Source organism: Megascapheus bottae, chromosome 16 (genome assembly GCF_031878675.1).
Source record: "Megascapheus bottae isolate mThoBot1 chromosome 16, mThoBot2.hap1, whole genome shotgun sequence".
In the NCBI taxonomy this organism is placed as follows: Eukaryota; Metazoa; Chordata; class Mammalia; order Rodentia; family Geomyidae; genus Megascapheus; species Megascapheus bottae.
In genome coordinates, this window is record NC_143524.1 from 8,588,102 (window position 1) to 8,642,752 (window position 54,651).

The 54,651-nt window shown below is 38.7% G+C and overlaps 1 protein-coding gene across 1 annotated transcript; it reads left to right on the top strand.

The window, feature by feature from the left end:
- The first annotated feature begins 1,356 nt into the window (after positions 1-1,356).
- Positions 1,357-30,596, top strand: Lpxn (leupaxin). The gene is made up of 9 exons (XM_090348715.1): positions 1,357-1,588; positions 5,075-5,232; positions 8,392-8,438; positions 13,418-13,517; positions 17,372-17,539; positions 18,340-18,513; positions 18,596-18,677; positions 29,683-29,831; positions 30,048-30,596. Exons 1-9 carry the CDS (start codon positions 1,576-1,578, stop codon positions 30,315-30,317), a joined length of 1,161 nt encoding a protein of 386 aa, XP_090204841.1. The 5' UTR covers positions 1,357-1,575; the 3' UTR covers positions 30,318-30,596.
- Positions 30,597-54,651: the final 24,055 nt, after the last annotated feature.

Sequence of the window (54,651 nt, forward strand, 5' to 3'; positions counted from 1 at the left end):
GCCGGCTAGCATCCGTGCCAACATTTCCTTCTTTTTAATCATTTTACAAGTCCGGGGAATGAATTGTCCAAGTCGCTTTGCTACTAAGGTGTCGGAGCGTGCGGGAGCCTGCCGGGCCTCGTCCCGGGGCCGAGGGCGGTCGCCCGGGCCCGGCAGGCGTCCCGGCCCCGGGCCCCGAGCCGTCGGCGGCGGCGGCGGTTTACTGACGTGACAGCAGCTTGGTCGGGAATGGCCTTCCCGCTCTGTGGTAGCACGTGCAACCGTTACCTTCCCGCCAGGGGTGCCACCGACGACCACTCGTATTTCGCTTTTCCCCTTTGCAAGTGCAGTTCTTAACCCTGGCAGTCAAAAAGAGAATGGTCACAAAGTCGAGAGTGAGCCAGTTACAAAGTTTACACGGGAAACCCTTGACAAGTACTGAGGTATCGACAAGCATTTGTGATCTTTTTTTTCTTTCTTCCCGGTGGTTGACTTCTTTGCCACATTTCATTAGGTAAACTCTACGTATCTTTCTGCACCTTCATCTGGGAAAATGAATGCAGTACATAAGTTTTTCAAGCTACGTGTATAGTCAGCGGACTTTGGAACAGCACTGACATCCAATGGCTGCTTAAAGTAGTATACACATTGACACAGTCCTACAATGGAATAAAGAATGTTTCCCTTTTTAAAGACATCACTGTAGAAGAAAGACCAGAGGCTCTGAAGTAAAATGTGTATTACAGTCAGTAACACAACGAAGTAAGTTTTAGCAAAGTAAAAATTTTCCTCAGGGTAAAAATGAGGTAAAGTCTATTTCACGGGGTCTTTTCATTACTAATTTGAGAAAATGTGTCTTTTATAAATGGTTACTTTCAAAACAAAATAATGGATAGAATAACCTTTAAAAATTCTCATTGTCACTCTTTAGAGAAACTGTGATGTCACCAAGCAGGGATACACTTTATTCAAATGTCTGCGGTTTAGTATCTAATGTCAAACCTTCCAACTTCATTCTGCATAGATGTTTACATTTTGGACAACTATATAACTTGTTCAGAATGAATTGAAATTTGAATCCACTTTGGTCCTGATTTTTACAGTCTATACAGGAAAGCAGGTAAGCACAATTTTTCGAATAGCTAAAGACTGAAATAAAAAAAAATGAATCTCAGTGATACTACTGTTCTAGATTCCTCCATTTTCATGGAATACAGCTAGTCACTACAGGATATACACACTTGGAAAAACCCACAAATAAATTCTGGTATGTAGTGTTTCGATTTCACAAATTTAAATTTATGTATTTATAACCCTGGCCAATGTATTATCAGAATTTAAATCTTATAATTTAGGTACCATTCTATGTCAGTATCATTAAAAATAAATTTAAAAAAGAAAAAAAAACCCTAAACTCCAAAGAAGAAATTCACTAAATCAAAAGAGAGGAAGTGTTAAGCAAATACAGGAACCAAAAAAGGATGATAGAGACTGCTTTACACTGTCTCATTCAGTTCCTTTGTGGTCCCCTTCTGCACCACATGCGCCAGCAGTTCTTCACGGTCTTTGCGAGGAGAGCATCTTGAGTTTAAGACAATGGAGGAGTTGGGTGAGTTGTTTCTTGGAGGAGAAGCACTGAGGGAATGAACAGGCTGCCATCTGTGTGTGTGTGTGTGTGTGTGTGTGTGTGTGTGTGTGTGTGTGTGAAGAGGTAGATTTCTAGTCAAAGTGAGGATAGTGTTCAAAGATTTTTATTTCCATTCATGTCCTCAGCATGACCATGAATGAAGGATGAGGAACTATGCTTGTTCTGAGGAACTAGGGGTTCACTGCTGGCCATAGCACAGTAGAGGGTTTGGTGCTAACCACAGAGTAAATTCTGAAGTAGTTTTGGACTGAATTATGATTGAAATTGTCAATCATTAGGATCCCCCTTCTCTCTAAGAAGCTACTAGAGACCATATGGTAGCTATTACAGCTAGAAAACTACAGAGAGGAGGGTTTGGGGAGAAAAAGAAAGGAAACAGGACAGTATACAAAGAGAGAGACTTCCAGCTTTTTGCTGGTAAATTGGAGGTAAGAGTCTCATAGACTTTCTTGCCAGGGCTGGTTTTGAACCATAATCCTAATATCTTAACTGCCTGAGATGTCAGGATACAGGCATTAGCCACTGGCATCCATCTCCCTTTGCGGGGAAGAGGGGGTAATATCCTTGAGTTGCTGACTTTAACCCAGTTTTCAACCTGTGCAAATTTCACACTGTATTGGCCTTGTAGGTGCTTGTAGGTCTGGGGAAAATGCCAACAACAGAAGATAAATCATGCACAGTTTTTTTTAAAATTAGTTTCATTGTGATTCAAGAGTTGGAAAAGTAGAAGAAGAAAAAAAATAGCAGGAGGGAGAAGGTGTTAATGAAGGAAAAAAAGTATTAGATGAGCATTAGATTGTTTTAGAAATAAAAGCTATTTTAGATGTGAATACAAAGTTGTAAGTCCAAATTCTTAACCTTTATGAGCCAGGAGTATTGGGGATTTTTCTTTTTCTTGAGTTCTATCAGAGTCCAACTTCTTTTTCAACTTCAAGAACACTAAGTAAGTATCATTCAAATAATTCAAGGGGAAACTACTAATTACCCTGTAACATAAGTTAAAACTAGATACTTTATATATGTTAATCTTTGGCAGCACTATTCTGAAACATCTGCTTTTATTTTTACATGACAAAGAAAAACAAAATACCTATTAACTATAGCTTTTAGGAGAAACTGACACTAAAAGCAGACTACACAGTGTACCATGTTAAAAGTGATTAGTTGAGGTATTCTCGCCAATGGTATAACACTTTTTTTTTAAGTGTAGTTTTGCATTATATGAGTAGGATTGATGTTAGAAATACAAAAAGTATCAAGCAGCCTGGAAGCTAACATTCAAGTAGATCATCCAGTTGACCACAGTCTATAGAGTTGATTACTATACTGCAAACTTTGTTTTCCTACAAATTATCACCTCCACTTCTATCCCCAAGATGTGAATTGAGCTCTTTTTTCCTGCCTGCAGAGAAATTGCATGGGGGCAGGTTGGCTCAGGGGAGCAAAAATTTTTCTACAGTGCTGCCTTAGAAATTAGTATTTTGTATCCAGTAAGGGGGTTTTGCCTAAATGCTGATGGCAGGAGACTGGTAAATAAGAACCAGTAGGTTCTTGGACCTTGGAGATCTCCCAATGACCTTACTCTTTTCTGGTTAATGTTAACATTGCTTTGTTTTCATAGTTGAAGGACTAGGGAGAAGTACTACAGAGTTTTCAGTCCAGTCTCCCCATACACTCAGTAATCTCATATCTGTCATGCTGTCATCTTCATAGGTTCTGTAAAGATTTAGTCTGTAAATTAAAACAATGGATGGGGTGTGGATGAAGTGTGTGCTCAGAGGAAACAGGAAGAGACCCTTGCCTGTTAACTCATGACCCAGAAAGGAGTGCTTTAATCACCTTCATTAGCAGGTCCTCCTAAGGGTAGCTTCATGCTTGTGTGTTTGTGTGTGTGTGTGTGTGTGTGTGTGTGTGTGTGTGTGTGTATGTATGTATGTGTCATGACCTTCCCCTTTCCACCATTCTAAAAAGACCCTTGACCTTTAACTACTGGTTGGAACAAAGTTTAGAAAATAGAAAAGTTCTACTTTGATAGAATGATACACGGGGAAAGAAATGGAATTCTAAAATTCATAACTGATATTGGATACTATTTTAGATTTTTCTTTTGAAGAATCTGCTTCTTATAGAGGTTTATAAATATGTGAAATTAGAATTTCTCAATGAAATTGGACATATCCACTAAGCAACTTAAACAATCCACCGCACTAGTACATATCCTTCCATATCAAACCCATCATGATCTTACTAGTAATGCCTCAATATCATGAATTACCATGATCAAAAAGGATGAATGGAAGTCATTGCAATAGGTTCAGAATTCATTTAATGACCAAAATAAGGCTCACACAATGGATTATATTATATGCCTTACGACCTTAAATCTATGGGTGTTTTCTTCCCATTACAACTTACTTATTGAAGTGTAATTTGACTTGAAGAGTTTACTATGTGTTGGTTGTTTTGTTTCAATGAACTATAAAGTTCATTTTCCTTATCTAAGATTTTAGAAATGTTATAATCCAAAACTTTTGCAAACTTTTAGAAATAACTTATGGTTAAAAAATCTACTAGAGGATCCTCTAGTGGAATAATATCGTTTATCCAGTGCTTTAATATGTAAATGATAAAAGAGCTTCTGAGAGGATGTCACAATTAAGATGATTGAGATAATCCGAGGAAGGAGACTGTAACTTCTAATTTATTGTTAGTTCAAGGCTAGGTATCAGATAGCTCCCATTCAAGTGCTGTTCAAACATTCATGAGCTATTGGAGTTATTTTTTTCTATTGACAAAATGGGGACCATAATACCATCTACTTCAAAGGGTTAGAATAATTCAATGAAACGTATAAAATCCCAAACACTATGCTGTCATGTGTTAATTTGACTTATTAATAATACAGTCAATTTCATTACAGCCCCAAGGTGTTAGTATAATGCTTACAGTGTACACTGGCTGCTGCCAAGGAAACTAGAAAATAAACAAGTCTTGACTATTTGGGTTGCAACATCTTCCTGGATTTCACAATATCTTAGTTTTTTTCTCCAACCAGTTTTTCTCTTCACACTCTAAAAAAAACAGAGTACTTAAATTTTGTTGTAAGAAATGTGCTCTGTGGATAAAAATAAAGATTAAGTTGAGCACAGGCAGTTCATGCCTATAAATACTGGCTACTCAGAAGGCTATGGTCTGAGGATCACTGTTCACAGCCAGCCCAGAGAGACAACTTTGGGGGTCTTAACTCCAATTAACCAGCAAAAAGCTAGAATTAGAGGTATGGCTCAAGTGGTACAGTGCAGACTGTGAGCAAAAAAGCCAAGTAAAAGAATATAAGGCCTTCAGGTCAAGCTCCAGTTACAGCACCAAAACACCCCAAAACAAAAACAAAAACGGTTCCAGAAACATACATATTCTGTTATGATTCTCTTGTTTCTTGCTATATAGATGCCTTATTGGAGGAACTAGAACGTTCCACCCTCCAGGACAATGATGAATATTCCAACCTAGCTCCAGTTTCCCTGGATCAACATCCCCAAAGGGAGAGTAACCTTGCTGAGATTTCAAAGACCTCGCCTGATCAGGGCCACACAGGTCCCCTGAAGGTAACTTAGTTATTTTATAAGTAGGAGAGTTCAGAAAGCTCGTTCTCATCTCACATAAAAGAGGAGTCTATATCCAAGTATGGAAAAAAATAGTCTTTCAATTTTCATTTTTAAAGATGGTGGTTTTGGAAAGATAAGAATTGTGAAAGTCAGAACTAAATGCTTTCACAGGACCTGGTAACTGGCAGCATATTGCTTAGCTCTCTTTGGGGGCATTCTGATAATACTATCTGGGTTCAGAGATACTATGTGTGGTATGACACCCAGGCCAGTTGTCAGATATTATCAGATATTATCGCTACAAGACCAAGTGACAGCTTAGACAAGTTTTCTCAGAGGGAATTTGGGTTGCATTGTGTACAAAGTTAGTTGGAATTTTCATTCTACACATCACATATAGAATTAAAACACGCTTTGGACACCTTTAGCAATTTGAAATTATATAAAATTAAACTTGTACAATAGAAGCAGCTCAGATTTCTCCCTATAAAAGCTGGGGAGGAACTGAACAAATAGAAAGATGAGATCTTGGGGCCCGGAGTTTGGCCTAGTGGTAGAGTGCTTGCCTAGCATGCACGAAGACCTGGGTTCAATTCCTCGGTACCCCACATACATAGCAAAAAGCCGGAAGTGGTGCTGAGGCTCAAGTGGTAGAGTTCTAGCCTTGAGAAAGCCCAAGGACAGTGCTCAAGCCCTGAGCTCAAGCCCAAGGCTGGCAAAAAAAAAAAAAGAAGAGATCTTTTAGGTTTAACTACCTAATTAGAGATTGTGCAACTCTTAACTTTGATGAACTTGACTCCTGTGTTAAGTTAGACAAGTCCATGTTTTCTATTAGAATGGAACAAAATCATGAAAGACTATAATTCTGCAGAATCTAATCTTGGTTAGGTTACATTTAAAAATGATCATGAACAGAATACCTGAGAAGTTATACGAATATTATTGAGGAAGTGCTTTGAATAGGGATAGAAAAAGCACATGTGAGATAGTTTTCTGAAATAGTTACTCATTTGAATATTAAAAAAAAGAATTGAAACTGGGGGAAGCAAAGGCAGGGATGACACTGTCCAAAAAGAAATTTACTCATCACCTGACTTATGAAATGGCAACCTCTCTATATAGTACCTTAATAATAACAATAAAATTGGGCTGGGAGTTTGGCCACTATAGTGGTAGAGTGCTTGCCTAGCATGCACAAAGACCTAGGTTCAATTCCTCAATACCACATACATAGGAAAAAAATCCAGAAGTGATGCTGAGGCTCAAGTGGTAGAGCTCTAGCCTTGAGAAAGTCCAAGGACAGTGCTCAGGCCCTGAGCTCAAGCCCAGGACTGGGAAAAAATTATATTTAAAAAAATAGAATTGAGGGCCAGGAGTTTGGCCTAGTAAGTGCTTGCCTAGCATGCACGAAGACCCGGGTTCGATTCCTTGGTACCACATACATACAAAAAAGCCAGAAGTGGTGCTGAGGCTCATGGTAGAGCTCTAGCCTTGAGTAAGTTCAAGGACAGTGCTCAGGCCCTGAGCTCAAGCCCAAGGCTGGCAAAAAAAAAAATTACAATTGAGTGTCTTCCATTTACCTGAATATACTGTAAACTTTCAGGTTCATCTGTTTCTAGTGGAATACTTTATTAAAATACTATAAACTATAGAGTTGTACATTAAAGCTATCAACAATTTTGAATCTGTTAACCATAAAATACAGCTTTGAAGAAGAGAATGAAGTGAAATGAAAACAAAAGCAGGGACTGGTAGAGTGCTTGCCTAGCAATGCAACAAGCCCTAGGTTTGACTCCTTGATACATAGAAAAAGCCAAAAGTGATGCTGTGGCTCAAGTGGTAGAGCTCTAGCCTTGAGAAAGCCTAAGGAAAGTGCTCAGGCCATGAGTTCAAGCCCCAGGACTGGTTTAATAATGAACTAATGTTTAGAGTCCCTTTGCGCTCTGTGCACAATTGAGAGCAATTGTCCCATTCTGAACAACCAATTATATGATCACTCTAAATATCTGCATGATCTGGCACTTGTCTTTCTGGTTCATGCTGCTCAGGCAGAGTTCACACTGGCTTGCTTGTGCCACAAGATGCTTCAGGATGCTTTCCAGACATTCCTTCTACATGAATCATGTTATCTTGATACCTGTTCATCTTTTCTCCTTTCCTGTAAGTTCAAAGTGTCTTCTACTTAGCAAGTCCTTATCAATATATGTAAAACTTCCATTCTGTTCCTGCTTTCCACTGTGCACTCTCTGATTAATTTTATGGGTTGATTTGCCTATTATCTACTTCTTACCATTTGCATTTAAGCTCTCGTGTAATCAACTTTTTTTTATTTTTTTATTTTTTTTTCGTGTAATCAACTTTTATGTGATTATTTTCTTTGGTGTTTTGACTGTTATATCCTAAACCTGGAACTTGACAGATACTCAGAAAATATTCATTCATGAATAAATAAATAACTTACTGCTCAACCACAGTTTAGATTTGCACATTTTTTTTCTTTTCCTATATTAAGTTCCATCTTATTGCTTCTCATGATTAGTTAAGGGGAATTTTCTCTGACTCATTTTGTTTGTTGTATAATTCCTGTGTGACAATGTAATACTTTTCTATTTCAGGTGATATGGGGGGGGGTCCTGCTAACATTTGTTTACATGCTAACATCTCTTTTTAGAATTTAGCCTTGCTCTGAAAGAGTGGCTAGTAATTTTTTAACCTTATGAAAAATAGAGATGTACTGGTCATTCTCTTTATTATATGTTTCATTTAAAAATTATTTATTGTTATTATAATGTATTGTACAGTGGGGTTACAGTTACATAAATCAGATAAAGAATACATTTCTTTTTGAACAATCTCTCTCTCCCTCTCTCTCTTTCTCTCTCTCTCTCCTAGTTTTTCCCTCCCATCCCTACCCACAAGTTATATGGTTCATTTGTTTTATTGAGGCCAGGTCTCACTTCGTAGCCCAGGATAGCCTTGAACTCATAATCTTCCTGCCTTAGCCTTCTCAGTAAGTGGGATTACAAGCATGTACCACCATATCCAGTTACTATCCCCTTTGAAAGCTAGAAACATTCTGTAACTCTCAGTGATCATAAGCACCGATATTCTAATAACAGACAACATACTTCATTCTTCTTTGTCATTTACATGGCTTAGGTGGAACTCATGTGTACTTCCAGTATCCAGGAGCCCAATGTGTACAGGTATGTTTTCAATTTTTATTGGGTGTTTTCAAAATATAAAGTTATTAAATAACTTTGTCTCCAGTCACTAATTTTCTCTGCAAGTGCATATTATTAGATCTTCTTTCCCTGTGGAAAGAAAGCCCAAGACTGGCAAAAAAAAAATTAAAAAAAAAAGAGCATACACCAGAGGTAAAAGTAGGAGAAGGACTTGTGGTCTAAAAAAATCTTTTTCTTGGGCCAGGAGTGTAGCCTACTGGTAGAGTGCTTGACTTGTGTGCACAAAGCCTTGGGTTTGACTCCTTGGTACGAAATACACAGAAAAAGCCAGAAGTGGTGCTATGGCTCAAGTGGGAGAGCACTAATCTTGAGCAAAAATTATCCAAGGATAGTGCCCAGACCCTGAATTCAAGCCCCAGGACTGGCAAAAAACAACAAAAAACCCTAACCTTTTCTTTTTGAACTTCCCATTTGAGTGCACTTTCTCCTTTGGTGGGATTGAGGCCAGTTGATTCATACATAGTTGGCAATCGATTACAATTCTAGGATGTGTAGATGACTTTTTCCCTCCCGCCTTTTGTCTACCCCAGTAACAAATCAAAAACTGCCGAACAGGAAAGTCAGACCCTGGTACATAGAGGCTCGTAGTAATTATTGCTTTCTTAAATCTGTGAAGCCAGACTTCAATAGAAATACGTTACCACATCAATATGTAGTATGAAAAACAGACCAGGCAACAGCCATATTTTCAGTGTACCTGGCATTGTGATCAACTGATGGCTGACAGATATTAGTTTATTAAACTCTGCAGTGTGGATCTCTGACTTCCATTTACTTGCTTCCGTCTTCCTTCTCTCTTGCACTACATTCCAGGGAGCTGATGTTGTAGTTTGTGTTTTCCATCTCTAGGGATGGTTGTCTCTTGTGAGCTGTGTTCAGTAGGAGGCACTGTGGAGACCCTGAAGGGTACAAAGCACTTGTCCCCAGGCTCTTTTCAAAGTGTCTTTTTCTCTCATCAACAGTATCTCCTTTATGGCTTCAGTTGGAGATGACAGATGTGCTGTGGGACCTCAGCTTGTAGCTCAGGCAACATTGCTTCTTTGCTTTGTCCCCTTAGTTTAAGAGTAGCTATAATTTCCTCTTGTGGCTAATGTTTGGTCACCTTAGTTTCTTGGGTTCAGCTCTTAGTTCTCTATCACCTGTCAACAAGTCTCTGGACTAAGTTTTTATGTACTCAAGGTGGTTTATATTTTCCTGACTGAACTTTGACTGATACAGTCTCCATTACTGAACAATACTTACTTTATGTAGGTATGTGCAGAAGAGTGATATAAAATCTAGTCATAAATTTGTTATAGACTTTTAGAGACCTCACAGGTAGTAGTAATTCAGTATTAGGAATGCTAGCATGCACTGAATGAATGTGAAACTCAGAAACTAGATTCCTACATCTTTTTTCACCTTTCACTCTGACCTGCGTAAATGAACTGCTTATTGCTTTAAAAATACCTTGAGCCAGGTACCAGTGGCTCACTCCTGTAATCCTAGCTACTCAGGAGGCAGAGATCTGAGGACTGCAGTTCAAAGCCAGCCCTGGCAGTCCATGAGACTCTTATCTCTAATTAATCACCAGAGAACTGGGAGTGGTGCTGGGACTCAAGTGGTAGAGAGCTGGCCTTGGGCTGAAGAACTCAGACAGCTCCCAGGCTCAGAGTTCAAGCTCCATGACTGACAAAAAAGAAAACCTTGAAATTATATTCAATTCTAGCTGTGACTATAGCAGTGGCCTAATAGTTATATATCAATAGTAATGTCAATAATAATTTAGCAATGAAATGCCGTGTGTGTGTGTGTGTGTGTGTGTGTGTGTGTGTGTGTGTGTGTGTGTGTGTGTGTACCAGTCCTAGGGCTTGAAATCAGACCCTGGGTGCTATTCCTTGTCTTTTATGCAAGACTGGTGTTCTACTACTTGAGATGAAGCTCCCCTTTTGGCTTTTTGGTGCTAGTTGGAGATAAAAATCTCAATAGACTTTCTTGCCTGGACAGGCTTTCCTGCCCTGGCTTAGACCCTCAAATCTCAACTTCCTACGTAGCTAGGATTACAGGCATGAGCCACTGGCACCTGGCTCAGCTATGTAACTTTTACATGAATAAAAATAAGTTAGTTGGGACTGGGAGTTTGGCCTATGGTAGAGTGCTGGCCTAGCATACACGAAGACTTGCATTCCATTCCTCAGTATCACATATATAGAAAAAGCTGGAAGTGATGCCCTGGTTCAAGTGGTAGAGCTCTAGTCTTGAGAAAGCCCAAGGACAGTTCTTAGGCCTTGAGTTCAAGCCCCAGAACTGGCAAATGTTTGGTGATAATAGGGAGGAAGAATTCACAAGCTATATAAGAAATAAATGCGTGGTGGGGGGGATACACTACACCAAAGCCCCTTCAGGGCCTTGTTTAGAGTCTTCTAAATTCACATCTTGTGATTTATATTATTATAATCTTTGAGTATTTAATTTATCCCAAATGACATAGCAAGACAGTTTTACTGCCTTTGCTTTACTTAACTTACCTTTAATAAGTCAAAGAATAAATCAAAAGACCTTTGATTTATGTTCTTTTCAGGAACATTATCCATATCAAAGCACTTCTTAACCCATCAACACTTGGCAGTCTCATTTCCTATTGAGGATATTTCTTATTGACTCAGGATATTTTATTGATTCTTGGCATATCTCGACAGTTAGCTATTTCTCTTTAGATGCTAAACTAGAGCTCCAGTTGAAAACAGTTCTCCAAATAAGCTTTAAGTGTGTCTCAACTTCGAACTGGGAAGATTTTATGCATTCTCAGGCCCTAAGGAGAAACTATATTTATTCTGTGCTTGTTCAAGCACAGAGCACCAGAATGTGCTCAACGTTCTGCCAAGAAGCTTGCCTGTGGCTGCAGTTCCTAAGGGCTTCCTGACAGAAGGCTTGAGAGAGCTCCCTCTCTGATTTCTAGGGAACTTCCAAGAAATCAACAAGTCACTTGAATACTGGACCATTTGGCCCTAGATTTTAAAACAAACAAAAGAAAGGGGGAAAAAAGTCACTTGAATCTGCAAGAGCCCTGTGTTGAACACAGCAGAGAATGTTTATTTCCTTTTAAGAAAGAGATTCACTTTCATTCTCCATTTTACTTGTTAAAAACTCAAAGATATGCTTAAGTCAGCAGTGGGGCATACACTCAAATAATGGTTTCTGTTTTCTTAACAGAGAGAAAGGTATCCATCTTTTCACTGAGATTTTCCTGGCTGATAAATACCAGTGACGGTATTAAAAATAAGCAATATAGTAAGCCTGTTTTCAATTTTGAAATATATTACCAGAATACAATGAGTATTTCTTTTTACTTTTGGGTTTGCATTTGTATGTGTATGTGTTTGTGTGTATGTGTACAAGAAAGAGAGAGAGAGAGCGAGCAAGAAAGGGAGAGAGAAAGACAGAGAGAGAGAGAGAAAGAGAGAGAGAGAGAGAAAGAGAGAGACAGAGAGAGAGAGAGAGAGAGAGCGAGCGCACATTATAGTGCAGTCTGAAAATGATGTAATCTTTAAGGTAATGTTATAGAGAACATAAATTTGCAGTCTTCAGGCCCCAACTTCATTATCCCACAACTTATATTAGACAGAGAAAAGCTGTTTTAAGTATTCTATACTCCAGCTTTTCATCTGGGATAACAAAGTGAGAGTGTTTGCCTTTTTCTTCCAAATATACAACTTATTTCCTACTGCATTTTAGCAACAGTAGTAAAATCTATCTCCCACTCATCTCTTTGGTAATGTGTTTAGTATTTGGCTATTCAACGTGAGGCTTGGTGCAGATTTCTTATAGATTTATTTTGACTCTTAATGCTTGTTTTATTTTACTAATGACTATTCAAGTGTTTTCACAGAAGCTCTGTTCTTTTGCTTGAACCCAAAGGTTTCTTTATTCATGGTTTATTCACAGTGTATAAATAAGAAACCACCATCACATGCATTATCTACTATTTCTGCAACCTTTATGTATGGAGAGCCAAGTGAAGTATGTCAGGCCTTGTGGAAGGCAAAGCCTCCTCTGCATCTCCATGCCTTTTCTGGGAAGTAGCTGTTAGCAGTAGGAAGCAGGAGGATGTGGTCACATTGGTACATTGGGCCTCACATTGTTGATGCTTACTCTGCATTTTTATTTTTATTTTCTTACCAGTTATTGAGAGGAGATAACATACCTTGTATTGTAAATGAAGAATGCTATTAATTTTTTTTTAAGATGTAGGATTGTGATTTAAAAGCCTTCTCCAGAGGCCATCTGTTAGCTGATGGTGGAGGAAGGCTGGCCTGTTGTGCCATGTGTCCTGTCCTTTCCTCCATGCACGTGAGAACAGTGTTCATTTTTCAGGCTGATCAAGGATGAATGGAAGCAAGTGTCAGAGAGCTCTGATGATTTGATTCAGAGTTTTAGTCTACTTGCCAGGATTTCATTTGTTTGGTGGTGTTGTTTGTTAGGGGGAAATCAAGGCCTTGTGCTTGCTAGGCAGGCTTTTTAACATGTGTCACAAATCCAACCCTTTTTTTTGTTGTTGTTTGGATAAAGCTTTATGTCATTTCTTTTTTGCCAGGGGTAAGCATTACATTTTGATCTTTCTACCTATATCTCCAGTGTAGCTAGGATTGTTTGTGTAAGACATCATGCCTGGTTTGTTCATTGAGCTGAAGGCTTGTTGAATTTTTGCTGGGGCTAGCCTTAAATCATGAACCTCTTTTTTAACTGACACCTCCTGAACAGCTGGGATTACTGGCATCAAACCATGTCAGGCTCCTGGTAGGTTTGTTGTTGTTGTTCTTGTTGCTTTTTAATTCTGTCTTGGTTTTAGACTCACACTGAAGTGGTTAATCATTAAAATCACATTTTCTGGTAATATATATGTGACTTAAAATTTATTTGGGTTTTGATGTGTTAATGTGATTTTTAAAAAAAATTTCTAGTGAAATCCAAGAGCCAAAGAAATCATTACCACCATCTAAAACCTCAGCAGCTGCTCAACTGGATGAGCTGATGGCCCACCTGAGTGAAATGCAAGACAAGGTGGGTACGGTCTAGTGGATGAACCAGACTCTGAGGGTCACCAGCTTGTCTTTGTGGGGATCAGCTCTGCTTTCCTTGCGTGGGAATTCTCAATTAGCATTTATTTTCCCAAACCAGTGCAGAAATTCAGTGAAGAAACTCAACTTTGTGACATAGATTATTTGGGCACAAAAAAATAATAGGACATAGGACATGTGCAGATCTTTAGCTCAATCAGCTTGGAGAGTGCTTGGTGATAGGAGACCTCTGTGACATTTGTGGAATTGAGGAATACAGGCCGGTGGTTTACCAAAAGTTGTGGAGCAAACTATAGGGATTTGGAGAGGTTATGGAACTTGGGAAGGATTCTAATGAATGAGTAGCGTTGGAGCACATAAAGGTAAAGAAAGTCATTTTAGTTGGGGTGATGCTTTGGGAACACACATGGGAAAGCTAGTAAGAAACAACAATAACCTGAAGAACCTGACAGAGCAAAAGAGAGGAGGCTGGTTGGCAAGCAGAGACAGTGCTAGAGAAACTGAGGTAAGAATGAGTTGCAAGACCATACAGAGATAATAATCTGCTTCCTCTTCCTTGCTCACAGGAGCATGGCCTGTAAAGAGGGCAAGCTCTTGTGGCCTGGAAGGGAATGAAGGTCAGATAAGGGGGGGGGGGTGAAGATTTGTAAAGGGAAAGATATCTAGAATCCTTTTTTTGGTGCTGATCCTGGGTGCTGTCCTTGGGCTCCCCTTGTGCTTCCCTCACAGCTAGCACTATACTGCTTTAGTCACACCTCTTCTTCCAACTTTTTGGTGATTAATTGGAGATAATAACTATGAAGTATTTTTAATACAAAGTATAAGAATGTGGAGGGCAGGGATCTTGTTATTGTGGCTCAGTTTCTAAAATAGTACCTGGCACACTGTGAGTAACATGTATTTATTAGAGGGAAAATGAATAAACACACATTTTTCTTTAATAGATAATAGCCTTTGATTAACTAAGGCCTGCAATAACACTGAATGGATTTTCTCATTATTCTAAAAGTGGTAGATAAAATTGACATTAGTACATTGTATTATATTTTTGTATTGATTTGGCATATGTCTTGATCCCTTTAAATTCTAATTTAAAAATATCTTCTGTTGGTGGTGGTGGTGGTTGTGGGGTTTGGACTCAGGGCCTGTGAACTGTCCCTGAGTTTTTTTTGCTCAAAGCTGGTACTCAGCCACAGTGCCACAGCTGAGCCACAGTGCCACTTCTCATGGACTTTTCTGCCTAGGAAAAATATCTGATTTTAAGAAACTGTATATTCACATTACACGTAAATCACAAGAACAGAGAAGCCCATGCCAGACTGTTTCCTATGACTTTTGTCTCCAATCATCTAGTTCTGCCCTCAGGAGGAAGTTAGTATTTCTTTATTCTTGTATATCTGGAATATAAAAGCAAGCTATATAGATGTGTAGATTATAGATATATTATTGTATTTTAAATAATCCATTTTCATACTTAATATCAGTCACTTTTTCAAAACCCTTCAAAATTAATCTTTTGAATACTTACCCCTCAAACATTATCATTATATAATGGAGGAAGAAAGAGCACCAAAGTTGCTTAAAGGGAATTGAGCATTATCATTGGTTAGATAAAGACGAGGTTAGTCCGGGAAGTGAAAAAAAAAGTATAGGCCTATCGGCAGATAATAAATGAGGCTCTGGAGAATGACAGGAGCTGACAGACTTAAACAATAGGCCTTGCACTAAATAAAAAGGAGGGTAAGATGAGAGCAGCGGATAGGAAGTTCCATGACAACAAATCTGATGTGCTGGTAATGGACAGCCATTTTTTTTTAAAGTATCCTGTCAACTTAGCATTAAGTAGATGGTAGCATTGCCTAGTTAGAAAGGAATAAAGCTAGAAATGAGGATGTAAAATGTTGAAGGACAAGTTAGGCATTTTATTTTTTTATAAAATTGTGAACCTTTGAAGTTAATCATAATTAGTTTGGAGTGTTACTTAAATAAATCCAATCCATCAGCATGTCTTATCTGACTATTTCTCACTCCCTTCTCCCAGGACACTCATCATTATATGACAGTCTGTGTGTCTGATCTTGCTTTTCAACACTCAATTCTCCACTCAGCCACTCCAGGGATAATTGAATCAGCTTCCTTCACTCTCATGCTTGAAATCCTTCAATGACTTCATTTGGAATAAACCAGAGCTGTTGCCCCGAGGTCTCTGTGTGACCACTGTCTTTCTTTTTACCCCCTTCTGCTAGGCTTAGTCTCAGTTTATCTTTACTGATCCCTTGTCTTTTTTTTGTTGTTGATGGTGGTATAAATATACTTTTCTAGAGAGACCTTCTCTGACCACCCATACCTAAATCAATTTTTCTTTACTGTCTCACCTTCCATCACTTTTTTTTTTGTGGGTCATGGGTCTTGAACTTGGCCTGGAGGCTGTCCCTGAGCTTTTCAGCTCAAGGTTACCACTCTACCCTTAATTAAGCCCCATTTCTCATTTTCTAGAGGTTAATTGGAGATAAGAGTCTCAGGTCCTTTTGTGCCCAGGCTGCCTTTGATCCTCAGATCTCAGCCTCCTGAGAGCCACTGCGCCCTGCTTACCTTCTATTACTTCTATCTCCATTTATAATTTAACAGCATTTCTTTATTTGATATTATGGTATACATTTGTTTCATTTTTTGTTTATCAATCATCCAAAAAATACAAAGTTTATAAGGTCAGAAACTTGGTTTGTCTTATGCCTTGCTTTGTGCTATATACCCAGAACAATGACTGACACAAACTAAATGTTCAACAAATCTTGTGGATTAAGTGAATAAAAGGAAGATATGACTGATTATAAGCTAGGGTCAGTATTAGAGCTGGAGAGGGTATCATTTGTAATCATTAGTATATGTCTAGGAAAGACTTAGCAGAGGCTCACAATAGCTTAATGCCCATGTACAGATGACCACATAAAATGATAATAAAAATAAAATCCAAGATATGGAAACGAGAGGGTATATTTTGTTGCTTTTTTAATGTGTGGTGTAAAGTTATTTATTTTTTACTTTTTTCCTTTCAGCTTATCTCCTGTTGTGACTGTTTTTGATTTTGGTACCCTGTGTCTTGTGTATTCATTTATCTGATTTGGGGAAGGGAAGGGGAATAACAATATGGTGAGACAAAGGACACAGCGAATCAATGTGACATGATACTCAAGACACTGTGTTGGAAGTGAACTTTACAACTTCAGGGGAGGGGATTTGGGTGAGAGAGCAGTGGGAGGAAATGAGGGAGGGGTAACAAAGTTCCACAAGAAATGCAGTCATTACCTTACTTATGCAACTGTAACCCCTCTAGACCTCACCCTTACAATACAATAAAATTAAATTTAAAAAAAGCACTGGAGATGGTATCATCTTCACTTACTCAATTTTTTATTTTTATTTTTCTAAGTCCTGGGACTTGAACTCAAGGCCTGGGCATAATTCTTGGGCTTTCTCAAGGCTAGCATTCTACCCATTGAGCCATAGTACCATGTCTAGCTTTTTCTGTGTATATGGTACCAAGGAATTGAACCCAGGGCTTCATGCATGCTGGAAAGCATGATTCACTTGGCCACGTTCCTGGACCATACTCAATTTTTTATAGTTAGAAAATTGATCAGACTTTATTTGGCTGGAATTTATAATGAAAGAACAATGAAAATGTTTTTTTTAATTGATGTTAAAAGATTAGAAGTCTCCAGTCCATTGGAGGAAGGTTAGAAGACCAGTAGGTCAGTTATTAGGGGTGATCTTATGGAGTTGTGACAAGTGTAAAAGTGCATGAAGGCTAATTCTCTTCGTGATTCCCTTGACCAGGTTGCAGTGAAAGCAGATGTCAGCAAGAAGCAGTCACTTGACAAGCAAGTCCACCAGGCCTCTCTGGACTCAATGCTTGGGGGTCTGGAGCAGGACTTACAGGACCTTGGGATTGCCACAGTGCCCAAAGGCCACTGTGCTTCCTGCAGGAAACCAATCGCAGGAAAGGTAAGGTTGGCCAAGGTGCATCTCTCTATCCCCCCAAAGATGGCTTTCTCCTTATATTCTGACATTTTAGAATGGAATTGTTAATAATTACTGATCACCTACAGTATTCTGGGCCCTGAACTATGTGTTTGACAGGTAGTTCCTCATTTAGTAGTCCTCACAGACAGTCAAGAAAATCCTTAGTGTTCCTTTTATAAAGATAAGGAAACTGAAAGCTCAGAGAGAATAACTGACACGACCAAGGTCTAGTAAAAGACAGAACACCAGGAAGGAGGCAAGACCTACTTCTGAGCTCTTAACTATTTCCTGTATAGCTTTTACTGAGAGGACCCTGTTTACTTCTCCCCTGACTCCAGTGTGGCAGATCTATATTGGGTGATGACAGTTTTCAGTTGACTCTAACTTCAAAACATAGCAGCAATTTTTTTTTTTTGAGTAATCGTTCACCAAATCCATGAGAAAGGGCTTTTAGAACTGATTCTGTGAGGGGCTCCGAGGTGAGGAAAAAGCACCATTTGACTTATTTCTCTTTCAAGGATGCCTTCAATGCAAAGGCTGAACTTACCTCTTTATCACCACTGTGTTCTTCATTGTCTACCACTCCTAGGGCAGTGGAAGGAACAATTATAGGCTTTTATCAGAGGGATCAGTCAGGACAGTAAATCCCTTTTACTATTTATTAAGTATGATCACCACCTTCCAAGTTTTGTCTACACGGAATGCAGTGTGAAGAGCTCCCTCTCCAATCAAACAAGCGTTAGATCCTCAGGCATGGCACAGCTCTCCTCTGTTATCCCCAGGTAATCCATGCTCTGGGGCAGTCGTGGCATCCAGAGCACTTCCTCTGTACTCACTGCAAAGAAGAGCTTGGCTCCAGTCCCTTCTTTGAGCGGAGTGGCTTGGCCTACTGCCCTAAGGACTACCACCATCTCTTTTCTCCTCGTTGTGCCTACTGTGCGGCTCCCATTCTGGATGTAAGTGCTGACACCTGTTTGCTTTTGTGCACTCGTTTGGAAGCCTGATCATATCTGACCACTCGGTGTCCTCCTTTTCTAGAAAGTGCTGACAGCAATGAACCAGACATGGCACCCAGAGCACTTCTTCTGCTCCCACTGTGGAGAGGTATTTGGTGAAGAAGGTATGCTGGAAGTTGTATTTTGAATTCTAGAGGCTGGTGATGGGGAGGCCAGCTATGTTTTCCCTCTGGCCTACTATCCACTACAGGCTCAGGGCTTTCTTCTGTCCTAGGTTGCCACCACTCCCTAGTCTTCCCCAAACATTGTAATTGTTTAAAAAAAATTTAGGCCAAAAAAATATAAATATAAATTTTAACATTCAACTATTATTTTAAGACTAACTTTGAAAGTGTCTTGCTTTTCCCTTCTCTAGCTTTAAATTCAGTTTTCCTTCCTCAAATTATTTTAACTGTTTCTTCTGCCATTTGTTTGCATGTTTAACATTACCATAGATTATTATTTTTTTTGCCAGTGCTTGGCGCTTGAACTCAGGACCTGAGCACTGTCCTTGGACTTTCCCAAGGCTAGAACTTTGTTACTTGAGTCACAGCACCACTTCCAGCTTTTTTCTACGTATGTGGTACTGAGGAATTGAACCCAGTCTTCATGCATGCTAGGCAAGCACTCTACCACTAGGTCAAATTCCTGGCCCATTACTATAGACTGTTTTAAACACACCATTATATATTGACTTTCTATCAGAGAAGATGTGATGTAGATTTTTATTACTACCCTATTCACATGTTTTTCCTCCCCCATTCTCAATATATAATTATGCGATAATAATTAGAGGTTAGGCAAGCATTAACTGTATTCTTGTTGACAATCATACAAATATTGCTCACAGTGGAGCCATTTAGCAAGCCACAATTATAGTAGCACATGGATGTTGGGGTCAGGCTGCCTGGGTCAGATATTGATTATGTGTGTGATGTTGTGTAAGCCATTTGCCCTCTTTCTACTTCTCTTTCCTTATCTATAGACTAGACTTAATAATAGTGGCCACCTTACAGAATTGTAATGAAGATTTAGAAACAATATAAGTATCATGTTTACAACAATGCCAGACACATAAAGGGAAGGTCATTGTTGATATTACTATAATTTTTGTAGAAATCTATTTTTCCACCTAGAGTTAATATTTAAACACTTTTGCTTTGTTTTGTTTTGTCCTATTTGTGGGGCTTGAAGCAAAGGTCTGGGTGCTATCCCTAAGCTTTTGTGCTCAAGGCTAGTGCTCTACCACTTGAGCCATACTTTTACATCTGGCTGTGTGGTGTGTGTGTGTGTGTGTGTGTGTGTGTGTGTGTGTGTGTGTGTGTGCTTAATTGGAGATAAGAGTGTCACAAACTTTCCTGCCCAGGCTGATTTCAAACTTTGATCCTTAGATCTCAGCCTCCTTAGTAGCTAGGATTACAGGTATGAGCCTTCAACACCTGGCACATTGGATTACTTTAAAGAATTACCTTAGTTTTATTGTATTTATCATTAATTTATTTATCTGAGAGAGCTGTGAAATCCTTCTCAAAATTGTCAGCCACATCTGGCAATGAATCAGGCATATATTAGTTGTATAAAGGAGGTTTCAGTGTGATATTCCCATAAAATGGGGTACAATGAAGTATAAAGTATCTCACTAACATACCTCTCCTATCACTATCCCTCTTCTTTCTCCCTCTTCTTAAACAATTTCAACAACTGTCTCTGTTCTGTTTTCATACATAAGGCTCTTTCATTTCTATTTCCCCTCATCTTCACCATTTACCTTCTCTCACCCTGCTGATACATGCCTTCTAATAGAACTTACTTTGCTTGTTCAGCTTTCATAGTTTTTAATGTATGTTAATTGTACCATAGAGTTTCACCATGGTATTCCATATGCACATGCCATTGCACTGGAAAAACATGTGGTCTACATGCATAAGACTGAAACAAGACCCCTACCTCTCACCCTGTACAAAAATCAACTCCAAATGGATTGAAGACCTCAATGAAAGCACTACAGGAAAACAGGGAAAGTCTAGGGTATATAGGCCTACATAACAATTTTCTGACTAGGACTATTCAGAGATTCTTTGTTCACAGCATTTTAATTATTTGCTTCTGGTGATTAAATCATCAGATAGTATGAAATGCATTCCATGTCCTCTTTTCATTCAATTTTTTCCTATAAGAATCATGAGAAGCTGTGTGTGGTGGTTCATACCTGTAATCCAAAGCCAGCCCAGGCACTAAAGAACATGAGACTCTTATCTCCAATTAATCACTAGAAAATGGGAAGTGGGGCTGTGGCTCAAAGGGTAGGATGGTAGCCGTGAGCTGAAGAACTCAGGGACAGTGCCCAGGCCCAGAGTTCAAACTTGTAGCCAACAGGATGGCAAGTAATTTTCAACTGCTGCTCTCTATTTAGCAATCCTCGGCCCCTTCTCAGCTATGGACTTTTCCTGAGATGAGTCAGATACCATAATCTGAATCCCACAAGTAGCACATACACATGTTATTTTCTCAGTGGTCTGATTTAAGTCCCTTTCTTGACCTAAGGAGCACCAAGCCAACAATTTTAAATAAAAACTGCTCTCTTGATTTTCTTTTCTCTTTGCCTGTTGTATATCCTTAGTATAACTGAAGAGTTCAAGGTATATGCGAATAGGCCTTGGATGGATGTCTGTTTTGAGGACCCTTCTCAGCTCTATTTTGTCTTGGTGCCTTACACATTTCTACATTGCCTTTTTCAAATGCTAATCCTTAGTTGTTAGAAAGAGGCAATAAAATGCTGATGGGAGTTGGACACCAGTGGCTCACATCTGAAATTCTAGCTACTCAAAAGGCTAAGAATGGAAGGAATATGGTTTTGAGGCCAGTCCAGGCCAAAAAAAGTGAAGAGTTCTTACCTTGAAAATAATCAGCAAACAGGCAGAGTTGAAGATTTGTTCAAGTAGTAGAGTACCAGCCTAGCAGGCTTGGAAGCCCTGAGTTCAAATTCTGGAGCAACCCTAAAAATGCTAATTAGAAGCCTTCACTATGGGTATACAGAACTTGATTGGCAGACTCAACTATCTAGTAGTTTGGAATAATGATTCTGGCCTTTTTTGTCTAGCTTTTACTTTGTCTTAGCTCTTTATCTTGGATCAATTTCAATTAAAGAGATATTCTCTCTTAGATCATAAAACAGAATAAGGCTTTCAATTTCTTTACAAATGGAGCAATGCCATTCTTTCCAATGACAGAATTTCATTGTGTATATATACCACATTTTCTTGATCCATTCACCTACTATGGAACATCTGGGTAAATAATGCTTCCACGAACATGGTTATACTGGTAGCTTTAGTATGGCCTTGTTTGTGGTCATTTGTGTAAATGCCCAGAAGTGGGATTGCTGGGTCGTAGGGGAGCTCTATGTTCAGTCTTTTGAGGAACCTCCATATGGCTTTCCAGAGTGGTTGAATAAATTTACATTCCCACCAACAGTGTACTAGTGTTCCCTTTTGGCCACATCCTGTCCAGCGTCTGTTGTTATTAGATTTCCTGATGATGGCCATTCTAACTATGGTAAGGTGGAATTTCAGTGTTGTTTTGACTTGCATTTCTTTTATAGACAGAGATGTTGGACATTTCTTCATGTGTTATATTGGCTATTCTTATTTCCTCTTCAGAGAAGTCTCTCTTTTTCTTTTTAAAAAGATTCTATTAGCATTGATTTTTACATCATATTTCAAATGCCATGTTTAACAAACAAATATTCAAGAAAGGATTCTCTACAATCACTGGAACATAGATTTTAGAACATAATTAAAATTATGCTGAGGGTTTGTCATAGATACATATCCATCTATATAATATAACATTATGTCTATAGAGTATATATCCCATCATATATTTTATGTCTATTTAGTTATGTTTATATCTCTCTTTCATAGAAAGTGAAATAAGCCACATCTAAAGAAACAGGGACTCCATGGTTTCCCTCATTTGTAATAATTATTATACATCTAGGATAGCCCTAGAAGAGGATCGCAATAGCTTAATATCTATGTACCTATGACCATATAAGATGATACTAAGTGGAATGAACTCCAAGATATGAAATAAGATGTTTTTCTTTGTTGTGCTTTTTAAGGCACTGTGTGAAGTTATTTTTTCTTCCTCCGCTTTTTTTTCTCCTTTGATTTATCTCCCCCCTCCCCCCCTTTGTTTTTGTTAGTCCTGCTTGAGCTCAGGGCCTGAGCACTGTCCTTAGACTTTCTCAAGGCTAGAGCTCTACCACTTGAGCCCTAGCACCACTTCCAGCTTTTTTCTATGTATGTGGTACCAAGGAATCGAAACCAGGTCTTCGTACATGCTAGGCAAGCACTCTACCACTAGTCCAAACTCCTGGCACCAGTTTATCACCTTTTGTCACTGTATTTGATTTTGGTATCCTGTGACTTTTATATATGTTTATCTGAATTAGGGAAGGGAAGGGGAACAACAAAATGGTGAGACAAAGGACAAAGAGTAAACCAATGCAACAGCAATACTCACAAGAAAATATGTGGAAATGAACTTTACAACTTGGTGGGGGCTGGGGGGGGGAAGAGGGCGGGAAAGTGGGAGAAAAATGAGGGAGTAAATAATAATGTTTAGCAAGAAATATACTCATTCCCTTACATATGTAACTGTAACCCTTCTGCACATCACCTTGACAATAAAATAAAATTAAAAAGAAGCAGAATAAGGAAATAATAGCACTTTCAACATTTCAGCTTTTGCTTAATTAATTCCAGTTTTTTTTGTAGAGATTGTGACTACTTTCATCAAGATACTTAATATCTCTAAATATTGAGGTTCTTCAGTTTATTTTTTTCTAGAAATAATCACTGTATTTTGTCATAGGGTAGGACATGTGATTTTTTCAGTGAATCTTCAGACTTTAAACCAAGCCTACGTCAAGTCTTAAGAAGTATTTTACGCGTTTAGTTCCTGAGCTTCTCTGATATTATGGAGCTCAGGAGGGCTTGAGGATTTTTTGTTTGTTTGTTTTACCATCTCCCCCTCTGTCTATATATGTACATTCTAGTTTTCTAATTATGCAACACTAATTGATTTTTTTTTCAGCACTGGAGTTTGAACTGTGGGCCTTATACTTTCTAGGCTGGCATTCTGGTATTTGAGTCATGCATCTATTCCTGTTTATTTTATTTTATTTTATTTAATCCTGTTTTATTTTACTGATCCTGAGGCTTGAACTCTGGGCTTGTTCTAGCCTTTTTCTCAAGGCTAGAACTCTACCCCTTGAATCATAACTAATTCCAGCTTTTTCTGCAATTTAATTGGAGATAAGAGTCTCACAGACATTTTTGCCCAGGCTAGCTTCGTACTACAGTCCTCAGCTCTCAGCCTTTTGAGTAGGTAGCTGGGATTACAGGTGTGAGTCACCAGTGCCCAGCGTCTAGTCTTTTTTTGCCAGTTATTTTTGAGATGGAATCATGAAAATTTTCTGCCCAGCATGACCTTCAACTATATGATCCTCTTGTTCTCAGTTTCCTGATCTACCTAGTCTGGCTTAGTTGTCATTCCTATAACCTACTTTAGGTTTTTGAGAAATTTACTGCTAGCTTCTTAATGGAATCTTCTTTCCTGTCCTTGTGGCCGTTTATATTTTTAATAATTCCTTGATTGTCATATTAGTGATGTTTCAGAAAGGAGTAAAGATAATCCTAATATGGAGACTATACTAAATGCCAGGCATATTACAGTATAATGTGTATTGATAATTGCTCTTCATTTAATCTCACTAAAACTCAGTGAGAACAATTTTTTTCCACATTTTACCTAGTGATAGACGAAAACATTTATTTTAATAAAGTCATATAGCTAGGAGATTGAAGAGCTGGACTTTAAAACTGGATCTTATTTCTGCAAATTCCTTTTTTCCTCTATATAGAAACTATCCTCCCTGTTGTTGGATCTCTTTTGACAACAGATTCAGGTCCAGTAGCATTGACATAATTTTCTAGCTGAGGGCTTTGTAGTAATCTGCTTCTTCACTGGAGTTTGGCCAGTATATTTCACAAATTGTTAGGTATTTCATTCCCGCATTGCAATGTGTTTGTTTTTTATTATGAATTAGTTTAACTCATACAGAAAAATATATCACAGCAAAAATATATTGTATTGGTAGCCATAGAAATCTGAGAATTATTAATTGAATAGAATAGTCAGTGATTTGATATAGTCCATGACAAATTATGATGTAGAAGTTACCAGGAGGCTGAACAACAGGTTATAGGCTCATTTAAAGTAGGACATAAGTTAGATGTAACTGGTTAGAAACATAGGGTAACTAGAAAGCATAATAAAAGTATAGCTAGTTTCAGTGTTCTTGACTGGGCCCCTTTGAAACAGACAGATTGACAAGGTCATTTATGACTTAATGTAAACACAAGACTGCACTTAAAACTTATGTATTAACTGAGAAACCTGACAAAATGGCTTTTCATTAAGCGGAAGCTTCTTTTAGGTTGTGTTTCTATTTGTATCGATGATTTTCTTATAAATGAGTCTTTGACCATGTGGTCAGTCTATTAATTAGTTATTTTCCGGCCTTCAACCCCAAGTCACATAATTACCCTCAGAGTTTCAGTAATGACAGTTTAACCACAGAGCCTCCTGGGAAATTAACTTCATGTGCATTTTCTTTTCCAGTTCAGAGAATTCCTCTTTAAGCTTCAAGTTTTGCAGCACACTGGCCCTTAGCATCCTCCACCAGAGGCTAGGTCCTCAGTGCCTACCTGTTTTTTAAATTGTTCATTATCTAAGCCATGTAGGTGCTCCCTAATTTCCCATGTGGCTGAAATTCTCACCAGAATAAAAAAAACCTCCCTCTCTCTGTGTGGCACTTTTAATTGTCAGCATTACTCATCTCTCCTTCAGAGGTAATTGGCCCCAGAGTGAGCCTCTGGGAAAGTGCTGAAACTTTGTCAATTTGTTGGATTACTAAGTGTAGCAAGTTTGGCTGATTGCTTTTCATTCCCCTCTGGAGACCTGCCAAGGTTGAAGCAGAGGCTATTACTTCCCCAGACTCTTGAGCATAATGGCCCTGGATAGGCCTTGGATGAGGGTGGGTCACTCCTAGGTCAGTTGGCATGCCATTTAGCTTTCTGAAGTAATACCAACATAGACAGGCTCAGATTCATGTCACTTGCTTTATGGAGGAGCAGCATTATCTAGAGATTGTTCAAAATGCAGAATCTTGGGGCCATTTCCTAGATCTCAGTGCCTCAGAAACCTTAGGAGACAGGACCCAGCAATTTGCATTTTAACAAGTTCTTAGGTGAGTGATGCATGCAAAAGTTTAAGAAATACTATGCTACACAAAAGCAAGACAGGTAGTTGTTTTTCTTAAATAATAGGGTTTGTATTCATTCCATTGAACAGACTCTAGAGAGCCTTTGAAAAAGTAAAACAAACAGTAATATGGGTTCCTTTTAGAGGAAAAACATAGGGCCACATATTTGTATCATTACTAGTTTAGATGGTTTGACCTATAGGCCTCAGAATTCTGCTCAGTTGTTTGCTTCTCATAAGAAAGTATAGTTGAACCTAGCATTACATACTGAACAGTAACAGAGGCAAAGAAAATCCATCTGTATGATTTGGGTCCCAATTCCTGGTTGATATGATTGCAATTTTGTGACCTGGCTACATAATATACAGTAGACTTTTAGAAAGAATGTTTCTTGGGTAAGTTAATGTGTATGTTTGGCTTACCTGTTTTATTGTGGCTGTGATGTTTGTGGATACTATCAGTTTCCACAGGGGGTTTAGAACAAGTCAGAGGCATGACATTGAAATTAGGTCTGGATCTGAATCCTAGCTCCTTCACTGACTACTTTTCCTCCTTTGTAAAATGGGGCTAAAACCTTCAAGTTGTTGAACTCATTGGAGAAAGTATGAAGAAACTGTTTCATAAATGGGATTGCTGATAATTTAATTTTCTTTGTAGGTCACCTTTCTGAGTACTAAGGAGAATTCCTGAACAGGAGGTTCAATTATTTATACATATTCTGGGTTAATACTCTTAAGCTACAACATGCTTCTGGAACCAGTGGTCACAAATTTGCTATTTTAAGATGGTTCACCTGACAACTATTTATTCAGCAACTATTATGCATGTGTCAGGTACTACTACAGGTGCAAGATATTCAATGACAAGATGGAAAATGTCTGTTATGATGGTAAATACATCCAAAGACAGTTGCCAACTAACTACTCTGCATGTTAAAGGAGAGGGAATGGTTAGGTAGTATTGAGTGTGGATACTTGATTGGGGTCAGTTATTCTTTTACACAAGGGAGTGGAGTACAGGGAATATACCACTTGAGTATTTGTAGATAATCATATGTAAAAACAATTTAAAGAAAGAACGTGCAGAAAAGTTCACATCTAACTTTTCACTTCTTGAAGCAGCATATGTGTTTTTTCTTAGAAATGTTTTTCTAAGACTTTTTCATGTGTATTATATATGTCAGAATGTGACTAAAATTCGCTTTTACTTAAATATTCTCCATTGTGATTTTAACGACTGCACTTTGTGTAAATAAATTACAAAGATAAAGTGCTATTATGAAGATGTTGAAATATTAACTGGTCTTCCAAATACAGGAAACAATGAAATGTGTTCACAATACCGTATTTTGATAACTTCTCCTGTTAGTAGTTTTACAATGAGGATCTTTGTTTTTATTTGCGAGTTCTGGGGCTTGCACTCAGGTCAGGGCCTGGGCACTGTCCCTGAGCTTCTTTTTTTGCTCAAGTCTAGTGCTCTAGCATTTGAGCTACAACGCCACTTCCAGCCTTTTCTTTTTATGTGATACTGAGGAATTGAACTCAGGGCTTCATGCATACTAGGCAGGCAGTCTACCACTGAGCCTCATTTAATTTTTTTTCCCAAGGTATGATCCCATGTTGTACTCCAGACTGTCTCTGAATTTGTTCTGTAGGCAAGACTGGTTTCAACTCTGAATCTTCCTAGCTCATCCTCTTCACTGCTGAGATTTAGGAATGTACCACCATGTTCAGCTTTTAAAAATGCTTTATATTCATTATCAAGTGCCTTGGTAATGAGTTAATAGCAATTAACTTTATTACCAGGAATAGATGAATATGTGAATCACTCCATATATTTTCAGCATTGGATATGCTTCTTAAACAGTTTTTAATACTTGACCTCAAATGAGAAATTGAACTTCTAATTAGCAAAAACTAGAACTTTAAACTGAAATCCTCCTGTGACTGCCCTGAGTAACTAACATTATAGAAATGCATTACCAGGCATGGCCCCAGATTATTTCTAACCTGTATATTTAAGATATGCAACATACTGATTTCTTATACATAATAAGATACTATGTTTTCTTGCAAAATGCCACCTTTTAAAATGTATGATAAGAACATAAAAATCTAGTGTGTGTGGAAACAGATTTCTTTTTAGAATAATGGGGACTGAATTCTTAAAATATTATGTTTTAGAGAAGACATTTTGTCATCGTTTTGCTTTTTTTGTTTTTGCAGTGCCGAAAATCAAACCCAAGGCCTTGTGCATAGTAGGCTGGCACTTTATCAACGAACCACATCCCCAACTCAAAATATATTACAATTCAAAGTCACTTGAATGAATTTCTTCTTTGTCATATATTTGATATATGGTTAATATATTTCAAGTTGATTTGAGTTTTTAAGGATTATTTCTTACTTTTTAATTTTGTAAAGCAATTCAAAAATACATTTATTCATGTATTTACTAGCTCTTTATGTTGCCCATGTTTTCCCAAGATATAATTAGTAAATATTTTTCTCAGATTATCCTCATGTTTGACTATGTTTATACATATATTATAAACTATGTATACTATGTATATATACTATGTTTATATACTATATAGTATATAAATATATTGTTATTTAATACTAACATTATACATTTATAAATTTTTTGCAAATTATAATTTGAACATGTATGAATGTGTGTGTCATTAACCTTTAAAAATTTAAAATTTGGGCCTGGGAGTTTGACCTAGTGGTAGAGTGCTTGCCTAGCATGCACGAAGACCCAGGTTCAATTCCTCAGTACCATGCACATTAAAAAAGCCAGAAGTGGTGCTGAGTCTCTCAAGTGGTAGAGCTCTAGCCTTGAGAAAGTCCAAGAACAGTGCTCAGGCCCTGAGCTCAAGCCCAGCACTGGCAAAAGAAAAATTAAAATTTGAGGCAGAAACCATCCCATCCCACAGAAGAAGGCAGACGGCTGAGCCAGATCATTTAAATGACTGAGGGTGCATTCTCCCAAGCCTATCTTTTAAAATGTACTTTTCAAAAGTGATCTGTTCTGTGGCTGTGGATTCTAATTTATGCTCGCTTTTCAATTTAATTATTTGCTTTTCACACTTTTCATTAGGAGAAAAATAAACAGAATGTGTGGACGGGCAAAAAAAAATTTAAAATTTGAGCATTATCGCTGGTTGTTTTCCCATTTCCAGATTAAAGCGGAATCTATCCATTTTTATTCTAAGTATTTTTACAATTTGAATGATTATATTTTGATCTTGGATCTGTTTGGAAATGATTTTTTGGTAGTACTTTATTTTACAATATAAGGTACTATTTTTCCCCAGCTTCTATGGTAGATACTGGAGGAAAAATGATAACCAGACCAACAATGTGCAGTGTAACTCAGAGTTGGTGTTCAGTGAGGGAAACCGGCCCGAAAATGATGCTAAATGCTGAAGGCAGTGAGAAGAGATGAGGTGGCTGAAGAGATGCCTCTCTGATAAGATGGCCTTTGAACCAATTCCCAAGTAGCAAGAAAAGGCCCGCTGTGTCAAGCTCCTTCCAGGCCAACCGAACACGTGGTAGAAAGGCACTGGGGAAGAGTAGCTATTAACAGGGGTTAAATACTAGCTGTGCTCCATCCTCAAGGCTGAAGCATTTCTCCTGGGTTCCCTTGCTTATTCATTTCAACAAGGCCTTGGTCTAGGTCTCTATCAGCTCCCCGAGGCTGGGAAAATTAGACCATTGACCTCTGCTTGCTTCCCACGTAGCTTTAAGGAACCAAACTACAGCGAGGCATCCTGACTCTTCTCTCTCCAGGCTTTCTCGAGAAGGACAAGAAGCCGTATTGCCGGAAGGATTTCCTAGCCATGTTCTCACCCAAGTGCGGTGGCTGCAACCGCCCAGTGTTGGAAAACTACCTGTCGGCCATGGATGCGGTGTGGCACCCAGAGTGCTTCGTGTGCGGGGTCTGTATGCTCAGTTCTCGTTTCCATTATGGGAGGGGGGGCGCCGAGAGGATCAAGGGTTCTTTAGTGAGAGGCAGCGCCATTGCACTTGCCTGTTGTACATGTGGGAGCCTCGTCCCCCCGCTGTCCAGGGCCCAGAACAACCCGGCAGGAATTTCAAGGCGGAGATGTTCACTCGGCCCACCTTCCGCCCCTTTCGTCTTCTCTCTGCCTCAGGACTGCCTCAGCAGTTTTGCTTCTGGCTCCTTCTTTGAGCTGGGTGGACGGCCATTCTGTGAGCTACACTACCATCGCCGCCGAGGAACCCTGTGCCACGGATGCGGGCAGCCCGTCACCGGCCGCTGCATCAGCGCTCTGGGGCGCAGGTTCCACCCGGAGCACTTCGTGTGCGCTTTCTGCCTGACGCCGCTGTCCCAGGGCATCTTCCGGGAGCAGAACGACAAGACCTACTGTCAGTCCTGCTTCAGTAAGCTCTTCTCACTGTAGACGTGCCCCGCGCACATAGAGTTACACCAAGACGAGAAGGAGCACGCGCCCTCCACCTGATGGGCGGATGCCAGAATCCCTGGGTGTTAGGTGACTGGGCTTGCCATCTTACTTTTCAGACTCTGCTCTTACTTTATTTTAAATTTGGGCACTTGGATTTAGTCCTAGGTTCGGCTGTATGATTCCTCCACAGATGTATTTCCCACATGCATAATCCATCCCTCTTCTGTTCTCTTCCTCTCTCTCTCTCTCTCTCTCTCTCTCTCTCTCTCTCTCTCTCTCTCTCTCTCTCTCTCTCTCTCTCTCTCTCTAGATAGATAGATAGATAGATAGATATAGATATAGATATAGATATAGATATGTATTTTTTACTGAAGGCCATGCTCAGACCTTCTGTGACCCCTCCCCATCCCAGAATTAGCTTTCATTATTATTTTTTTGGGGGGAGGGGTTGGTCATAGGGCTTGAACTCTGGGCCTGGGTGCTGTCCCTGAGCTCTTCAGCTCAAGGCAACTGCCCTACCCTTTGAGCCACAGTCCCACTTCTGGTTTTCTAGTCGTTATTTGGAGATGAGAGTCTCAGGTCCTTTTGTGCCAGGGCTGGCTTTGAACCTCATACCTCAGATCTCAGCCTCCTGAGTAGCTAGGATTACAGACATGAGCCACTGCACCTGGCTAGTTTTTTTTTTTTAATAGGACCAAATTTTTCCTGTATAGATGGGAAAATGGAAATGGATTAAGTAATTCTTGCAAAAATTTGTTGTATCTAGTTCCTTTTTTGGACTCATGGACTTTAGTGCCTGAGCTGGCTTTGAACTATGATCCTCAGATCTCAGCCCCCTGAGTAGCTAGGATTGCAGGCGTGAGCCACTGGCTCAGAATTTGCTTTCCTCTTTTCCTTGAGAATCAGTGCCACATCACCACTGCTGTGGCTTTCTCTTTGCTTGGTAGAGCTCATAAGCATTTTATATCTTTTTTCAATGCCTTTCTTTTTTTTTTCAAGGGGAGATTTTAACTAACAGCTTTGATAAATAAAATGCCTTGTGGTTTTAATGACTCATTGTCATATTACTTGGTAGTTAAACTTTCTGTTTTCTGAGTTAACCATGCAATATTTGCAGTTAAATTTACACCCTCTCTTTCCTTTCTATAAAACCGGCACTTTTAAAAAATAAAAAGAAATTAAATGGAGAGACTCTTAAACATTTACTCTTTAGTTTGTGCCCATAACCATTTTGTTTTATATAAACTTCTATCATTGAACCATTGTAAAGTTTTTTTTAAATCATGGTTTTTACGTAGAAAATAAGGCTCTCCATTAGGTAACTCATAAATTTAAGTCTTAAAACAAAAACGAAACAAAATACCCCCCATTCATTCCGTATTTTCTTTTCTCTTTTGTAACTTTTTTCTTCTTCCCTTCCCTCCTCTTTCACTTACTTCTTTTCCTCTTTCTTTTCTTTTGAAGATAGGGTCACACTTTGTAGCTTAAACTGACCTAGAACTTATAATCCACCTTACTCTGCCTGACTAAACATGTATTTCTAAAGTCAAAAATAAGACACATGTCTCTCTCAACTTCAAGGTTGCCTCATAGGACAAATAGACATTCTCAGAACTTCTCTGAGAAAAGGTATTATTCAAGTTCAAATGAACATTTTTTTTTTTAGCTAGGACAAGGAGAGCCAAATCTCAACAAAATCTCTGATTTGTTCCTTTTAGAATATTGTAAGTAAATTTCTAGAAGAACTTTACAGACTATTCTTGAGTCTGATTTTCTTATATCCTATCTATTCATAAAAGTAAGCTTCACATGATGTCAGCCTTATATGAAATATTGATAAGGTCTAAAACAAATTCTGCTAGTATTTTCTTACGATTGCCTTAAAATAATCATAGGACTGTTTGTTATACCAATAAAAACAAACAAGATAGAAAATGGAAACAGTTTTAGAAACCAGCATTCTAATATATTATTGAGAAAAATCTCTTTCACTGGAATTTTTTGGGGGGCTTTTTGGGGGGCTTGATCTCATCCTGGGCAATGTCCCTGAGCTCTTCAGCTCCAGGCTACCATCCCACCCTTGAGCCAAGCCCCACTTCCCATTTTCTAGAGGCTAATTGGAGATGAGAGTCTCAGGTCCTTTTGTGCCAGGGCTGGCTTTGAACCTCATACCTCAGATCTCAGCCTCCTGAGTAGCTAGGATTACAGACATGAGCCACTGCACCTGGCTAGTTTTTTTTTTTTTTAATAGGACCAAATTTTTCCTGGGAAAATGGAAATAGATTAAGTGATTCTTGCCAAGATTTGTTGTATCTAGTTCCTTTTTTCGAATAAGGAAGTTTTGAGAATTAAAAGGAAGTAGTGATAGTTCATTCTATAAAACAAGAACTTCAAATGCATATAAAATGTGTGAGAGGCCAGATTTGGAGTCATCTGGCCTTCTGCCCTGTTTTAGCTGACAAAGTGATTCAGACTAACCAAAACACACTTTCGACTTCTAGACATCGTCTTGCCTGTGCCCTCACTGTGTGATATCACATGCGTGTCGCAGTGTGACAGTGCTCATGATTCACCATATGATAAGGCCTTTGAGAAGGAATGCTCAATATTTGTTAAGAATTAGATATTTTGAGTTTCCTTTAGAATCTGAATATTTAAGAATGTTACAGGAAAGTTAGATGTGAAATTAAGATGTGAAATTATTTTTCTCTCACAATAAAATGTAACTGGTATTTTTTGTACAAAAAGGAGATGCCACTTTGACCACCAGTCCTTTAATAAGGAAATCACAAGTAAGAGTTTAAAATAGTTAAATAAAATATTTTTAAAAACTCAGAAGTACTATTATTCAGGCTGGCCTATTTACTCTTAGATCTGAGTATCTTCTGGATACTGAAAAATAAAACCTACTTCTCAGATTGGGGCTTTGCTACCAGTACCAATGTTTGTATAGAAAAGTATATGTACCCAGACACAGAGCTCTCTTCTCCAAGAGAAATCCTTAAGTTTGGCAGGTTAATCTTTGGAATAAACACAGTTTCCTTTAAGGTGATATGTTGATAATACAGTAATTACATTTCCATATACTTTCTAGCATACTTTCCTTTTATGGCTTGAACTAGGCTGATATGTATTCCTCTTTTTATAGCCAGGCAGAGGAGAAAAAGCACCCTTCTCTAGCATCTATAAACAAAAAGACCTGAGATTCATGCTAAATGAACTAGTATAAGTCTTGTGACCACTGGTAATTTGTTTTCTCCCCTGTTTAGCTTAAACCAAACCAGACCATTCCTAGATTTAGAGGCAGGATTAACTGTTCTCAAAACAGTGCAAGAGATGTGAATACTCGAAAGTATATATATTGGCATGAGAAAGTGAAAATGTTAGAGATGGAATTTCAAAGAGGGAGGGAGAGAGGGTTGGGTTCTGCTGGCCAAACACTGTATTAACTTAACAGCCACACACTGGTTTCTGGGACGCAGGGCTTTTGTAGTAAGTAAGCAGGTAGGTGTTATTGGCACACTTGGATGAAACTTGTCGGAGGACATTTATAGAAAAGCAGAGGAAAGCTAGGAATGATGCTGTCATGAAGAAAATGTGAGAAGTACTGGTCTCCTCTAGGAACACAGCATTAAGAAGCATCTAAAGAGCTGGGTGCCATGGCTCATGCCTGTAATCCTAGCTACTTAGGAGTGAGATCTGAGGATCACAGTTTGAAGCCAGCCTGGGCAGGAAAGTCAGTGAGATTCATACCCCCAATTAACCACCAGAAAACCAGAAGTGGTGCTGTGGCTTAAAGTGGTAGGGGGATAGCCTTGAGCATAAAAGGCTCAGGCTCTGAGTTCAAGTTCCATGACTGACAAACCAAGACCAAAGAGAACCAAACTAAAACAGCTTCAAAACAGGAGGTCTTTCTGCTAAAACAAAAGCAAGAAAGGTGACATGTTCCTTTAGTGTTCAGTGTCTTAGGCAAAGCAGACAGTGATTGCATGCCCTAAAATAGTATTCTAAAAAAGTATCTCTTGTTGGTCAAGATACTTGAGATATTATTTGCCAGAAGTTACCATCAGTGAAACACTTCAATGCTGTGAACCCAGGGCTAGAAGGAAAATGGGATCCCCTGAAGGTAAAAAGGATGAAAATTCATTTGAGAATGTGTGTTTGGGCTGAGCCTGTCAAAATGCGTAATATTCCCAGAAGGCGTCAGTATCTCACATTGATTCTGTAGGAAATGAGAGATTATGTAGGAGGTTTCTTACCCCAAATAGATATGATAAATACACACTGTCTAAACTGCATTTTTATGGGATGATATCTTTTGAGTCATTGACAGACTGTGGATTCTGGACAATTTTTGCTTAGACTTACTGTCATCTTGGTGGGATAAATCCATCTTTCCTTTCTATTTTAGGTATCAGTAAATATTAACAAATGTTATGTCCTAGGAATAACAGTTTGCGTGGGATAACTACCCACAATTCCATCAGGTAACGGCTGCTGATGGATGATAGTCTTATTTAGCTGAGAATTAATAGACTAAGAAATCGAAGAGGACTGATATTACTTTCTTTTTACACTGTAACTCAGAGTGGAATTTGATTTTGGATTGTAATGCTTTTGGATTTTGAAGTACTGGGATGAGTTATATGAGTAGATATAATCTGGGACGTGAAGAGGGGATATATACCAGGGATGTGAAATAAAGCAAGAGTAAATTTGTCATCTTTCCTTGCTCCTGACTCCCATTTTGGGTGGGCATGTTTAGAGAAGGCAGACTTTACCCTAAGTTCTTGAGATGGAGATAGTTCCATGTCTGGCCAGTGAGATGATCATGGTCTCCAGGGCTGGAGTGTTTGGATCGGGGACAGACATGGAACCCTAGCAAAGCCAGTAACACTGCTCCCTGGGACCTTTGGGACCCTTGCTGGATTTATTGGTGAATAAGAACACTCATTTGTTGGAATGCTAGCCTTGAGGGTAATAAAAAGTTATTGCTGCTGAGAAGCAACTTTATTATCATTTAGAGGGAGGCTGCCTGACAAAGCAGCACAGGAGAAAGTAGAATGGGCCCGGCCCTTCTTTCTTTCTTTTTTTAAAGATTCAAATTTTATTCTATCAACATTTTAACCTAGATGAGGATATTATGGGAGCCAATAAAATGTTCTCATTTAGACTGTTTTGAGTTGGGATTCTTCAACTGATTGAATAAACAGAGCAGACATTTTCTCCTTCCCCACCTCCAATATAAAACATAGTGAAAGAAGGAGTAAATAAAAAAAATAAATTGAATGTGGGTATTGAATACAGTGCATTACATTTTAGAAACTAAAATGATTACATCTCTATGCTTTTTATACTAGACTAGTGAAATGTTTTATCTTTAAAGGTTAAGCCAAGATGTGGGTCATTCATGTATTTAGGACACAAACATCCTTGTTCAGTTTGCCAACAAAATTGAGTAACATGGATGAAACAAAAGGAGGAGGTTGCTATCATCCTCCAAGATGAAAAGAATGTGTCAGAAATCAATTGATCATGCTGCTTTGTCTTGTTCTTGTTCATTAAAAAACCTATTAAATATCTAAGAGGTAATGAATGTGACCAAAGTACATTCTATAAATGTACAAAAATAGCACAATAAAATCTCTCATGGTACAATAATATACACTAGTAAGTAGAGAACAAATACCTAAGGCTACTTCAGTGTTTTGTGTTTGTAGTGAAAAATCAATTTAAATCTTTCAAAATGGAAAAGAAGAGAAATAGATGTACATTTATACTACATCTTCAACTGATTTACTCCCCAAAGAGAAATGATACAGATTGAATGATTTTAAACAACAGAAATTAATTTTCTTACCAAACTGTGGATTTAGAAGTTTTACATCAAGGAGCTCTCTTTTTGGATTGCAGTTAGCTAGCTACCTTTTAGCTACTTCCCTCACATAGTGAAGAGTGGGAGGGAGAAAAAGAAGAGGACAGAGGGGAGGGTGGAATAAAAGAGGGTGAGAGAGGAAGGAGGGAGGGAGAATGTGAGAAAGATTGAAAGAGAGCAATCTCTGATATCTTCCTATTGCGTCATTGAAGGGGTTTTATATAGCCTTGGAACATTTTGAGGGGCCACACACTTTTATCTATATCATATGCAAAGATTAATACTTTAAAAAACTTGGGTTAGGGCCGGGAGTTTGGCCTAGTGGTTAAAAGTGCTTGCCTAGCATGCATGAAGACCCAGGTTCGATTCCTCAGTACCACATACATTGAAAAAAGCCGGAAGTGGTGCTGAGGCTCAAGTGGTAGAGCTCTAGCCTTGAGAAAGTCCAAGGACAGTGCTCAGGCCCTGAGCTCAAGCCCAGGACTGGCAAAAACAAAACAAAACAAAAAAAAAAAAACTTGGGTTTTCCTTAAGCTCTTCAACGAAATTAAAAATGAAGGCTCTTTGCCAAACTCATTCTACGAAGCCAGTATAACCTTCATCCCCAAACCAGACAGAGATTCATCAAAGAAAGAGAACTGTAGACCCATTTCTTTGATGAATATTGATGCTAAACTTCTCAACAAATTACTGGCCAACCGTCTTCAACAACTCATCACAAAAAATCATACACTATGATCAAACAGGATTCATCATAGGGAGGCAAAGCTGGTTCAATATATACAAATCAATTAATATAATTCAACACATCAACAGGAGCAAGGACAAAAATCACATGATTGTCTCAATAGATGCAGAAAAGGCATTTGACAAGAACCAACACCCTTTTATGCTAAAAGCTCTGAAGAAACTAGGAATCCATGGAACATTTCTCAGTATAATAAAGGCTGTGTATGAGAAACCCACAGCTAGCATTATACTTAATGGCGAAAAGCTAAAGCCATTCCCCCTAAAATCAGGAATGAGACAAGGATGCCCACTCTCTCCACTCCTCTTTAACATAGTATTAGAATTCCTAGCCAGAGCAATAAGGCAAGAAGCAAGCATAAAGGGGATCCAAATAGGGAAAGAGGAAGTGAAACTTTCCCTCTTTGCAGATGACATGATTCTGTATTTAAAGAATCCTATAGACTCTACTCCCAAGCTCCTTGAGCTGATTCAAAACTTTGGCAAGGTAGCAGGCTATAAAATTAACCTTCAAAAATCAACAGCCTTCCTATATGCCAACAATGAGAGGAATGAGGCAACAATTAGGAAATCAACTCCTTTTGCAATAGCCTCAAAGAAAATAAAGTACATAGGAATTATCTTAACTAAGAATGTAAAGGACCCTTTTGATTAAAACTTTAAAACCCTGGAAAAGGAAATTAAAGCAGAACTGAGGAAATGGAAAAACCTCCCATGCTCCTGGATTGGAAGAATCAACATTATGAAAATGGCAATCTTGCCAAGGGCTATCTACAAATTCAATGCTATACCCATCAATATCCCAATGTCATTCTTTAAAGAAAAAGAAGAGGCAATCCAAAATTTCATATGGAATAATAAAAGACCCCATACAGCAAAAACAGAACAGAATAGTGCCGGAGGCATTTCAATATCAAACTTTAGACTCAGAGCTATAATAATCAAAACAGCTTGATACTGGCACAAGAACAGGCCTGAAGATCAATGGAATAGAACTGAGGACCCAGATATTAAACCACAGACCTATGGCCACCTAATCTTTGATAAGGAAGCAAAAAAATAGAATGGAAGAAAGACAGCCTCTTCAACAAGTGGTGCTGGCATAACTGGTTAAGCACCTGCAGTAAACTAAAGTTGGATCCTTCTTTGTCACCCTGCACTAGGATTAAACTCCAAATGGATCAAAGACCTCAAAGCAAAAGCTGATACGCTGAAAACTTTACAAGAAGGAATAGGAGATACACTAGATCTCCTTGGCACAGGTTGAAACTTTCTTAATAAGGACCAAGAAACACAACAAATCAGAGAAAGGCTGGATAAGTGGGACTGCATTAAACTGCAGAACTTCTGTATGGCAAAGGACATAGCTAGCAAATTAACTAGAAAGCCTACAGAGTGGGAGAAGATCTTCACTAACCATACAATGGACAAAGGCCTCATATCTAAAATGTATCAACAGCTCAAAAAATTGAATCACTCCAAAAGTAATCTCCGAAGAAACAACCATCCCATTAAAAGATGGGCCAAAGATTTAAAGAGAGTCTTCTCTGAAGAAGAAACAAAAATGGCCTATAGACACATGAAGAAATGCTCAAGATCTCTGCTCATAAAAGAAATGCAAATCAAAACAACTCTAAGATTCCACCTCACTCCAGTTAGAATGGCCAGGATCAAGAAATCTAATAACAACAGATTCTGGAGGGGATGTGGCCAGGAGGGATCACTACTCCACTGTTGGTGGGAGTGCAAACTCGTTCAACCACTATGGAAAGCAGTATGGCAGTTCCTCAAAAGACTGAATATAGAGCTCCCCTATGACCCAGGAATTCCACTACTTGGCATTTACCCAATCATCCAGAAACAAGGGCATACTAAATTCACTAGCACAATGATGTTCATTGCAGCACTATTTACCATAGCTTTCTAAGTGTACTTTCATGTTTCAGATGTGAGTTTAAAAGTAATCCGAGGCTCATCAATAGAATATGGGGCATGGAGGCAGAGTTTCCTAAAACAATCCTAAAAGAATCTGAAAAGTTTGAACGAGAGCGTACGCTTTCTGAGAGGAAGAGAAAGGTGGAGTGGTGGGGTCTCTCATTTGACTCCCACATGCAAGTTGCCTCCACAATTGGGTTGTCCTACAAGTGGCCTTGGACCCTAGGACTTGTACCAATAGTGGCTTTAGAAGGTGGTTTCTGGATGCACATGTAGGATACTGGAACATGAGACAGCCAAGTGAAGGAGGCCAATTCTGTAGACATAACAACTAGGTTATTGATATAGATGTGATGCTTTTGAAGACCTCTGGGATTTAGTTAGAATTTCAAGGCTTCCAACCAACCTCCCTACTCAATTTGTTGCCTTCTCTGATCTTCCTTTTGCATGTGCATCTGTGGTGCTCTCCATTCTCAGTGCTAGGCACTTTCAGCAAGAGGCTTGTTTGCAGCTAGAAGTGAGTGCTGGCAGACATGGCTGGAGGGCTGATACCATCCACTGGGAAGGGGCTGTTTTAAAGAATAAGGCATTTCGACATTCTCCAACTTAAGTGTCTATCACAATGCACTTGGTGTGGTAAGCCTTTCAATTGCAAAACTTTATGGTACTCCCAACTCGAGGAAACGTAAAGTCTTTAATCATGGGCAGTGGATTGAAGAAGAGAGAGTGGCCAAAGAAGGATTCTTTCCATTTGCTTGTGGGAAAAGCGATCAAATTATATGAATGGATCAAGGTCACTCAATGTAGTGATAAAGGCTAAAACCAGAAGCATGGTTGGCTAATTCTTTGCTTTAGCTGCTTTCTCTTAGGCTCAGTAGCAACAATGCAAAGCACCTCTGAAGACGGTGGAACCTGAGGTGAATTTTCAAGGGAGAAAGAAGCACTGTGCCACCAAGGTGATCCAGTGTTCTCGGCCGTGCTGTTTTGGCATCAATCTCTTGTCTAAATGTCAGTTCTATTATATGAGATGTGAACAATGTGAACCATGGGTAAGCCATTGAGCTCTTTCAACTGCAGTTTTATAATATGTTAAACCAGGGCAATAATACTTTCCATGTGGATTTACTGTGAGGATTAGCCAAGGAAGTACAATGAAGAAGGGCATCGTAAAGTGTGAGGTACCATATGTAAAAGATATTAACAAAGTAGCTCTAGAGATATGTGGTGATGTCAACACAGCATCCATCTCTAGCATTTCCATAGAGACTGTGAAGCTGTATCGGGCTTTGAGTTGCTTTTTTTTTTTTTTGGTATGATTTTAGAAAATCTTTTTTAAAGACTCAAGATAAAAAGCCGATGGAATTAAAAATGCTGGCAGATTAAGAAGAGAGCTTGAATTTGAGCTCATAATCTTCACTGGCAGAAGTATATTGACAAAATAATACTCAAGAGTGAATGATTTACATGGTGCAGGAAATCCATCCATTTAGTTGCTTCCCCTCTATAGAAAATAGCTAATCCAGGCCAAGGAAGCAAAGTCACAGAATAAAAGGTCAATGCCAAGATTTTCACTGCCTGCCATTGGTCTCACAATAATTCGAGGTATTTCCTGGGGAACCCTTTGAAGCTGTAATTACTTAAAAGTATTCAACTAAAAAGATATATCCCGTTGGCCTTCTGACCACCAGGTAAGTTGTATTATTTTGCCAAATCTCAGATTTATCCATGAGCAAAGTATGGTCTTGGTGGGTGACTCCTTGGAGACGAACTACATTGGAGCTGCTATTGAAAAGTGTGAGGGATTTCATTCTGTGAGTCCTGACTTCAGGTATGGGTTTCTATGGATCTCAGCCCAACCCTTTATTGGTTCTGTCATCTCATGACTACTGCTTAGGCTTAAACCACTTGCTCATTCACTCAGGGAGTGTGGAGATATCTCTGGCAATGTTTTGTGAAAATAAAGGATGATTTTAACTCATAGACCTGTGAAGTGATCTTTAGTATTGTTTCAGTGCTGTGAAGTGGAAGTTGTTGAGACTAGGACACAACGGACCGAGGAGACACGGACCATTCTTGCTTAATTTTTTTGCCAGTCTTAGGCCTTGAACTTAGGGCCTGAGCACTGTCCTTGGACTTTTCTCAAGGCTAGAGCTCTACCACTTGAGCCACAGCACCACTTCCAGCTTTTTTTTTCTGTGTACATGTACCGAGGAATTAAATCCTGATCTTTGTGCATGCTAGGTAAGCACTTTATTACTAGGCCAAACTCCTGGCCACTCTTGCTTACTTTCATGGAAGAAGAAAAGCTACTGATACAGCATAAAGGTAAATTAGGGTAGGAGAAAGTTTTGAGAACTCTAAGGGGAAAATATGAGTTACCTAAGCATATTTTGGGGCAAACACAGAGTGAGTAAAGGAGGGTGGAATTGTTACAATAACATCCTGAAAAAGTTAAGTAGAGGCAAAAGTAGATGCAGAGATGGATCACTTTGCAGGAAGAGGCAAGAGAATTCTGAGGAAAATGAAAGAAGAAAGAATGGATTTAGATGGAAATGTTGAAGTGAAGAGCTCTGGTTTTACTGAAGGAGATGAAGATGTTTGCCAAGAGTGCTGATGCTTGAATGGGGGTAATTCCTCAACAGATACTTGGAAATTCTGGGGTAACTGGTAAACAGAAATAAATCAGAAGTCTTAGTTCTATAGGCTTCAGTTATAAACTCCAACTAGCCATATGGCTTTAAGCAGACACTTCACCTCTTCACATCTTAGTTTAGTATTTGAGAAAATTAGTTACAATAATTATATAGTACTTCATTGCCTATGCTCTTTGCATCTATCTTTCAATTTTTCTCAACAGTTCAAACTGACAAAGAGAGGAATGGGGAGGCTTAGTGACTTGCACGAACGTTCAGTTAACTAGCAGGAAGCTGGGATTTGAACTCTTGCATTTGTCTCACCACATGGACCACTGGTGCCATGTGTGTATTAGGACCCATAAACACTATACAATCTGGCCATGAAATTAACCTTTATAGCGTCTCCATTTGTCTCTTAATTTCAAGATTACTGTATTCTATACTCTAACTTACTGGCCAGTGCTACAAGGAAGAGAAATCTTCCTATTCATCCCTCCCTACCACATCCCTGTCCCCAATTCTATCCCAAGAAATGGCTCTTCACGTGAAAAACCTTAAAAGACCTCAAGGTGGCAGCATTAACTCAAAGATAGATGGGGAGACACTGATCTGTGCTGTGCCACTAATGTGAAAGTCACAACAAGCAACCCTTTCCTTTTCCATTTTTTTTTGGTTTGTTTGTTTTTAATACCTCAAAGGGTAACTATTTGGAGATGGGAAGCTGAATTGAGTTTGCAAATAGTCTCAACAGTGGAGGAGTCAGAGAAATTGCACCAGAAGCATTCACATAGGAATCGGAATCAAAAGCCTTTGGGAAACAAAGGACACATTCAGTGCCATCAAGAATGGATGACATGAAAATAAATTTAATAATTTATGTAAGTGATACATTTCAGAGTGGAAGATTCTAGGCTCTCACTGGCCAAAACCCAGGACTATTTTTTTCTGCTTTATAGTACTAATAATCTTTAGTTGAAGCTGTTGAATATTTTAGAATAGTAAACACTAAGAAAGAAATACACTGATTTTCTAGGGCTGGGTATTTGCCCTATACTGTCTTAGTTGTTAGATGTCAAACCTACAGATGAAGATATTTTGTTTTTCATTTTCTTCCTACCCTTCCACCCTTTTCCTTCTCTTCTTTTTGTTTCCCTACCCTCTTCTTATGTCTCCCTCTTCTTTAATTTTACTTTTTTTCCTATCAATCACATTTTAAAAGAAGAAGGAAATCCAATTCTTCAGGGTTGGATATACAAATCAGAAGATCAGATGTTAGGGGTAATGGAAGTACCTTTAGATTTGAATGACTGAGTGATTCACCAGTTAGGTCCCATTTAATTCTTCATTTATAAAGAAATGTCATCTATTATAACAGGGATTTTCCCTGAAAATATTTTCTTTTTTTTTGCCACCCCTGGGACTCAAACTCAGGGCCTGAGCACTGTCGTTGGGCTTTTTCAAGGTTAGAGCACTACCACTTGAGCCATAGCACCACTTCTGGCTTTTTCTATTTATGTGGTACTGAGGAATCAAACCTTGGGCTTCGTGCATGCTAGGCAAGCACTCTACCACTAGGCCAAATTCCCGGCCCCACCCGAAAATATTTTCAAGAGGGAACTTTCATTTGTGTAACTCTGTTAGAGCATAGACCGTGAGGAGCTTGGAGAAGTAGAACCCTCAGTTAATTTTGAGAGCATCCTTGTCTTTTTGTGTTCACTCTGAAAAGGAGCAGAAGGGAAAAGTATAAAAGTAGATGGGTGTTGGGTAGAACAGGCTTCATAGAACAGCCAGACATTTGTCTGATCTACATCTAGTGGCTGTTCTAGACTCAGCCAAGGAGAAAGGTGTGAGTATTATGTGTAGACTAGCATGCATTTCTTTTAAATTTATTTGCTTTTTATTATCTTTAAGTAGTTGTACAGAGGGATTTCAATCCAACAGATCAATTTCTGTGGAAACTGCATCTGATCAGTCTTCCCTGACTCTTCCAATCCCACCCATTCCTTTTCACATCTGTAGAACTGGAAAAAGAAAGAGAAAGATAACCTGTGGATATGAAAAAGGCTTGAATTGCAAGATATAGGAGCTCAGTAAATTAAAATCAATGAAGGAGAATCCATTGTAAACTCATTGATGAGCTTACTGGAAAACAACTTTCTCACTGTTCTGATTTATAAAGCTCAGTGGACTTGGCTGTAGTCAAAGCTGGATTTAGGCAAATGGAGATTTGGATAAACTTCATTGTCTATAATGTGCCACTTTAAAATTTTATTATTATCCCCAAATAATTGTACAAAGGAGTTGCCACTTAACAAAACAGTTTTTATGATTGCAACATACTTTGATCAATGCCAGCATTCTCACCTATCCTTCTCTTCCTCACTCCTTCCCTTACTCTTCTGTCTTTTTTAGAAAGTACATTGGATTCTTGTCTGCAGTTTTCCCCCTCTTCTCTTCATTTATCTCCACCTTTCCCCTTGACTCCAATCACCCTTTTCATGTATCTGCATCCTGGTGTTTTAATTTGCTGAACTTTGATTTTGGCTTCCTAAGGAATTTCACTTTTTGAGATCTCCCTCAAATCTGCCATATTTCAGTTAATACATATGTAGACACTTGCATACCATCCAAATTATTTACTACTAAGTTTATGAGTTAAATGTAGCTTCCTTGTATACAAAGGGAAACCAGGATCCTTTGTCTGTCTGTACTTGATTGAATTTCCTTAACATTATCTTTTCCAAGTCTTCCCATTTCTTTACATATGATACAATATCATTCTTTCTAGTGGGTAAGTAAAATCCCATTAAATGTTCCCCCTTATTTAGTTTTAGAGAAAGCCCCAGTTTCCAGTATAGATCTTCCATGAAGAATACCTATTGAGTGAGTACACCCTCATATTCCCTTGGACATAGTTTTGGAAGAACTTTCTCATCATTCAATAAACAGCTTTTGATTAGAAGAGACTGGACTCCCCTTTGCTCTCAAGGGAATCTTGCAGGACCCTTCACACCACAGTGATTCTCTCATTCCCTCAGGAACTGTTGTTCTGTTTGTAGCTTTCCATGTCACTGAACACTGAATTGGGGTTGAGACTCCAGGGAACCTGTCTCTGAAGGATCCTAAATCCACACTGATAAGAGCCTCTCACCAATCTCAGACCTCTCACACAGTTGGGCATGATCACTGAGGGTCTCATGTAAGATGCAAAGGCCACTGAACTGCCTTTCTGCTTGTATTACATAGCCTCAGGAACTTTTTCCACTATCTGAAATCCAAGGTCCTCAGAGATCAAACAGCTTTTTCTTTAGACTTTAAAAAACCTTGAAGTTGAAGGCAGTTCTGAATTAAGATCTCATAAATCCCAAGGATATAGATGTGTTTTCCTTGACCTTTTTTCTAAAGAAACATTCTGTAGTGGGTAGAAACAGTGGATTTTTCTAGGAGGAAGAGGCTTAGAAGTTGGTATAAAAGACTGAATTTGCTTTCGTGTTCTCAAAGTTCCTCTGCCACGTTTCACAAGAACGGATGGGAAGGAGTGTCCAGAGATAATGTTTGAATAGTCTTGGTTTAGACAGCCCCTCCAATGACATGGTCTGGGAAACAAATTCACATGCTTGACCTGTAGTTTAACAAAAATATGGGCAAATTAGCTTGATTTGAGTATCCACCATTAACTACACAGTGGTTGGATTCCTCCCTTTTCATGAGACCACAAGGTCTCATGATGAAGTCCCATGTAAGTTCTCTTGGCAGTTTGAAATTTTCTCTTGTGTTGAGAGGATGGTGTGTGATATGGGAGCGTCAGTATTTCCTTGTCAGAGAAGTTAGTCAATCAATGAGAAGTCCTATTTGATTAGAGATTTTGACCTTGAATTAGTCATTTCACCTTGCCACATCTCAATCTCTTTGTGTCTGGGTGTATGCATATGTGTAACTATATATGCCTATGTCTTTATATTATCTTTACCTACTACCAATGTATTTATATTTCTATATCTTTCTACATGTGTGTATTTCTATATCTACCATCTATCTATTCAATAAAATACATAAGTAAATATGACTGAAGATCAAAACGAAAAAGTTTGTTAAATTCTAGAAATAGTTCTAGAACTATAATTCTCAGCCAATGAACTATTATTCCTCAGGAAGTATGTGGGGGCAATTTTTGAAGTTTGGAGATATCTATGTTTGTTACAAATTGGGGAGGGCATCGGTGTTCTAGAATCTAGTAAGTAGAAGCCAGGACAACTGCTAATATTTCACAGTACATAGTCATAATGGTTGTAGCGCTGATGTTGAAAAGGTTGGCTCTCAACTAGTGGATAGGCATATAATTAAGTAGTCATGTGACCTTGAAGGTTACCACCACAGGCATCCGTTTCCAAGTGTATAAGATCAGGACACTGCTCTTTATAGATTACAGACGAGTGTGACTGCTAAATTATAAGGTATATGAAAGTGTCAAAAGCCAAAAAAAGAAAAGGAGTCAAAGAATTAGATTAATGTAATGGAAAATACTGCTGGTCAAAAGTTAATTGAAACATTACTGGATGTAAATTTATGAAGCAGCAGAAGAATGAAAATATGAACAAAAAGACACTTCAAACACGTAGTGAAGAGTTGTAAAAATGTGTTGTTTATAAAGGTAGAAAATTGGAAATGAAAGGGAGTAGAATTTGTCACTGTCTCTGTCCCATGGTATTTTTTCAACCTAGCTGAACCAGTTCTTGAATATCCAGATCTATTACATGCATGGCCATCCAGAAATGACTAGCTGAGCTGGTTCCTTTCGTCCTTCCTTCCTCCCTCCCTCCCTTCCCTTCATTTGTTAGCAGTGATAATTTCACTTATTATAATAAGGCTTTTTTGGCCCTTTCTGTTTGTGTCATTGAAAGCAAAACAAAACAAAACAAAACACCAGCCCCTCATCTACTTGATAGCGATAGCTAATTTCCAAGGCTAAGGAGGCCAAGCAGAACAGAAGCATTTTTTTTCTCTTTCAAATAAATTCATGTATCTCCCATTCCCCCCTCTTTTCATACATTCCTCTCTTCTCTCTTTTGAGTTGGCTTCTATCTATTTTGGTATTAGAGGTGAGAGAAGCCACCTTAGGCTGGGAGAAAGTGTTAAGAAGAAGGAATGCTATAAAAGTAGGCCAAGAGCCCTTCTCCAGGTTTGATCCTCACAGACAAACTCATTATTCCTTCTGAACATTTTTATCACCATAAGTTTAAATTAATATTGTAGCAGGAAGTGTGGATACAGCTAGAAAAAACACCCAATAGCTTGATTGTTGTGAAATTATATAGCATGAAATAATATTTTAATACTTTTGCCATTGATGCTCTTTCAACTGAACAGATATTTTACTTATGTGTGCAAAGAACCACGGGAGGCTTTTCAAGCCAATCAGGATGAATCAGTCACTGTCCAAAGGGACTTATAGAACGCTAAGGTGCTGTGGCATTGCCTAACTGATTATGTGATAATATTCCAGTGCTTTGAGAGTGCAAAGAAGGAGACCTTACTTATAACCAGGACCAACAACAAAGGATTCTGATAAAGAGGTGGAGATATCTACATGTATGCATGTATACACACACACGCACACACACACACACATATATCTACACTCACATATATACTTGCGTTCTTAATTATATTTATATTCACATCTACCAAATTATATTTAATACCATTACTTGCAAAGGTAAAATAGAAATTGTTAACAGACTGGAATTTGTCATATGTACAGTCTTCTTTGGGTGAAAAGAGGAAAATAAAAGTCATCCCCCAAGTATTAATATTAAGGGAAAATGGTTTACATGCAGGTAGAACCATTGGAGCTATACTTATCATATAGTAAGCCATTGTGATTTCTAGAACTAATAACTATTTAATTATATGTGCCTAGAATATTTTAGGAAATCTCTAGCAAGTTGCATGAAGAAGAGAACAGATGATGGGTTTCTACTTTTTAATCCATATTTCTTCTTCTTTTGCTTCAAAAATTGAATAAAGCCTTTAAAACTATGTTACACAATATAATCTATATTATATAATATAAATATGTAAAAAAAGAATTCAAGGGCTGTGAGCATGGCCTAGTGGTAGAGTGCTTGCCTAGCATGCATGAAGCCCTGGGTTCGATTCCTTGGTACCATATACACAGGGAAAAAAAACCCCAATGACAAAAAAAACCTGTAGGTTGCTTTAAAAGAATTCAAACTGAGTGTCAGTGGCTTATGTGTAGCTTCCCAGAAGTCTGAGATCTGAGGATTGCTCTTAGAAGACAGGCCAGGCAGGAAAGTCTTTGAGACTTTCATCTCCAATAACCTTCTCAGAAAAGGCTGGAAGTGGTGCTGTGGCTCAAGAGCTAGAGCGCTAGCCTTGATCAGAAGAAGCTCAGGGACAGTGCCCAGGCCCTGAGTTCAAGCCTCAGGACTGGCACAAAAAAAAGGAAAAGAAAAGAGAAAAGAAAAAGAAGGAAAGAAAAAAAGAATTCATACTGTTTATGGATTTTGGATTCAGATACATTAGGTATGAATTTTGATACTGACCTTACTAATAAGATGACTCAGTATGAAGGTCCTCATTTATAAAACAGGCATAATGTTAGCTATCTGACAGGATCAAATGCTATAGTAATATAGGAGAGATTAGCCTGTGGAACATTCTCAATTCACAGAAATGCTTGTGTGTGTGTGTCTCTCTGTGTGTGCACATGTGTATGTGTGTGTGTGTGTGCGTGTTATTATCCCACTATTTATTTTTATTGTTTTATTTGGATTTTATTGGCTCATTTTCTTTAACCACCAGGTAAAATTCAAATTGATTTTTCATAGAAGTCATTCATCTTTTTGGGATTATCAGATAACCCCCATCTCGTCTCCTGTCTTGTTGGTATTTTTGTGTATCTCTCTCTTCTTTCTAGTTGGGAATGCAGGGGTGATGGTGATATGGACTCCTGTATCCATACTCCCATGTATTCTTCCTCAGTGACCTTTCCTTTTAAGATCTGGATTACTCTGACATAGCTCCCAAGATGGTGGCTGCTTTGCACTTAGGGAACAGGACCATCTCCTAGAATGGGTGTGTAGCTCAGTTCTTCTTTGAGAATTTTTACCACTGCTGAGGCCGACCTTCTGGTCTCCACTGCCTATACCCATCATGCAGCAGTTTGTAGGTCTCTTCATTATATGACTGCCAAGGCAGCAGGTGTGTGTGCATACTTCTGACTACTGGCTCCTGCATCTGTGGCTTCCTCAGTGTCTCCATCCACACAGCAGATACTTGCAGACTCTTCTTTTGTGGTAGGGTTCAAATGAAATGAATCGTGTGTGTGTGTGTGTGTGTGTGTGTGTGTGTGTGTGTGTGTGTGACGTACCTCCACTCTTGGCACTTGTGTGCTCTAGGGCATGCACCTTCTTTGTTGTGGGTTTCAATGTCTTTTTTAACCTCTTGGTGTCCTTGTTTCTTATCTCTTCCATTGCCACTCAAAGCATGCAGTCTACTGAAGGAAGATAGAAGATCTTCTTCACCATGCCTCCCGTCTCACCTCAAAGTCCATCTTCTATGGAACAATCATCTTCATGTACTTACAGCCCAGTGCTGACCAGTCTGTGGACACAGACAAAATAGCATCTGTGTTCTACACTGTTGTGAACCTCTTGGTCCATAGCCCGAGGAACAAAGAAGTGACAAGTGCTCTCTGGAAAATATTCAAGAACCTTAGGTAGGAAGTAGGCAGGTAAGTGAAGGAGGGGTCTTCTCTCAGACCTAACTTGCTATCACGACTTTTGATATCTAACAGGTATTGAGTCTTTCTCCTCAAGGAAAGTGTCAGAAATTGTATACAACAGCATTTTGAAAGGTCTCACTCCAGAAGATAAGCTTACCATTGATGAATAACAACCACCTGGGACATTCAGGTCCTCTTGCATTAGTTTACGGATAATTGAAGGGAGAAGATCTAAGTATATAACTACATTTCCCTTTCCTACATTTAATTGTAAGAAAATTTCCATTGACTATTACATTTGGTGTAGAGATACACAATGCCTTCCACTTCGGTTTTTGTCACCTTGAATGCACAGTGTTAGGTTTTTGCATTTCTTTGGATCATCATTTTGAGAGTTCAAGTTACTTCTTAGAATAATGATTATTTCAGTTGTTCATGTTTATGGATTGCAATGTGATCATTTGATTGCATATGCAAGAGGTATAATGATCAAATCAGATAGTTAATACCTCCATTTATTGCAATAATTTAAATAAATTGTTATGCAATTTTCCAATAATGAGAAATAATATTTTAATATTTTAATTGTATTTCAGTAAAGGTACAATTTAAAAGTTAGAACATTTGTTCTAGAGTCAGGTCACATTCCTGTCTCACTCACTGGTTGTGGTCCTTTGTATTTACTATCACCTTCTGCTAAAGTGCTGAGGTAACTGTGGTAGAAAGTATATTCAGAACTATGTAATGGTTTCAGTAGATGAATTGCTTAAACTTTCACCCAAGCAAGCATACTTTTCTTTAGAAAACCTACACTCTGTTCTGTGTTTTTTGTTTCTGTCTTACATATTTATCAAAGCTTGCAGAAAGTTTGGATTAAAAAAAATTTCCCAAGGTCCATGAAAGGGGGCATTTGTCTTCTGAATTAAAATATTGCATTTCTTAGTACTCTAAGTTTGGCAAATCTCTTATGAATTCACATAAATAGCTTCCTAGGCTCTTTTGTCACATTTATTTCTTTCAAAAAATGCAGTCTTCTCTGGGTTTCTGTTGTACTGTACTGTTCTGTATAATTTAAGTATGAAATTAAAAAAATCTGCCTGGAGATCCACTGCTTAAGATAGGAATTGCACCATTATGCATAGTCCACCTTTGAGTGTTGTGTCAAGTGCAAAGTGGTGTGAGCGAAATGTGTGTGAGTGGCAAGGGAGTGTTAATTAATTTTGATTCTCACACATTCACTGCTTGATTTTATTTGTAGCTGCAAATAATCTCAGACACACCATAGTTCATGATTTCAAAATCTCAAATATACATATTGGTGATTTTTACTCGTCTAAATCAAGTAGTTTTAGATCAAACAGCTTCTGCCCCAGGAAGGTTCTATCTGAGAAAGGTAAATCATAGGATATGTAGAGAAAGAAGTGAAGAGGTTTGGAATCAGAGATGAAAAAGATGAAGATAGCACGTGGCTGGCATTGCTTGGAAAACAGCTTCTCAATACAAAGCCTGGACAGTGACTCCATGCCTCATTTATCTTGTGCCTCTCCTCTTCTTAACAGGAAGGCCAAGCCGGCAACACACATAGAAGCCCAGCCTTTAAAGGTTGAAATTCACTGCACAACTCCTTCCTTTCCAAAGTCACAGAGCTGAAGAGTAGTTTGATTTGGAGATGTAGCAATGAAAGCAGCTATCCAAGCATTAAGTGCATTCTAATCTTACTTCAGCCTATTCCCTTACCTCATATAATTGATATTTTATCCCTCCTCCTGCATGTTTTCTCTCTAACTCCTACTCCCCCTTTTCTTCACTGTCTTCTAAGCCTTGTTTTATGCTCAGTGTGAGCAAGAACTTTTTTTTTCCTGCCAGCCCTGTCTTAAACTCAGATCCTGCACACTGCCCCTGAGCTTCTTTTGCTCAAAGCTAGCATTCTACCACTTGATCCACAGTGTCACTTCAGGCTTTTCTCTGGGTAGTTTAAGTCTTAAGAATCTCATGTACTTTTCTACCTGGGCTGGCTTTGAACCAAGATTCTCAGATCTCTGCCTCCTGAGTAAGCTAGGGGCTCTGCTAAGCAAGAAATTCTATCTCAAAGCTCTTAGATATTTATGAAAAACTCTCATGTCTACAATTTAAATGTCTTAAGTGTTACATTATTTCCTTTACCCAAGTTGAGGCAGAAACCAACAGTTAATGGTCTACTGACTTCATAATTCTTTTTTTTTTTTTTTTTTTTTGGCCAGTCCTGGGCTTGAGCTCAGGGCCTGAGCACTGTCCTTGGACTTTCTCAAGGCTAGAGATCTGCCACTTGAACCTCAGCACCAGTTCCAGCTTTTTTTTTCTATGTATGTAGTACCTAGGAATCGAACCCGGGTCTTCATGCATGCTAGGCAAGCACTTTTACCACTAGGCCAAACTCCCGGCCCCTGACTTCATAGTTCTATTGGGACCACCTCAAATAGGCGCCACATGTGATGGCAAATGAGCACATAATAGTACTAGTTGAATGAACCCTTATTCCTCTCATCAGTTATGTAACCTCAGGAAGTCACTTTGATCTGTGTAAGCAGATAAGCGGAAGACAACATGAAATGAAGCAGGCCAATGCATCCATCATAACATCCATGTTTCCTAAAGCTGCTGTGATTCCTGCCCCTTCACATACTTTGGCAACTCAGCTCCCTCCCATTCTCTACCCCTTCTAATGGGAACCTTTCCTTTCAGTTTGTGCAGCAGTTCCTGCCTGGGAACCTCTCAGTTCTGCAGCAAGCCCATTTCTAGCTGTCATTATGCAAGTAGTTGTTTATAGAAGCTACACAGGAGGAGGCATCTTATCACCAGGAAAATGTCAATGCACAGAGTACACATTCCTGCGGGGAGCTTTTCTCTGGCACGTGGGAAGTCTGTCATACAGTGCCTAAATGCCTATTTGGTTATTAACAATATCCGCCCTCTCCCTGTGAGAATGGTCTGGGGAAAGAGACATACTGTGAGGAAGGATTGCAGCTCAAGGCAGTGCCAGAAACACACAGGGACATTTCCTATTTGAAAGACCCCAAGCAGAATGTGGTAATTTCATATAGCAGACTAGACTACTCTTTGGAAAAGGATCATAATCAAATTATTCTAAGGATGAGTCACCCTTTGTGTATTAGACGATCTGCTCAACATTTATGTACAGGAAATAGAATCTTAAAATAGTAGAATTCCCTGACAATTAAAGCTGAAATTGAAGAGTCATACATTCTAGCCCCCTACATACACAAAAGAAAACCTTTAAAAATAATCTGAACAGCACAATTCCTATATGTCCTTAAAAAGAAAAAAATGAAAAATAAGTAAAAATTATCTATACTAACCATCTCATTTCACAATGGAAAAACCTCAATCCCCACAGTTCCACTCATTTAAACCCACCAAGAATCAAATTCTGCTTGACTATTCTTCAGAATTTGCAATCTACAAGCGATCTTGATTTGTGAGAAGAAATGATTCTGTTTCTACCTTCATATTTTCCTCCAGAAAGTAGGGTTTTTGATTTCCATTTTGCAGTTGAAGAAAGCAGAGCTTTGAGAAATTAACTTCCTTCCTACTTGTGAAAAAGAGTGGATATTTGTGTCAGCTTTGTTTAGCCTGCCCTATGTATTGATATATAAAACAATTATAGGCAATTCTTGATGATGAGTCTTTGCAGTATAGAAGGTGCTCTTGGGAAAAGAAAGAAGTAAGGAAGTGCAAGACTATAGGATTCAATTCCTACTTCAGCAAAGGGAATTTCCCGCTTACATGTCCACTCATAGACTGCACTTTGAGCTTAATGACTCACTGTTCAGTATCATCAACAGGAATTGTTCCTGTATTCCACACAGCACAGGTAAATCCGGTCACATTCATTTTTCCATTCCGAAGGATGGAGTTGGCTCTGTGAATGTGGCAGCCCACAGAAATGGCCAAGCTCCAGTCAATATTCACTGGTACAAGCAGTAGGAATGATTTGGTGTGGTGTCCATGGAGGAACCAAGTGGAGACAAAATTGTACTTGCTTCAGGAACAGTTTATGAACAGTGCAACACAACGAGGCTCATGCCAATAGAGAGCTCAAGGCATTTGTGTCCATTGTCAAATGAGAAATAATGTAGAAAGTGCTAATTAGAACTCTTCAGGGACAAGAAAGAAACCTTTGAGCAGGGAAGACTGCTTGGAGAGATGGTACTTGAGCCAGGGCTCCAAGGGTTAATGTAGCTAAAAGATCAAAATCCCAAGACGAGAGAATTGGCTTCTCTAAGAGACCCATGAAACAAGAACCTCATCTCTAAGCATATTTCCTTCTTAAGGTGATAGCAATGGTACAATTCATACCAAGATCAAGGCTGTTATGAAGGCCAAATGAAATAATCGATGGGGAGGCATTTTCAAAATGGCCACCTTCTTTCTAACCCTTGCTATGCTGTCAGTATTCATGTGGTAAACAGAGATATGTGGAGAGTTCCTGACCAACCTGGACAGCCCTGTTGTGTAGATGGCATCGGACATGACCTGCTGGCAAGTTCCTGTGAGAAATTAAGCCATTCAGGCCAGAAGTGGGCAAACCGTTAAATTCTCAGTCCATTCCTTCTATATCATACAAGACATAGAGCCTGGGTATCATTGCTTCATACTTTTATAGAAGAATTGCTGTAGAACCCATCAACTCAACTATTTAACTACAAGCCCAAAGATCTTAACCACAACATGGAATGAATAGTTACTAGTCTGTAACCATTTTTCGAGGTGTGTGTGTGTGTGTTTGTGCAAGAGAGGCAAAGGTATTTATGGCATATATAAACAGCAAAGGTTTACTGCAAGTGCACCTACATTCTCTCTCTCTCTCTCTCGCTCATTTTTTTTTGTTTGTTTCTGTCATCTATCTGTCTGTAAAGAACTGCCTACATATCATTGAGAAAAGCCAATAGAAACATATGAAATGTAATGACCCACTCTATTGTTTATACTCATTCAATTAGTTTACTCCAGTTTTGGGTAATAATGAATAATGCTGATGTGATATTCTGTTCCTGAATGGTGACACACAATTGCATTCTATAGGAGATTTTCCAAATGGACTGCAGTAATTTATACTCTGACAACAGTGAACATATACCCATCTAAGTACTACCTGAGAACTCTCAGTAATGTTAGTCATTGTTTAATGTATCTAGAATCCACTTAAAAAAAATATTCTGGCCTGGCGCAGGTGCCTTGTGCCTGTAATCCTAGCTGTTCATACTAGCTGAGATCTGAGGATCAAGGTTCAAAGCCAGCCAGGGTACAAAAGGACTTGAGACTCTTATCCCCAGTTAACCTCTAGAAAACAGGAAGTGGGGCTTGGCCTAAGGGTAGAGTGGTAGTCTTGAA

What these genes read in the sequence shown, in the direction of transcription:
- Lpxn (XM_090348715.1), top strand. An exon ending in GGAAACCAATCGCAGGAAAG is followed by an intron (nt 17,540 to 18,339) that starts GTAAGGTTGGCC and finishes TGTTATCCCCAG; the next exon opens with GTAATCCATGCTCTGGGGCA. An exon ending in GTGCGGCTCCCATTCTGGAT is followed by an intron (nt 18,514 to 18,595) that starts GTAAGTGCTGAC and finishes CTCCTTTTCTAG; the next exon opens with AAAGTGCTGACAGCAATGAA.